This window comes from Schistocerca piceifrons, chromosome 8 (genome assembly GCF_021461385.2).
Source record: "Schistocerca piceifrons isolate TAMUIC-IGC-003096 chromosome 8, iqSchPice1.1, whole genome shotgun sequence".
Taxonomy (NCBI): Eukaryota; Metazoa; Arthropoda; class Insecta; order Orthoptera; family Acrididae; genus Schistocerca; species Schistocerca piceifrons.
The window spans coordinates 402,598,156-402,670,244 of NC_060145.1; the positions used below are offsets into that span (position 1 = coordinate 402,598,156).

General features: G+C 39.1%; 1 long non-coding RNA gene across 1 annotated transcript; it reads right to left on the minus strand.

The window, feature by feature from the left end:
- Positions 1-4,571: 4,571 nt before the first annotated feature.
- On the minus strand, positions 4,572-45,981 carry LOC124711810. Its single transcript, XR_007005525.1, has 3 exons — positions 45,951-45,981; positions 32,265-32,352; positions 4,572-4,620 (listed from the first exon to the last, which is right to left on the minus strand). It is a non-coding gene; the product is annotated as an uncharacterized LOC124711810 (long non-coding RNA).
- Between the last annotated feature and the right edge of the window lie 26,108 nt (positions 45,982-72,089).

Consider the following 72,089-nt stretch of genomic DNA (forward strand, 5'->3'; position numbering starts at 1 on the left):
CTGTAGCAATCATATTTTTTTTTCATATAAACTTCAACAAGTTGCAGATTATACCATAGGACAGAACTGAGTCAGACAAGTGCGTGCAATGTAGTTGTAGTTGCAAATATGGAAAAACATTAGCTGTATAATGGAGTGACAACAAAATTTTTTTTGTGCTGGACCTAGAATTGTGACAGATTTCTGGCTTATTGATAGCTGTCAGTTTACCATTAGCTACCTGTGTATTCTCCATGTATGTCGCCAACCTGCACTTGTACATCTGTTATGTATATTCCCGTAGAGGAGAGATATTTTAATTGAAAGTCACTAGTCCAGTATTGGTGGATAAATAAAATACTACAGTGGCTTTGTTGTTCTGAAGTACAATGCAATGTTCCTTTAGATGTGCATCCATGTGGAAAGGAACAGGCACACATTGGACAACCGTCAACTGTATAACTGAATGACAATAATGAAAATTTGTGCTGGACCAGGACTCAAATGCGGATTTCCCACTCATCGCGAGTGGTCACCTTACCATTAGGCTATCTGAGCCAGACCCAAATTTCCGTATGTTGTCTATCATGCGTCTGTAACCAGCATTCATATGTTAATTATGTATATTGCCATACAAGAGTGACATTTTTAATTGAAAGACACTTGCTAATTGTTGGTGGATAGTTATAGTATTGCAGTGCCTGTGTTGTTCATAATTATGATGCAATGTTCCTGAAATTGGAATGATCACATAGATAATATTTTGAGGGAGGCAAACCAAAGACTTCATTTTACTGGCAGAGAACTTAGAAGATGCAACAGGTCTACTAAGGAGATTGCCTACATTATAATTGTCCATCCTGTGCTAGGGTATGACTGTGTAGTATGGTACCCTTACCAGATGGGATTGACAGAGGACATTGAAAAAGCTCAGAGAGGGGCAGCTCATTTGGTATTATCAAAAAATAGGGGAGAGAGAGATGGACATGTTACGTGACTAATGATGCCAGCCATTAAAACAATACTGTTTTCCAGAGCAGTGATATCTTTTAAGCAAAGTCTGTTTTTCCCATTCACTGTTACAGAGTGAAACGGTAGAGGAATAGTAAAAGTGTTTTGATGAACCCTCTGCCAGGCACTTAAAGGTGACTTACAGAGTATTCATGCAGGTGTAGCTCAAGGTGACACTACCTCAGAAGTGCAATGAGATTTATTGTTACTTCAACTGATGTTGCTAAATAAAATGATGTACTATCGTGTAGGAGATGTGATGAGATGAACAAAAATTTTGTCATACTCCTGTGTCATCTCTCACTACAGGACCGGTACGTAGAGCTGTCATCACTATCTGACTGCGTATGGGCTATTCTGATGTTGTGGTAGATAATTGCAGGTGGCCTTGTGATTGCGATTGAGTATGGAAACATAATAGCAGTGTAGAGTCTTACTGTGAATGGTGTTTTGCACTATCATCAATATCTTGGCTATTTGTGTGTCAAGTCATGGCACTACAACTGTTGTGCAAATCTTATGGACAAAAAGTTCATAATTTTCACAAGATGTGTCTCTGCCAAGTAACATGGTTCAATGAAATGTGGGCCATTCATAGAAAGAATTGCTACAGTGTATTAGAGAAGGTTACTGAAAGAAGTGCACAATGAGAACACAAATAACTTCATTCAAAGTCGAATTACACTAAAGTGTCCTCATTTCATGATGGTCCCCTGGTATTACAAATGGCGGAACATGGGTCTTAACGGAATGTGTGATCACCACTGATGACAGTGCATGCTCTATTGCGTCCTCCTATGCTGACCATACGTTTGGTAAAAAGTTCTTGTGGCAGTGCGTTTGATTCATCTACCAGCAGGACTGACAGCTGTTGGATGGTCATTGGTGAATGTAGATATGCTGAAACACGTTTTCCTACTGGATCTCACACGTGCTCAATGAAATTTACGTCACGGAACAGGCCAGCCCATTTGCCAAATATCCTCCTACTCCAAGAGCACCTCCAACAGAGCTGTTCGATGCGGCTGGACATTATTACTTATCAGGAGCCCTGTACGAAACTTAAGTGCTTTCATAGTTTTAAATAATGACAGTATTTGGGATAAGAATGTAGTTGGGATACAGATGGTTTGTGAATTGATAAAAATTCTTTAAAAATAAACCAAAAAAGTGAAATAATAATCATAAATTTATGACGCACACTTTTCTATATATTTCCACACAGAAAATTTGAACGAAATTGTTTCCAGAGCTTTAGTATATCTAATTGTAAATGATATATTGTATAAGAATTTGAGCTTCATGAACTTTTTAGTTTTCATTTTCCTTAAGGGATAAGAAAATGTTGGTTGATTTATTTTGTCCTGAAATGGCTACATGCGACTGCCTGTAAGTAAAGAATGGATATGGTAAATACGATTTGAAACTTTGTCCCCATAACTTGCTTATAGTGACAGCAAATGCAATTTTAATTCGCTTCTTACCTGGTATTCACTAAGACCTCAATAAATTCTAACTGTATTTCAGGATTCTGATTGCATTTCGTACTTCATGTAAGCACGTTAGGCCATAGCAGCAATACGTAAATCATAATTTATGTTGGCAGTGACTAATATTTTTGTCATTTCGAAAGGCATATTTGTATAGGAATGCCAACCTGTACAATGGGCAGAGATAATGCACTACTGCAGTGGTCACCGTTATAGTCTATAACACTGATGTATACAAATTATCCAGTTAATAAGACGTAATTTGTAATAAGATAGGGCGTGGGTGTGTGTGATGTCCTTAGATTAGTTAGGCTTAAGTAGTTCTAAGTTCTAGGGGACTTATGACCTAAGATGCTGAGTCCCATAGTGCTCAGTGCCATTTGAACCATTTTTTTTTTTTTTTGTAATAAGATAAAATGAAAAGTGAGTCTCTTGTTCGTGAGTAAGAGGTTAGCTTCACAAACTACAGGTATGATGCCGGACATCTATGATGCCCTTTTGCCTACGATAGTTCAAAATTTTCGACAAATAGTAAGTCTTAGCACAAAACCGGTATGCAGTATGAGAAACGATTAAAAATCATTCATCTCTGTACGATTAGCATGTCTTGAAGAAAAGGGATGTTGACTTGAGAAGTAATATATATGAATAAAACTGAAGCCAGTGCTGAATGCACCTCTGGAAAGACAAACGTGGGGAACAAGTATAATGTCGCAATAACATTATGCCTTTGCCCACCATTAACACCTGCATCATGAAAACAATCATGTTAGACAATGTTCTAGGATGCATTAGCTATTACCACCTCTCACCACTTGGGGGAAGATTCAACTTCCCAGAAATAGTGTTTTGGTACAGCAGTGGATATCTACTATGTGATGTGCAATACCTGACATGTATTTACATTTCCCTAAAAGCTAAAAGTATCATTTTGCTACAATGGAAGAGTAAAAATAATGTGTTTCACTTTCTGACTTTCAGTAATAGAAAAAGATCAAAAAATGTTGTGTGAAAGAGCTGTTGGCTGTGGTCTAGCTCAAAACACTGTGCTCTAGAGTTTGCCCACGTCACACCAGACTCTGGCCACCAATTGTGGAAGTCGGCTGATAGGGACCGATGGCCAGTCATGTGACTGTGACACGTCATTTACTGAACCAATGATGTATGCTGGTGCACTCGCTCTGCCAAGCATGAAATTATTTCCTTTTTATTTTGACTTTTCATGTGAAATATCTGTGATGAAGCGAATGAATACAGTGTGGTAACTTAACTGGTGTGGCCTTTCTCAGGCAGAATATGTCAAGAGGGATGTTTAAGTGTTAAGATTTCCATGGGAAAAAAGTCAGGATTATTAGTTTGTAGCTGTGTCTGTGATGACCACAGATAAATTCTTCTCTATTATAAGTTTCTTTTCTCAGGCATTATCTCTCAATCTAGGACTGTTATACTCTGAAGATGGCTTCGAAAACATGAAGCTCTGGAAACTTTGTCTGTATTGAGAGTTCTGCCATGAAGAAATTGTGAGGTTGATGACGCATAACATACATTGCTACAGATAGGCTAAGTGGTTGGCAGTGAACACCTTCAAGAATGCTGTTAAATTTCTGATGGAACAAGATGCTGAATGAAAGTGAATAAGCCAATGCATGTATCGTCGTGTAACTAATGCTCCAGTACAAAGCTAAAACAGATGCCCTACACTGATCTCAGTGAAGGTTGTTACGCGAACTATTAAACAATGATAAGTTACTCTCAATGAGTATTCTCATGTTGCTCAAATAATTTGTTTATTGTAAACAAAAATCAGTTTTAAATGCCAGGTAAACATTTCTGACTGTACTGATGTTAGCCTCACAATGATGTAATGTTTCTGTTGTGGTAACAGCAGAGCCACAGCGTCTCCAGCCAATAGGTGATGTCTTCTCTGTGCCCGTGACGTCAGCACGTGGTGCTCATAGTGTGTTGGCTGCGCTTATAGTATGCGGATGCCCACCACAATAGAAAAAGAAAACATCGTCGATGATGAGCTGCTGTTCTCGTTGCCTGGAAGGTGGGTGTGCACCCTGATACTAATGACTTTGTCGCTGCTGGCTGACCTGTCACAGGGGACATTAGGAGTGTCCAAGACAACCGAGCACACCTGTGGACAACAAAGACACTGATTTAAGTGCTGGTGCCCATGCCACATAAGAGAAATGTCAAATTTCAAGTTTTATGCCAAAACACATAGACCTTACACATAAAGAGTAGAGGGAGGTGCATATCACAAGGAACAGTTCATCAAAAGGAGTCAGTTTCCAAGTATGAAACAAATTTTATACCGGAAACAATTATAACATTTTAGAAGTTTCGCCTCTTTAGCTGTTACCACAGATTTCAAACGTATAAGCTACAGTTTCTACATTTTAAAGTTATATTAGGGGCATCCTCACATATTAATCTTGTCATGTGGCTTTATGGTTAATGATACTTTGACATAGGTAATGATATAAATTAATTTTTGCCTAGTGAAGTTACTAGTGCCTATATTTTGTTAATTTTTGTTTGTTTCATTGTGCTCATAATGTTTGTTACTGTTTATACCATTAAGTTGCACCATAATATCCAAGAGTGTGACACTAGCTATGGATGAAACTGGCTAATCGCCTAACATCTCTCAGTACAATCTTCTCGTACTTCCAGCCATGTCAAGAAGTCATACTTCCATGTGTTTCTGGACAAGTTGCTATTAGCCCACTGTGAAGCAGTAACTGACTGTTGCCTGGTTGCTGTCCTCATCTTTACTTAGCCATGGAACCAGCTGCGGCTAAGGCCATCCACATAAGACTTTGAGGATATAGCCTTGGATACAACTCGCAGAAAGTTAAGTTGCTCTTACTACCTTTTCTACAACTCATTTGCTGTCTGTTTCTTTTACAGCAGAGCAATTCAAAGATGATGTCTTTAGACAGATGAATGATGTAACTAAGTACTGTAATAATTTACAAATTATCAAGGTCCAATTTTTGAAAGAATATTGGTCTACAGCAATTCAGTGATAACTGCTCATACACTTCTGGATCGAAGACTAGTTCAACCTGTCCAGGGCACAATGAAGGCAACCTGTAAGTACTGATGTGGGGTGGCTGTACAGTTGTTGTTGTGGGTATAAAACTTTTGTTACCATTCTGTGTTTGGTGAGAACTTGTAGCACCACTCCATGATAATTACAAGAATTATGAACGTTTTCTTGAAAGAGTCTAATATTCTCATGGCCCTTACAGTACAGTGCAAAATATAACACAGGAGCTGTGGGAAGGTGGAAGACTCGTGCCACTTATGATGATGTGCACAGCAGGCAACAGAATTTCAATCATTCTGATGACCAATTTTAAGTAGAAAACTGGCAAATAATAGTGAGGAACATAAATAAAGTGTATATAGCAGCTGCCACAGATGACCTTGGTGGAGAGGAGGTGCACTCAGTGGGGGAACAAGATTGCTGAATAGCTTGGTTGGGCAGCTGATGGAAAGTTCTATTGAACTTTGTAAGAATGGAGAAACTAATGAGTGGGGGAGACATTCCTGCACCACTGAGTGTATGTGAAGAGTCACCTGACTTGCACCCCAGTTATTATTATGACATAACTGACGGATTAAATGCTACTGGTACTATTGGGATAGTGTGACAGTTTGACAAAAAGCAACTGACTGGAACAGGAACAATAAGAAGTAAAAATTCGTTGATGTGGCAAGTGTGAGGACTTCAGGCTCCAGAACAGTATATGAAAGACTGCAAGGAAGCAAGCACTTCTGAACTGCAAGGGAGAGAATTCAAACAAGAATGTTCATTACAAAACACAATAGTGCCTCTGGACAGCACTAATATTATTTATAAATTCGTATTTGATGGAGATGCCAAATATGACTGCCATCAAGGTTGGACAGCACTCATGCAGTGTGCTTTTAGACTCCCACACTCAATGGTGAATAGGAAGAGCAAAGATAGAAATTCGATGCCTGTGACTGAGTTGGGTAAAAAAAAGCCAAAATAAAAGAGTTGTTTTGTGGGGGAGAGCTGGTGCCCATTTCAGCTGATGTCAATCCGATTGTAAAAGTAGCAGTAGGTGGCTTAGAAAGTGAGGTACTGGTTGACAGCTGTTCACAGATTTCAGTGACTTCACCTAGCAAAATGAACACAGTACTACTGCTGACCTATAACGTTAAAATTTTTGGTGCTACAGAGATGGTGTCCAAAAACAATCCAACATGAAGTCAAACTACTCTTGCAGTTCAAAGTTGTGGTCACAGAATTGCACACGTTAGAGAATTCAGAAACTGTGTTAACATGATCATAGGTATCAATTCTTTAATATAAATTGTTGTGATGTAAATGTCGAGCGGTGTTGTATAATAATGTACATGCAGTGCTAATGTTGGTAATACGCACCTGTGTGTGGTTTTTCTGTATATTGTTGTTCTTGTTGTACGTAGTTTGTGTTGAACCGGTACCTAATAAACCATGTGTATTTCCAAATATGCAAATATTTATTTTTCTAAGAAAATCTCAGCAGGTTATGGGCCCAGGTGTGTGTTAAAAGGACACTTGTACAAAAATAATAATGTAGCTCTGTGCAAAAGGTTTTTAAAGTTATCTCCAAGAAGACGTTTTTGAAGTTGTTAATTCCATGCAACCACGATGGATTCAAGGAGAATTATCAACATCGGAGTTGTGGAAGACAAAACAAATTGGAACATTTGGAAATACAAAATAAGTATTTGTCTATGAGGAATTCCTGGTGCACTTGATGTTGTGGAAGGCAGGACAGTGAAACCTAGTATTATTTCTGAAAGTGCTACCGTTGAACAAAGGGCGATCTATAAAAGTGCTTTAGAAGCTTTTAACAAAGCAGACAGCAACGCTCTACTTGTTTTGACTACAAATATGTTGGAAAAAACTTAGCAGAAAATAATGCATCTAAATACAGCGTATGAAGTGTGGACAGAATCACACAAAATATTTGGTGGTGTCTCTGAAGACAAAGTTTACAACCTTTGTTTGGAGTTCTTTAGTTACAAAAAGGCTCCTGAAGATGATATTGTGACACATATTTCCTAACAGAAATATTTGTGGAGTGAATTGAAACCAGAAATGACCAAAGATATCGTAAATAATTCAGAAATGCCTGATTTGTTTTTGATTTGTAAAATATAAGGTACACTACCAGAAGACTATTTTTTGTTTAAATCTAGTTGGATGCTAACATATAGAGAGGACAGAACAATTGATAATTTAACAAATCAATTGTGTGCATATGAAGACGCTCTGAGTACAAGGGAGGGTGATTTTAGTAAACAAGAAGCCCTCACTACAGACTCATCAAGGCTGTCATTTCAGCAAGTAAATCCAACAGAGAAAATGAAGAAAAAGAAATTAATATAAACCTAATCATACAATTAAAGTGTGCAGAAAGTGGGCAGCGGATGGCAAACCTCCAAAACCAGCTACCACAGATACAAATATGCTACTTCTTGCTATGACATCTTCTGTGATGAACTCTGAATGTAGAAATGATGACTGGTATATAGACAATGGTGCAACAAGTCATATTACAAATGACAGGAATTGTTTCAAAACATTTCAGCGTTTTCTAACAAAACAGTCAGTTACTACAGCTAATGGTGACATAATTGAAGCAATTGGAAAAAGGTTCAATGGACATTGAAGCAGCAGTTGGAGGAAAATGGAACAGAATTACCTTGACAGATGTATGGTATGTACCTCAGATTCACAACAATCTATTCTCTGTTCTTGCAGTAAAGGATAAACATCCAGAAAGTAAATTCACATCAACTGCAGAAATTTGTCATCTTAAGATTGATAATGTTACTAGATTGGCAGTTGTCTGTGATTGCTTTGTAGGCCTTTTTAAACTTGCTGTAAGAAATGTGAAACCTAGCTCCCTCAGCGCAGTTAATACCGCTAGCAAAGACAATACGTTGCAACTTTATCATGAAACATTTGGAAACCAGAACAAGCCGCCATGTGAAGTCTGTACTTTGTAGCGAGTTAAATAATGAGGTGGAAATGGATAGTGAACTTTGTGAAGGCTGTATTTATGTCAAGGCTCTTCGTTTACCATTTGGTAACAGAAAGAGGACAGCAGAACCAGGTGAACTTATTCACGCTGATGTATGTGGTCCGTTTCAAGTACCTTCTGTGTCAGGGCACTGGTATTTTGTTCTTTTCAAAGATGATTGTACAAAGTTTACGGCAACATATTTCATACAAGAAAAGTCTGGAGTTGCAGAAAAGTTAAGGCAGTTCATAGCTGAAGCAAAAGCTGCTGGACATACCATCAAGGAACTTCTGAGTGATAATGGGAAAGAATTTGACAACAAACAAGCAAAAGAGATTCTTCACAAAGAGGGTGTAATTCAACGCCTCACAATGCCTTACACTCCAGAACAAAATGGGTGCAGTGAAAGAGAACTGCACAGTTGTGAAACTGCCAGGGCCATAATGCATGCACATGCAAACATTCCACAGAAACTTAGGGCAGAGATGGTGAACACCACAACCTACATTCTAAACCGAAAAGGGCCTTCCAGTATTCCAGGAACATATTCTTATGAATTGTGGTATGGAAGGAAGCCTAGCCTGAAACATCCGCAGGTGATAGGCTCCACTTGCTATGCTCATATTCCAAAATAACAGAGGAGGAACATGGACCGAAAAGCACTGAAATGTGTCCTTATTGGATAAGATCACAATGAGGGTTACAGAATTTATTGTGGAGAGGTGTGCAAACTCATTAGGTCATGAGATGTCATCTTCGAGGAGAGGCCACTGAAGAGTGAGAAAAGTTCAACTCTTCCAGTGAATGTTTTCAGTCATCAGGATCCAGTACCTCAGACTGAAGACCAATGGTATTGATAGTGAGAGTGAAGAGGATGGCAGTTCCTTGGATGTAGATGAAGACCCTCAGGAGGAAGATCAGGAAGACACAAGTGCAGAACCTTTACCATGTCTGTGTGATCGGTTAACCCTCAGACCTCCACAAAAGTTTAATGATTATGTAATGAACCTCTCAATATCTTTCCAAGAACCAGAAACATACAGCGATGCCATGAAGTCTGTTCAAAACGATTTCTGGAAGGAAGTTATGGATTCTGAAATAAAAGCTCTTCAAGAAAATGGAACGAGGGATGCGGTTGACCTACCATATGCAAAGATGTCCATTCGTAATAGATCGGTGTATAAAGTCAAACAAATGCTGATGGCTCAGACAATAAATTCAAGACAAGATTGGTGATTAAGGGTTATTCGCAGCAGAGAGGAGTTGACTATGAGCAGACATTCAGAGCACGTTCAGAGCACTGCTAAGTGTTGCTGCAAGGGAGAGCATTTATATTGATTTAAAAGAAACCATTTATATGCAACAACCTCAAGGATGTGATGATGGGTCTGGGAGAGTATGTTGCTTGAAGAAAATCCATACAGACTGAAACAGGCTCTGCATTGCTGGAATTAGAAGTGCAGTAATCATCTCACTAAACTGGGCTTTCTGAGGAGTGAAGCTGATCCATGTCTTTTTTGTGAGACAGTAAGGCTGTAAGAAAATATTCCTTGTGCTTTATGTTGATGATGGTCTGATTGCAGCTCACAGTGAACAGGAATTTGAAGACATTGTCAGTGATTTAAGAGAAGAGTTTAAAATTACTTCAGTGCCTGCATCATTTTTCTTAGGTCTGGAAATTGACCAACAAGAACGTGGAACTGTATGTGCAAGTCAGACTCATTACACAGGAAAACACCAGAGCATTTCAACATGAAGAACTGCAAGGCTGTAACTACACCCATTATAAATGACAATGATACAGAAGAAAGTCCTTGCAACTCTGAATTTCCATACAGTCAAGCTGTTGGAGTACTGATGTTTCTGATGTGTGGGAGACGTCCTGACATTGCATATGCTGTCAGTGTTGTATCATGAAATCAACAGATTGTGATGTAGTGAAAGTTAAAAGAATCTTACAATACCCGAGAGGCACAACAAATTATGGACTTTTATATAAAAACAATTCTAGGAAGCAGGTTTTAGAGTGTTCTAGTGATGCTGACCACATTGGTGGTGATCTTGGCTCTGGGCTCTCAACATCTGGTGTCCTTTGTCTGTACTCTGGGGTACCCATCACCTGGATTAGTCAAAGGCAATCTTCTGCTGCCATATCCGCAACTGAAGCTGAGGTTGTGGCTGCCAGTGAAGCTGCTCAGGAAATTGTCTGGATCAAGAAGCTTCTGACAGAATTGGACCAATTGGAGGCAACACCAGTTCTGGAGGTTGACAATGAAGCTGCTATCTGGCTTGCCCAGAATCCCAAGTTTCACTGAAGAACGAAGCATATTCATACAAGGCATTTCTTTGTTTGTGAACTATTTAGTGCTTATGAAATCATAGTTGCAAAAGTAGATACTGTAGAACAACTTGCTGATATACTAAAAAAGCCTCTGTTTTCGATTAGATATCAGTATTTATGTAATAAGATTAGACTTTGCAAGTTATTAAATAAGGGAGAGTGTTAATGTATTTTACATCTTTGGTGTTCTTTAATAACTAAAGTCAGTATTTCATGTTCAGTGGTTAGTAATATGCACCTGTGTGTGGTTTCTCTGTATGTTGTTGTTGTTGTTGTTGTACGTGCTTTGTGTTGAACCAGTACCTAATAAACCATGTGTATTTCCAAGTATGCAAATATTCGTTTTCTAACAAAATATCAGCATGCAGGAAAAGGCAGTCATCAGATCAGCGTAGTTAAACACTGTCAGAGTGAGCTAGAACTTGGACGGTCTGTTGAGCTCTGTTGGTAAGTGGGGTGTACTCAGCCCTTGTGAGGCAAACTGAGGAGCTACTTGTTGGAGAAGTAGCAGCTCCGGTCATGTAAACTGACTAACGGTCAGGAGTGCGATGTGCTGACCACATGCTCCTCCACATCCATATTCATTGATGCCTGTAGGCTGAGGATGACAAGGCGCCCATTTTGGTACCACTAGAACTTCATAGCACCTGTTCATGCTGAGTTTACTTAGGAAAAGGCAGTAGTAACACAATTTTTTTAGTAAAAGGAGCCATTTCTGGGAAATTTTGAACTTCCAAGTAGGACCAAAAGTTGTACCAAAAAAGAAGTATGAAATATAAGTTATATAAGTTTATATTGTTTTGGAGTTCAAAGGGAAGCAGAAAAAGGATGTAAGAGTTATCCTCTGGAAGGAGGACCAGAAACAGATCCGTGGAAAGTTGATGAAGGGATGGTGGATGAGGCACATTAAAAAGGGTATGAGGTTTCCTGCTCTATGGGAAACTTCACAGTGAGGCGACTGTGCGTACTTGAGCTGGGTAGAACAATGCATTCTTTCCTTCTTCTATTCTCTTCCTCTTTTGTTTAATATATTGTTGATAATCTTCAGTATGTGCATATAGACAATTGAAGTGGGGAAGTCATTAAAATAGCAAGAGAATATGTGAAGTAAGTCAATGGTTGGATACAGGATGTCATGAAGGTATCATGATAAATGTAAAATCCCAAAAGTAGAACAGTGTGAATAGAGTTTTGAAATACAGAGAAAATAACAAGGGGGACATGAAGTGAAAACAAGACAAAATTCTGGGTAAATCACAACATTGGAAGTAACACTCTGATATACAAGTATGAACAGTGTTTTTATGGTTTAAGTAAAATAGGTTACAAGAGGAATAAATATAATACAAATGTTACTTGGAACTAAAGTAACGGTGCGGAATGTATAATATATACGATTGCAAGCATCTGATGTTAAGAAGATGAGTGATTTGTGTCACAGACAGGTGTGTGACCTGTATATTTTATGTGATTGGCTAAGGAAATAAGAGACTGAGCAGTGTGGAGCACCAGAATAGGTGGACTCAGGAGTGTAAATATAAAAAGATCTAGTGATTGAGTAAATGTAGCAAATGCAATCAAGAAAGTATCATTTTCAGTCTATGAAAAACAAAAAAGTACATTAATAGACAGGGAAAAAAGTCTATGGAGTCATGAGTGGTATTCCTTGGACAGAGTAAATCATAATGAGCAATAATGGTAAGCTCGCATCACTAAAGTCATGACTAAAATTATTCTGAAAGTATTTGGAAAAAGCAGCATAACAAATTAATCTGTGTGTAGTTAGAAAACAACCTTTGTTACATGGTGTGGAAAATGGTACCATTCAGGTGTCATTGTGAGGCTTATATTCTGAGATATATGAACCTAGCTCACATCTTGAGAAAGAGGGCTCTGGAGTAGCAATTGAAGTGGACCATGGTGTTGATGAGAAAGAAGGTGTCATGGCAGACATGGCAGACAGCAATACTCTCTTTTGTCCCATGTCTAGGGTTACATCTCAAGGTGGAGGATCATAATCACTTACCTCATATCTTATAGGTTAACACACCAGCACTAGCATGTGAAACTGGGTGGTGAAGTTAGATGCGAAGTGTTAAGTGGTACGACAAAGTAACTGTCATAACACTACATACATAGCATAAAGAGATACTCTTACTGAAATATGTTGTATTGGAATTAACTGGTGTTACTATCAGTGCATGTTTTCTTAAAATATATAGTGTTAAATGTTGGGGGGTGTTCTAAAAACTGGTAAGACTTGGTAAAGGAAATGAAAATGCCAGAATTGAAGGCTGTGAACAGTTGGGGCCAGGAGAAAATGTGAGAAAGTAAAATATACCTACATGATGTAGAAATAAAGGAAAGAGAAGTTTATCATGTACCGATATTCAGAGCTCATGGAAGTTTCAAAAACAATGTGAGAAGATTGAGACATGGCAGTGGTAGATTCTTCCACTTTGCATGCTCAGCAAACTCATAGCTAATCTCTCGATAAATTAAAATAATGAAGGACAGTGATAAGTATATGCAGTCACAGGATGATGGACATACAATTTGATTACAGTAAGTTTTGTGAAAACATGCTTTGTGATTTGAGAGTTAGATCTCAAGATATATCAGTTTCAACTAAGCACTGACATTAGAATTTGTAGGACCACTTGAAGGCAAGAAGCTATCATTGTTGCATAGGGAGGAAAGGGAGGGGGAAGGGGGGACAAGGGCACCACGTCATTAGGGCTGGCAGGACAGCATAGTTGCTGAAAGTTTCTGGAGAGCTGACATAAGGTTTCGCTAAGGCACAAACAATTAGTAAGACTGAATTTCTGAGGATAGATATCCCTTGGAAATTAGTGAACAGATGAGTCCAAGGAAAGGACAATCAAGGAAAGAAAAATAGTACATCCGAAAAATGCATTTTACGACAGTAAAAATGAAACGAAAATTTTTCAGAGAGTTTTGCTAAAGAGTATCCACTGGAGAAAACAAAATAGGACACTGCAGTTTTCATAGACAAATAACTGATAAAGTAGCTTGTCTGCTGCCACAGCAGCCTCATATGTTCTAAGTAAGACAGACAGGCCATTGAATGGAAGAAAATGTCTTGGGGCTTGGCTGATGTCGGACCTACTTCAGACTGTAATCTGCCTTGGTTACATCATCCACATAGGCAGTCTTTTTAGTTGCTGTTTCAATATTTATTTTTCCTAGTGGCAATATCTACAGACTTAGATGGAGGTAGTTTAAGTGAACAAAGCATATGGGAGGCCATACATCATGACTCAACCAACTGTCGGTCAGTGGGTTGAGACCTTCATTGGTATACTGGCTCATTGTTGTAACAGGATGTTGACGATGGCCATGTGGTTGAGTCCAGGTTGTTAGTGTGATTTTTGTTCTGAAGAAATCATGTGATTTTATTAAAGGCAGAGTCCAAAACTTTCCTAAGAGCCACATGGCACAACATCAAAGGGATTTTAAGGTTATCTATGAGTATCTAAATACGACACAATGGGATTGTTTTGTATCCATATTTGTTTGTCTCCCAAACTCCCTGAATTCAGATAAGTACTGTTCTCAATTTTGCATAAATGTTGTGCATTCTTAATGTCAACGTCATTGGCAAGTAAGGGGCCTCAACAAAATAGTTGATTTTATCAGATAGTCTGTTCTTTCTGTGTTGGTACACTGACCCTTTTGCGAGTGTTATTGTAGTCATGCAAGATTCAGTGATGTGTGCAGACTGGAGTGCAGCATAAAAAGAACTGCCTCATAGGTACGGATTGTGTTGCTGGACTTAAGGCATGCAGTCTCTTAACGTAGGTCTATGATAAAATGAAATTCTGCACTCCTGTTAGATTGTCAATTACCGTCACATGCAAGTTGTTCCATATTATGTTACCGTACTGTGTATTGTCTTGGTTGTTTCTCTCTGTGCAGTCCAGTGTACTTATTTGTATTAACATCAAATTGATGAAATATGTTCACAAAATAACCAAGAGAAGGTCAGTTTTTAGTTCTTAACAAGCATGAAACAAAAATTTGTTTAATTCACATACTGTGTAAAATCTCTTATGTCTGTAAATAAGTAAAAATCTGTTCTTATTTTTAAACACACCCAGTGTTACATTAAACTTGTTGAAACTGGTGAAATTTTCCTGTTTGTAAAAGTTAACTTCTTGAAAACTAGCAGTCATAAAGCTTTGGGCAGCGGAAATGATAACAGTGGGATATGACAATGCCAAGCTCCAAATGGTGCGCTGGAGGCAATACCAGTGCAGCATGCTAGTTGTCAGCAGCCAACTGCTTTAAACTTGACCATATATGTCTTCTTGCCTCTATACACCCAAGATCCATATAGCATGTAGGAAGGTAGGAGATGAGGTACTGTTGGAAATGGACCTATGAGGGGCCATCATGAGTTGTGCTTGCATAGCTGAGTCAGTAGAGCACTTGCCCACAAATGGCAAAAGTTCCAGGTTCACGTACTGGTCTGGCACACAGCCTTACTCCACAGGAACTCTCAGATCAGTTCTTGCTCTCCTGCACAGTGAGAATTCATTATGTCCTCTCCAAGGCAGGCCATTCTCACATGTGTCATAAGGCCTATAACATCTATCCCTCAAATAATAGTTACCAATAGGTGCTGACATAAAGAAGAAATTGGTGCAGGAACAGCTCTTCATTGTGTCATTGTGCCCCTCATCAATAGTACTCCATGTCCCAATATATGAGGTATATATTATACAACTGTTATGTTTTAAATGTAATCTCACTGTGTCACTACATTTACACAATTAAGGTTGCTGGGAACAAAACATGAGACAAACCTGAGCAGTATACAATAAAAGCATATGGGTGATACAGCAAGAATGCATTTATGCATGTTGACATCAGCAAATACAACAGGACAACTTTGGCAGTTTCTTTACAAGCCTTTAAGATTTTCCACAGTAGATGCATTAGCTTTGCTGTGAATGTATTTATTGTAGAACATTTGACAAAGGCAACTGGAACAGCATGCAAAAGAAAATACTCTGTAATGAGTCACTAGATACCAATGATTGCTTATATCAAAACCTTCACTGGATAAAACTCACTGATCTTTGGAAACTTGTCAGCATAGACAGGATTCAAACCACCTAATTGTGTTTCATTGGAGAGCTGGTCACAGAGGCCATGATAATAATTAAGAATCTATTCTCTGCAAAATGGGTTTTTATTATTTCAGAGCCTCATTGCTCACTATTTTTTTAATGAGACAGAAATTAGCATCATCAACAATTTTACGAACATTGATTGTTTGATTTTTATTAATGCACACCACTGCTGCATCTCTGAGATTTTGTAGAAATGCAGTGTCTGCCATAGACAGAGGTCATATTGGATGTGGTATACAATGAAATTAGTTAAGGCTTTCACTTCTCTGAGAGACAGATGTGCTTGTCTTGCACTGAATGACTTTTGAAATTTCTTACATGGCTATGCATTCAGAGTTAATGCCCTACACCGATGCTAACAGCATGCATCCCAGTAACAGCAATGCATTCATGTGTGAAGTCACATACAGTTGATAACCTATTAGTGTCATTTTGATCAGGGGCATGGAATTTGGGATTCTGGTCTGCTACTCATTTTGTTTACTTAGTAGCATTTCACTTGCAAGTGCTGGAATTTCCAACACTTAATGCAACATACAGAGCTGAGAGAGATCACGGAAAAACAATGTAGGATACACTAGATGCTGAAGAAAGATACCTTGAAACAAAGGCAAATGCTTTTACTTGAGGTTGACAGATGAAGTGAATGTGTCATTGCTTACTAGGCCATTCATTCTTTTCATTGTGTTTATACATGCTGTACTGAAATAAAACTTTCACAGTTGTGAAACAACTTGAGGTGCTCATAAACAACAAAAGTAGATGAGAAATTGACACTGCACACTTATTGAAAATTACCTATCAAACTATTAAGTTCTATTTGTGCTTGCACAGGTTAAGATGAACATTAAAGATTAGCTGGAAAGCTTCTACTTTATGGGAAGAAACCATTGTTAATACCACAGTTCTCTTATTACTGCTTCTTGCCTTGAATTTACAGAATTCTAGTTATAATTATCACAGAACAAGTCTGCTTTCAAGCAACACTTTTAATCACTTTTTCGCAGAAGAAGCTGACTTGCACTGTGGTGTAGTGGTTATTATACTAAACTATTGAATGGGGGGTGCTGAGTTCAAAACTCACCTGCAGTATACCATTTTAATTTCTATATTCAGTTTGAGTACATTCTAGAAGTATCCACAAATGTCAAGAATCATCATACTGGAATGTTCTATACATGTGTGTGTGTGCGAGTGTATACCTGTCCCTTTTTCCCCCTAAGGTAAGTCTTTCCGCTCCCGGGATTGGAATGACTCCTTACCCTCTTCCTTAAAACCCACATCCTTTTGTCTTTCCCTCTCCTTCCCTTTTTCCTGATGAAGCAACCGTGGGTTGTGAAAGCTTGAATTTTGTGTGTGTGTTTGTGTTTGTTAGTGTCTCTATCAACATACCAATGCTTTCATTTGGTAAGTTACATCGTATGTGTTTTGGCCAAAGGCTCTGAGCTCTTGTACGTGCAAGTGCTGAATAAATCTTCTTTAAGTGAAGTAAGTGTCCATCATTCATCTAAGTACACCTTCTTCTACATGACATTATTCTGGTGGAAATGCTGGGTATTGGAACTTGTGACGACACAGTTGCCCCCATCAGGCCACAACAGAGCCACCGTTAATGTGGCGAGAAACCTGAGTTTGGGCCATATTCAACAGATTGCAATCTACCGGAGACAGAAGAAGAAGAGGATATTACAATGACAGCGACTGTGTGCCACCACATGAGACATCCTTCTGGGTTCTCTGGTGATGATGGCCAAGATCCAAACAAGTGGCTGAAGGTATATGAGCGTTTGGCCAAATTTAACAAATGGGATAACATTGTGTGTTTGGCTAACGTATTTTTCTACTTGGAGGGTACTGCCAAGCAGTGGTATGAGAACAACGAGGAGAAGTTAACAAGCTGCGAAGTATTCCGGGTGGAACTGCGCAAGTATTTCAGTGACACACAGTGACAGAAAGGCAAGGCTGATGATAAATTAAAGTGCAGGGCACAGCATCCACAAGAAACTACTGCATCCTACATTCAAGACAGCTTCGAGCTGTGTAAAATAGTGGATCCTAGAATGAAGGAGGAAGATAAGGTTGCACATATCATGAAGGGTGTTGCTGAGGACATGTATCAAGCCCTACTCCTGAAGGAGGTTTCGACAGCAGACGACTTTATAAAATGGTGCCAGTATATTGAGACAATGCATCAAAAAAGAATTACATGCAAGAAGTTTGAACGGCCAGATTAGCACTGTAGACTATCAACCAATAAGCCAGAGAGCATACCATGTGTCAGCAACTGAACGTCAAATAATTTGCGATGAGATAGAGAAAATGACGAAAAACGACTTCATTCAACCTTCGCAGAGCCCATGGTCATCACCAGTGGCCCTTGTCAGGAAGAAGGATGGCAGTTGGTGCTTTTGTGTTGATTACAGGAAGCTTAATAAGATAACTAAAAAGAACGTTTACCCTCTTCCACAAGTTGATGATACACTAGATGGTCTGAAGGAGGCTAAGTTTTTCTCAACCATGGACATGTACCCGGGATACTGGCATATTGAAGTAGATGAGGCTGATCATCATAAAACTGCATTCATCACCCCTGAGGGCCTGTATGGGTTTAAGGTAATGCCATTTGGTTTGTGTAATGCACCAGCAACTTTTGAATGGATGATGGATAACCTTCTACGTTACCTGAAGTGGACGATTTGTCTTTGTTATTTAGATGACATTATAGTGTACTCAGAGACATGTGATGAACATATCAAAAGAGTGAGGGCTGTTCGTAAGTGTCTCCAACAAGGCAGACTGAAAGTCTGTCTTTGGAGCAAAATAAATCAAAATACTTGGACACCTAGTGTCAAACTACGGTGTGTGGCCAGACCCAGAAAAGGTGAAATCTATAATGGAATTTCCTATTCCTAAAAGTATTAGAAATGTGGGAAGCTTCCTCATATTATATTCTTATTACCATTGTTTTATCAAAGACTTTTGTATCAAAGCCAGGCCACTCCATGAGTTGTTAAAAGCTGATGCTAAATTTATCTGGGGTGGTGCTCAACAAGATTCTTTCAATGTGCTGTGAAAAGCTCTGAAGACTGACCCTGTAATTGGTCTGTATGATGAGAGAGCACCTACAGAACTACACACAGATGCCAGCGGTTATGGGCTTGGTGTTGTTCTGGTGCAAATTTCGGATGGAAAAGAGAAGGTTATAGCCTATACTTCTAGGGCACTTACAAAAACTGAGAGAAACTACTCAACTACAGAAAGAGAATGACTTGCTGTGATCTGGGCCATGTGCAAATTTTGACAGTATCCCTATGGAAGGCCATTCACAGTTGTTACACACCATCATTCATTTTGTTGGTTGACAGAATCGAACAGGACGACTCGCCAGGTGGGCACCATGTTTTCAAGAGTATGACATTACCGTAGTGTACAAAAGTGGAAGAAAACACCAAGATGCAAACTGCCTCTCAAGAAACCCTGTGCAAGACCATCAAGGCTTGGTGAAGATAGTGACTGTCTCACTACACTTAAGGATCTCTCTGCTTAGCAGAAGGAGGACGCCAATATATCTCAAATTATGCTTGCCCTAAATCAGTCAGAGGATGTGAAAGGACAATTTAAGGTAGTTAATGGATTACTTTGCAAGAAAAACTTTGATCCGTTTGGAAAGAGGTGGCTACCAGTGATTCCTGAACACATGTGCTCAGATGTTCTACAGAAATTCCATGACACACCTGAGGCTGGACATTTAGGATTTGTTAAGACATACAATAGAATCCGCAAGAGATTTTTCTGGCCAGGTTTATTTAGGAGTGTCCGTCACTATGTATCGTATTGCAGAGAGTGCCAGAGGAGAAAGGAAGTTCCTCAGAAACCATCTGGCCAACTCATACCAATTCCACCAGCCGAAACACCTTACCAGCATGTTGGGATTGACCTCCTTGGATGATTTCCAACGTCTGCTAGTGGAAATAGATGGATTATTGTTTGCACTGATTATCTGACACACTATAACATTACAAAAGCTGTGAAAACAGCTGAAGCATCCGAGGTAGCCAAATTCATTGTGGAAGACACTGTATTAAAACATGGTGGCCCAAGGTCGTTAATTACAGATCAAGGGAAAGTTTTTCAATCGAATCTTGTGACAGAGATAAGCCGTCAGTAACATTAATCATCACATGATGACTGCCTACCATCCGCAAATTAATGGGCTTACTGAATGCCTTAATAAGACCTTGGACAACATGCTATCAATGTTTGTTAATGTTGAGCAGAGCAGCTGGGAGGGGGTGCTACCTTTCGTGATGTTTGCCTACAACACCGCAAAACAAGACACCAAAAGATTTACGCCATTTTTCCTGGTGCATGGGCGTGAGGCGACTATGACAATGGACATTGTGTTTCCATTACATCTTATGGTGTGGACGATGACCACATCAGCCAGGTGTTAACCAGATCTGAGGAAGCTTGGCAGTTAGCTCAACTCTACATGTTGGAGGCTCAAGAAAATGATCGCTGAAGGTATGATGTGAGCTACCGCCCTGTTGTCTACCAGCCTGGTGACCTCGTTTGGATCTTCACTCCGGTTCAGAAGATTGGTCTCTCTGAGAAGCTCCTCAGGCCCTAATTTGGACCTTATAATGTTGTAAGACAGTTGTCTGATGTTACTTGTGAAGTTGAAGATTTTGACCCCGACGCAAGATTAAGAAAGATCAGAGATACGGTCCAGGCCCTTCAAATTCCTACAAGGATCATGCTATCCAGGGTAAATTCAAAGTTCTGGTGACAGGCAACAAGCAGAAACATGATGAACAGCGGAGTGGCAAAAGAAGTTCTAAGAAGATCACCGCCAGGGTAAGCATCAGTCATCGAGGGTCAGGGTGTGCAGTATCGATGACTCGTTCCCGGACTAGGACAATGTAACACAGAGATGCAGTTCTCTTAAGGAGGGAGCAATATCACAGAACAAGCTGAGTAGTACTGTGGTGTAGTGGTTATGATACTAAAATGTTGAAAGGAGGGTGCTGAGTTCATAACTCATCTGGATTGTACCATTTTAATTTCTATATTCGGTTAGAGTACATTCTAGAAGTATCCACAAATGTCAAGTATCACTGTACTGGAATGTTCTGTAGTTGTACATATACTTTATGTGTTCTAGCTGGAGGCAGTCCTCTCCCCACTCTTATATGTAGAAGTGCTGAATAAACCTTCATTAAGTGAAGTTAGAGTTCATCATTCATCTAAGTATACCTTCTTCTATATGACAGTATTGTTCTGAACAGAAGTTTTTAATCTACACAGTGGCAACGACTCACTCAGTGATTTGCACCCCATAAAATTACCAAATGTTAATTATGTGATATGTGAAGATAACCAGAAAGTCAAAACTGATAGTAAATAATGAATTATTTATCAGCAGCTCTCAGCAGTTTTGCGAGTATAATTTTTTTCAAAGGCAGTGCAAAAGTTACAGTACAGCTGGTGTATGACTGCCACACTAGTGGCTCTGCCTCAGGTAGGATAAGGTATGCCTGGGAAGATAATGGGAAGTTATGTGCTAGGTAAGAACTTAGAACTGATCTTGCACCTGGGTTTTTTGAAGGAACAGAATCCATTTGGAGATGGGTTGTATTTAAAGTAGAATAATGATGGAGCAAGATATTTTTTAGCTGTGGTGGATGGTGGAATACCACTTTGGGAGGAGTGGGAAAGAATACAGGTAGAATGTATATCTATCCCGAAACCAAAGATGCACTTTTAATAATGTTAATCAACAACATATTTATATTTCAACAGTGCCAATGTCAGTTCCATGTTAAAATTAGGACGCAAAATAGAAATCTCACATTCAGTCTGTGTTGGGAAAAACCAAGTTACATCAACTGAATATTACAGCACCACACATTAGCATACGACCTGATACCAAATGTCTCACATCACTGTATACTTTACGTAAGTGTATTACAACTAATTATATCCATCATTGCAACAATAATGACACCTGTAAAGCTTTGATTAGCTAATTAAGTAACAGAGTGGTACTTCGAAAGTAATTTCTTGAACAAATTTTAAACAAACAACATAGTTTCATATTTTGATACAACCTATTTATGTAATAAAGAAACAACTTAACGATATGAAACTTCCTGGCAGATTAAAACTGTGTGCCCGACCGAGACTCGAACTCGGGACCTTTGCCTTTCGCGGGCAAGTGCTCTACCATCTGGTAGAGCACTTGCCCGCGAAAGGCAAAGGTCCCGAGTTCGAGTCTCGGTCGGGCACACAGTTTTAATCTGCCAGGAAGTTTCATATCAGCGCACACTCCGCTGCAGAGTGAAAATCTCATTCTGGAAACATCCCCCAGGCTGTGGCTAAGCCATGTCTCCGCATTATCCTTTCTTTCAGGAGTGCTAGTTCTGCAAGGTTCGCAGGAGAGCTCCTGTAAAGTTTGGAAGGTAGGAGACGAGATACTGGCAGAAGTAAAGCTGTGAGGACCGGGCGTGAGTCGTGCTTCGGTAGCTCAGATGGTAGAGCACTTGCCCGCGAAAGGCAAAGGTCCCGAGTTCGAGTCTCGGTTGGGCACACAGTTTTAATCTGCCAGGAAGTTTCATATCAGCGCACACTCCGCTGCAGAGTGAAAATCTCATTCTGGAAACATCCCCCAGGCTGTGGCTAAGCCATGTCCCCGCATTATCCTTTCTTTCAGGAGTGCTAGTTCTGCAAGGTTCGCAGGAGAGCTCCTGTAAAGTTTGGAAGGTAGGAGACGAGATACTGGCAGAAGTAAAGCTGTGAGGACCGGGCGTGAGTCGTGCTTCGGTAGCTCAGATGGTAGAGCACTTGCCCGCGAAAGGCAAAGGTCCCGGGTTTCGAGTCTCGGTCGGGCACACAGTTTTAATCTGCCAGGAAGTTTCATATCAGCGCACACTCCGCTGCAGAGTGAAAATCTCATTCTGGAACTTAACGATAATACCAAGTAATGTATTTGAATCTTAAGGAAATGTTAACTACAACATCTGAACTTTAATTAAAAAGGAAATCATCATTATATATATTTTCAGTTATCGTATCCAACATAAAACACTATTTTGTACAGAAAATCACAAAATCCAAGACAATCATTACTATTTATGGATATCAAGCAACACATTGGAGTTCATGAAAACATTATCAACAAAAGCCAATTTGTAATTAAGAATAAGATCAATATTTTATATTTTGCATTATTGGGTCAGAAATAAAAGATTATTTTACACTCTACAATACAAAATTCACAATTTCAGCCACAGAATATCTATCTGGCAATTTGTTTGATGTATAACTGTTGCAGCAAGAACTATTGTAATTAATTTTTTTAACTTTAAGTATTGTATTTGACTGTTTCAATAATTACTATTTTGTTTACTTGATTATTAAGAATATGTTTATATCTGTCAGCTGCAGAGGCAGGAGGTGAGAGATATTAGTTGTTGAGAGTTTTGTTATTTACTGTTGTGGAGTGGAGGAAATTCACAATAAATACCAAGGAGATGTAAAATGGTGTTAATTTTTAGAAAGCCTGGATTACAAAAATTATGATTATTCAGGCTGCAAAGAGAGATTTACACCCTGCATTCTACATGGAGGGTTGCTAAACATGGGATGAGTATTCCATTCTACTAAATTACTCATAGCAACAAATACTTGTTTGAAAGTTCATTGCTGGCCATATTTAGAGTGTAAAGATTCATGCTTGATTAGTAGATGGTATGCTATAAGTCCTAGATAAAGTCCTTGCAGTGGTGGTTCACTCTTGTCTCCCATTGGCTTGAAAAGGAAGCTCAAAGTTAGCATCTGCATCATATGAGTTACTATCACGAATCCTAAAACATTACAGAATTGGGTTTTTGTTGTTATGAAGGAGTATGTTTGAGTTTAGAAGCCTGATTGCCTCCTGGCTTGGTGTGGAAGACCAACACAGGGACAAGGTGGAGTTCCATACACTTGATCACTATAGGATGCTGAGTACGAAGCTAGGCTACTACAGGAAGTGGACTGAAATTCCTGAAAGGATTGTGGTGTTTGAGCCAGCTATAGATATGTGGCTGACTGGTGAAATGTCACTTTCCAGTGACAATATATTATTTATGAAAATTACATACAGAAGTGGTAAAAGTAAAGTACATGATGAAATCAAACTGTGCATCTTGATGACTTGAGTTCAGTGGAGTACTGCATGATATGGCGAAAACTTTAATTTTTAATGGACTTAGATCTTTATAGGTAATGATTACAAAACTTTTTAAATTATACTACTGGTAAACCAAAAATACTACTATCATAAACAATATGTCATATAAGGGCTGAACTGCAAATTGAACATGTATTGATATTGTTTGTCTGAAACTTATCTGGGTATAGAGTATCAATGATTTGATTAAAACCACTTAAATTGAACAGAATCTTATAATGTCAACATGTGTTACTCTGTGCCCTAACCCTTCATGTAAGTGTATTTGCAATCAGATATGCAACATATTTCTGTGCCAAATTAAGTTTATATTGTTTGATTAGGTTAGGCCTCTAATTAAATCAGCTATGATTCACATGCGGAGTGCTGTGAGAAAACCAAGAGCACCATATAAATGAGCAAGAAACTGTGCTAAGTTTTCATACGCAGTGCTTATGTATGTAGAAACATTTTCTTGTGTTTGCTTGTTTTAAAAGTTTTTCATGATAGCACCATATCATTTTTTTTTTTTTTCATTTCCAGTCTCGAGTCCATATGGATGAGCCTTATTCATCTTCTCCAGAGCTAAGTTATTTTTAATGAATTTTTGTCAAGAACCTCTGAGGAAATAGTTTGAGGAAAGGTTTGATGTGGCAGACAGATTCTTTAAAAAAGTAACAATGCTAGTCGCAGCAGTCAACCTGCTATAAATCTAAATGTATTTATTTATTCAGTTTCAGAGTCTGATACTTGCCCACAGGTAAAATGAATGCCATTCAATATCTCCTTTTGAGCTGAATAGAAACTGATGGGGAGGCTGAGATTTGGAATACAATGCTCCTACTGTTTCAGTGATGCAAAATATCAACCATCATTCCACTATTGCATCAAGAAAGACTTTCAGTCTTCAATGAACAGAAAAAAGGAAGTAACTGACCAGGGTGTCTGCTAAAAACCCAACCCTCCATTCACCCCAAATGATATTCTGCATATGCATGACTACTCTGGAATTCACACTTCAGTACTGGCTCAAAGCGTTCAGTTTACAACTTTCACACGCCATCTCTAATGTTTCACTATATAACAGTGCACGGGAAAATCGAACACTTAAATCTTTTCATGCGAGCTCTATTTTTATTATTTTGGTACAATGACCATTTCTCCCTCTGTTGGTGGGTGTCATCTAAATATTTTCACACATTGGAGAGAATGTTGTAGATTGAAATTTTGTCAAAAGATCTCAAATCAGTGAAAAATGCCGTTGTTTTAATGATTGCCAAGCCAACTCGCATATTATACCCATGACACTCTTTCCCTATTTTGCAATAATACAAAAGGAGCCACTCTTCTTTGAACTTCCTTGATGTCCTCCGTCAATACCATCTGGTAAGGATCCTATACTGCACAGCAGTACTCTTAGCAGAGGATGAACAAGCGTAGTTAGGCAGTCTCCTTAGCAGAGCTGTTGCATCCTCTAAGTGCTCTGCAGAAAAAATGCAGTCTTTGGTTTGTTCCTCACAACATTATCTATGTGATTATTACAATTTAAGTCATTTGTAAGTACTTAGTTAAATTGACAGCCTTCAATTTTGTCTCTTTTATAGTGTAACCGAAATTTAACTGATTCCTTTTAGTAATCATGTCAATACTTTTTATTACTTAGGGCCAATTGCTAGTTTTTGCACTGTAGAGATATTTTGTCTCAACCATTCTGCACTTGATTTTGGTCTTCTGATGACTTTACTAGACACTAAATGACACTATCATCTGCAAACAGCCCAAGAGGGCTACTCGGATTGTCTCCTAAACTGCTTGTAAAAATTGGGAACAGCAGAGGGCCTATGAGACTTCCTTGGAGAACACCAGAAATCACCACTGTTTCACACTATGACCTGCCATCAGTTAATCTGAACTACAATCTTTCTGAGAGGAATTCACAAATCCAGTCACACAACAGAGACGATACTCCATAGGGACACAATTTGTTTAGACGCCACCTGTGAGGAACAGTATCAAAAGTCTATTGGAAATCTAGATATATGGAATCAACACTTGAGATTCCCTGTTGGTAGCATTCATTACTTTGTGAGAATAAAGACATAGTTGTGTTTATCAAGAACGGTATTTTCTGAATCTGTGCTCACTGTGTGTCAGCAGATTGTTTTCCTCACAGTAACCTTCAAATGCAGTATATGTTACAGAGTCCTACTGTAAATCTATGTCTGTGATATGGACCTGTAAGCCATTGGATTACTCCTTCCTTTCTTCAGTAATTGTGTGACCAACACAACTTTCCAATTTTTAGGAATGTATCTTTCGCGTTGTGAGCTATTTTACATGGTTGTTAAGTAAGGAGCTATTATATCAGCATACTCTGGAAGGAAACTTATTGCGATACAGTCTGGACCAGAAAACTTACTAAATGATTTAAGTTGTTTCGTTACACCGAGGATATCTACTACTAAGACACTCATGTTGGCAGCAGTTCTTAATTCGAATTCTAGAATATTAACCTCATCTTCTTTGGCAAAGAAATTTTGGAAAACTGTATTTAGTAACTTAGCTTTAGTGGTGCTTTCATCGGTAACATTACCATTGTTATCACAAAGTGAAAATATTGATTGTATATTGTCATTGGTGAACTTAAAATGCGACTAGAATCTCTTTGGATTTTCTACCAGATTTTAAAACTGAGTTTTGTTGTGGGAACTATTAAAAGCATCTGCTGCTGAAGTCTGGATTAAATTCAAAGAGTTTGTAAAAGTTGGCCTAACTTGTGGGTTTTATGATTAAGGAAACTGATGTCTACATAGCAAGACATGGGTTCCAACAGCCCGTGCCCCTAATATGAATGACATGAAGTTACATTGGTTGACCTCTGTCTTTGTGGAAAACTGAGACTTTAGACATGAATCAGCATCATTAGTTGCTTATCTGATTCAGCAGACTATATGATTACAATTAATTATAGGTCTCATGACATACGAGCAGAAAATTAACCGGCAAACGAAGGAAATGAAAAACTGCAACCATGTAGAAATATTTGACAACTTCTAAAATGAGAAAAAAGCTGTATATTGAAGTTAAATGACCCTACTCAACACTGGAAATAAGTCAAATCGATGAACAAAAATGTTAAGGGGTTGACACAACCAGCGTGCTCAGTTAATAAAAAGGGCATACCCAAAGCTGAGTTATGAACATCCCTGTCATTATCAAATCGGATTTTCTCTTCCAAAGTGTGGCCTACTGAGGGCCATAAACCACAAGCACCTCATACTGATGGGCCTTCTTGCCCAAAAATGGTCCCATGCTCAAACACAGTGGAGTGCCCATACATGGTTTACCAGTGCGTGGGAGCAGCCGCACTGATGGCTGATTGCAGTCCCCCACTGGAATCCCCTCCTGTTGCCAGAGAGGCAGGACTCTGTGTCTCTGCAGGGAGATCAGTGCATACATGGCAAATTCACATTGCGCCACAATAGTTAAACAGTAATGAAATCCTAAACTCAGATTGGAATGTATACCGCAGAGACAGGCTGGACAGTGAAGGGGGAGGCGTGTTTACAGTGATTAGAAGTGCAATAGTATCGAAGGAAATTGATGGAGATCCGAAATGTGAAATGATTTGGGTGAAGGTCACGGTTAGAGCATGCTCAGACATGGTAATTGGATGCCTCTATTGGCCCCCTGGCTCAGCAGTTGTTGTGGCTGAGCACCTGAAGGATAATTTGGAAAATATTTTGAGTAGATTTCCCCACCATGTTATTGTTCTGGGTGGAGATTTTAATTTGCGGGATATAGACTGGGAGGCTCAAACGTTCATAACGGGTGGCAGGGACAAAGAATCCAGTGAAATTTCTTTAAGTGCTATATCTGAAAACTACCTTGAGCAGTTAAACAGAGAACTGACTTGTGGTGATAACATATTAGACCTTCTGGTGACAAACAGACCCGAACTATTTGAAACAATTAATGCAGAACAGGGAATCAGCGATCATAAAGCGGTTACGGCATCAATGATTTCAGCCGTAAATAGAAATATTAAAAAAGGTAGGAAGATTTTTCTGTTTGGCAAAAGTGACAAAAAGCAGATTAAATTGTACCTGATGGCTCAACACAAAAGTTTTGTCTCAAGTACAGATAGTGTTGAGGATCAGCGGACAAAGTTCAAAACCATCGTACAATATGCATTAGATGAGTATGTGCCAAGCAAGATCGTAAGAGATGGAAAAGAGCCACCGTGGTACAACAACCGAGTTAGAAAACTGCTGCGGAAGCAAAGGGAACTTCACAGCAAACATAAACATAGCCAAAGCCTTGCAGACAAACAAAAATTACGCGAAGCGAATTGTAGTGTGAGGTGGGCTATGGCGAGAGGCGTTCAATGAATTCGAAAGTAAAGTTCTATGTACTGACTTGGCAGAAAATCCTAAGAAATTTTGGTCTTATGTCAAAGCAGTAGGTGGATCAAAACAAAATGTCCAGACACTCTGTGACCAAAATGGTACTGAAACAGAGGATGACAGACTAAAGGCCGAAATACTAAATGTCTTTTTCCAAAGCTGTTTCACAGAGGAAGACTGCACTGTAGTTCCTTCTCTAGATTGTCGTACAGATGACAAAATGGTAGATATAGAAATAGACGACAGAGGGATAGAGAAACAATTAGAATCGCTCAAAAGAGGAAAGGCCGCTGGACCTGATGGGATGCCAGTTCGATTTTACACAGAGGACGTGAAGGAACTTGCCCCCCTTCTTGCAGTGGTGTACCGTAGGTCTCTAGAAGAGCGTAGCGTTCCAAAGGATTGGAAAAGGGTGCAGGTCATCCCCGTTTTCAAGAAGGGACGTCGAACAGATGTGCAGAACTATAGACCTATATCTCTAACATCGATCAGTTGTGGAATTTTGGAACACATATTATGTTCGAGTATAATGACTTTTCTGGAGACTAGAAATCTACTCTGTAGGAATCAGCATGGGTTTCAAAAAGACGGTCGTGTGAAACCCAGCTCACGCTATTCGTCCACGAGACTCAGAGGGCCATAGGCATGGGTTCACAGGTAGATGCCGTGTTTCTTGACTTCCACAAGGCATTCGATACAGTTCCCCCCAGTCGTTTAATGAACAAAGTAAGAGCATATGGACTATCAGACCAATTGTGTGATTGGATTGAAGAGTTCCTAGATAACAGAACGCAGCATGTCATTCTCAATGGAGAGAAGTCTTCCGAAGTGAGAGTGATTTCAGGTGTGCCGCAGGTGAGTGTCATAGGACCGTTGCTATTCACAATATACAAAAATGACCTTATGGATGGCATCGGAAGTTCACTGAGGTTTTTTGCCGATGATGCTGTGGTGTATCGAGAGGTTGTAACAAAGGAAAATTGTACTGAAATACAGGAGGATCTGCAGCGGATTGACGCATGGTGCAGGGAATGGCGATTGAATCTCTCAATGTAGACAAGTGTAATGTCCTGCGAATACATAGAAAGATAGATCCCTTATCATTTAGCTATAAAATAGCAGGTCAGCAACTGGAAGCAGTTAATTCCATAAATTATCTGGGAGTACCCATTAGGAGTGATTTAAAATGGAATGATCATATAAAATTGATTGTCGGTAAAGCAGATGCCAGACTGAGATTCATTGGAAGAATCCTAAGGAAATGCAATCCGAAAACAAAGGAAGTAGGTTACAGTACGCTTGTTCGCCCACTGCTTGAATACTGCTCAGCAGTGTGGGATCCATACCAGATAGGGTTGATAGAAGAGATAGAGAAGATCCAAGCAATTTCAAAGACTTATCAACACAGTAATGGCAAAAAGGTGCAACAATCAAATGATCTTACAAAACATAGAGGAGCAGGTATTAACTGCCAAAGTTTTACGTGTAGTCCATAGAGTTTCTACAACACTAGCATACTAGATTACACTCAAGACAAGTCTGTGAAATTTAGCAGCATTTACAGTTTTCTATGTGCGAAAATATTTGTAAGGTTCTTGTAAGAAGTCTGTATGTTGTTTCTTGAAACCAGCTGCCACATGCATGGACAGATGACGGATTTTAATTTAGGATGCATGAGAGTGTATCATTCCCATCCCAATGTTTTTGTTGTAATCCAATGGAAAGGAAGGCAGATCAGAGTTTAACGGCCTGTCAACAGTGAGGTCATTGGAGAAGGAGCACAAGCTTGGACCACGAAATGATGGGAAGGAAATTAGCCATGGTCATTTCAAAGGAACCATCTTGGCATTTCCTGGAGTGATTTAGGGATATGACAGAGAGCCTATACCTGGATGGCCGAAGGGAATTTGGACTGTCATTCTCCAGAATGCAAGTCCAGTATGCTAATCATGGAATCATCTCGTTTGGTGCTGCCAACATTTATAGTTTAATATATGATATGATACAAGATACATGTATACAGTATGACCTGCAGATGCTAAATTGTGTATGAAGTATTTTGATTAAAGGATTTACAAAAGAAACGTAAAACAAGAATAGGGACTGTAAAAAAAGCTAAGACATGTAGTTCGCTCATAAAGGCGTCAGGCCCTCTCATGAAAAAAGGATCCCATGTGCATTGGTAAGTGAGTGCACTATACAGAGGTGACAGGCAAGACTGTGGTTTAGCCAGTGCCTGGGAGCAGCCGTACTGGGAAGATGATGTCACTAATGGCTCGATGTAGTCCCCAGTGCCAACTACTCCTCTTGCCAGACAGAGAGGACTGTACGTTTCTGTAAAGAGATCAGTGCACGTAGTGGGACTTCACTCTGTGCCTAGTAGCTATCCTGGGAAAGCTAGTGTCTAAGCTGTGTTAACCAGAAGTTTCAATAATCAACTACTCCATAAAACATTGCAGCTATCAGTTGTGTTTAACTATTTACGTGGGACACTAGATAAGATGCAAAACTTGAAAGAGTTTTTGGACACTCAGTTCATTGCTTCCCAAACAGATGGTAGGATAGCATTGAGACAAATTTGTGTTCTTGTTCTGAATACAGAATGGAATCTGTCAAAATGTTGCTCACAGCAACAGGTATGTCACAGACACCACAAACCAGCATATCTCATTCATGCTGGAAAGGGTCATGTGTTATGGGACATTGCATAATGTTAGTTCCATTCCATTCTCTTAGACAGATTGGAAAGATGTCCACTATTGCCTAGTAATAAGTCTTCCCCTGGCGCATCTCGCTGGTTTGTATGCCCAATCATTCGTTCTCATGCTAGCATAACAGTGTTCTTCTGAGGTGCAAAGTGGTAGCACCTAATCTGTCTGGTTGCTGAAAAATAACTAAAATACATAATGTGGAACATCATATTTGTTGTACTCTGTCAAATTCAAATACTATCTTAATTATTTTAAAAGCTGTGAGAGAATAGCCATGGGGGATACTAATGCCATCTATGGATTTGGACATTCATCTCAGTCATGGCTAAGTTTGTGTGGTGTTTGTTTGTCTGAATTCGAAAGGGTCTAGTTCCTGCTCCATAATCTATGAAGACATGTCCAGTTGATATTCGAGGAACTAGATTAAATACAAATAACTTTTGGATCATCTTCATATTATAAGCGTGTTGGAACTTTCATAGAGGGAAGAATGATGGCTCGCCAGCTCTGGCACTTAATGCTAAATGTATGGCTCGTTCTACAAGTGCATGTATCTTGCCTAATCCCCCGTCACAGACTCTGTGTAACATTGTTAGATAAGGTCTTTGTTGATCCAGAGTCACACAATGGTGGTGCACCTGGGGTTGAAGAAAGGCTTTACAAAGCAATAAAAGGGAAAACATGACTGTACCCCTTGTCTTGCCACAGAGGAATTCAAAACACTCAGAACCTTAAATTTTTTTAAATGAGAATTTTACGTTTATTAACTAGCTTTGTTTCTCATAAAATGTGGGTCTGAGGAATAGCACCAATACTTTGAAACTGAGAATGGTGTCTCCCAGACTCATATTCTGTACATTAAAAAGACGACGCATATGGTTAAAATTCATACACACCTATTCTTAGTGGAGAACTAAAGCCCTGTGGCTTCCATCACCAAAGTCTTTCATCTCCTCAGCTTGAATTATATTTGATAGGCAGTGCCTGAAAGATAGGAGCCAGGTGAGAGGATTGTTCAGTTTTCTACAACTATATGGCAATATCTGCAAAACAGAAACCAGAGTTTTGTACTACATATTGTTTTATAAAATCCGGGAAAATTCATGGTGTTAAAGCCATCACCATCTAATGGTTTCTGCTGCAGTCTTTTATTGAATTTCAAAACACTGATGAACACAATTGTTCTTACTGATGAAATTTCCGACGCTATGTCATTTTAATCTCAAGTGTACTCTCACAATGACGACTTTGTGATGGTACCTCAATAGCAAATTCTAAGTGTTCAGTTAGCATGATATTTTAAACTATAGATCAATTTCATATGACCAGCAAAAAAGTTTATTTTTGTTATAGTTAGAAGTGACTACGTTTGTTTGAGTCTAGTCTCAAACTTGAGAGCCAATTGTCTAGAAAATATCATGAAAAATCCAGAATAAAGATTTAATATGATATTCTCTCACATACATTTTATGTTCTGTTATTACTTTTGCATGAATATCAGAAACACAGATGGAAACCCAGTTCTAAGCAAAGAAGGGAAAGCAGAAAGGTGAAAGGAGTATATAGAGGGTCTATGCAAGGGCAATGTTCATGAGGACAAAATTATGGAAATGGAAGAGGATGTAGATGAAGATGAAATGGGAGATATGATACTGTGTGAACAGTTTGACAGAGCACTGAAAGACCTAAGTCAAAACAAAGCCCCGGGAGTAGACAGCATTCCATTAGAACTACTGATAACCTTGGGAGAGCCACTCCTGACAAAACTCTACCATCTGGTGAGCAACATGTGTGAGACAGGTGAAATACCCTCAGACTTCAAGAAGAATACAATAATTCCAATCCCAAAGAAAGCAGGTGTTGACAGATGTCAAAATTACCGAACTATCAGTTTGATAAGCCACGGCTACAAAATACTAACACAAATTCTTTACAGATGAATGGAAAAACTGGTAGAAGCCGACCTCGAGGAAGATCAGTTCGGATTCCATAGAAATGTTGGAACACATGAGGCAATACTGACCCTACGACTTAACTTAGAAAATAGATTAAGGAGACGCAAACCTATGTTTCTGACATTTGTTGACTTAGAGAAATCTTTTGACAATTTGATGAAATACTCCCTTTCAAATTCTGAAGGTGGCAGAGGTAAAATACAGGGATCAGATGGCTATTTACAATTTGTTCAGAAACCAGATGGCAGTTATAACAGTCGAGGGGCATGAAAGGGAAGCAGTGGTTGGGAAGGGAGTGAGACAGAGTTGTAGACTATCCCCAATGTTATTCAATCTATATATTGAGCAAGCAGTAAAGGAAACAAAAGAAAAATTTGGAGTAGGAATTAAAATCTATGGAGAAGAAATAAAAACTCTGAGTTTCACCGATGACATTGTAATTCTGTCAGAGACAGGAAAGGACCTGGAAGAGCAGCTGAACAAAATGGTCTTGAAAGGGGGATATAAAATGAGCATCAACAAGAGCAAAATGAGGATATTGGAATGTAGTCAAATTAAATCGGGTGCTGCTGAGGGAAATACATTAGGTAATGAGACCCGTAAAGTAGTAAATGAGTTTTGCTATTTGGGGAGCAAAATAACTGATGAGGTCGAAGTGGAGAGGATATAAAATGTAGACTGGCAATGGAAAGGAAAGCGTTTCTGAAGAAGAGAAATTTGTTAAGATCGAGTATAGATTTAAGTGTCAGGAAGTCTTATCTGAAAGTATTTGTATGGACTGTAGCCATGTATGGAAGTGAAATGTTGACGATAAATAGTTTAGACAAGAAGAGAATAGAAACTTTCGAAATGTGGTGCTACAGAAGAATGCTGAAGATTAGATGGGTAGATCACATAACTAATGAGGAGTTATTCGATAGAATTGGAGAGAAGAGAAATTTGTGGCAGAACTAGACTAGAAGAAGAGATCGGTTGGTAGAAAATATTCTGAGGCATCTAGGGATCACCAGTTTAGTTTTGGAGGACAGCCTGGAAGGTAAAAATCATAGAGCGAGACCAAGAGATGAATACACTAAACAGATTCAGAAGGATGTAGGTTGCAGTACGTACTGGGAGATGAAGAAGCTTGCATAGGATAGAATAGCATGGAGAGCTGCATCTAGCCAGTCTCTGGACTGAAGACCACAACAACAACATTACTCTTGTTCCCCATGTAATTAAAATGAACTGACGGCTGGTTTTCCCGCAGAAGATCTGAATCATGTGGGCAGTGTGAGCAGACAATGAGGAACATGTGTTGCCGTCATTCAGCACTGCCACAGATCCGGATGTGCATGTCGTCTGACTGGTTCAGTCACGTTAGGAAAATGTTCGGCAGTATGATGCAGATAGTATAATAGAATGCTTCTTCAGTGTACAAAATTCATTGTGCCTATACCTATGTTTCATCTCAGCTACGATGTGAAGACAATTCTCTCTCTTGTGTTTATTATGTAATTTTACACCATATCTTCATGAATGAAGGGTCGAAAACTTCATTAAGTGAGAGTTTTTTTGTACCTAGCAGACAATAGCTATGAATACTAAGTTGATACACCATACAGAAACTTTTTTGTTTACTGCTGTGCTTTCTCCACTCCCAGTTTAATCCCACAGGATGCTACATTTCTGAGTAACCAGGATTTACTGTGAAGGCAATGAAAATTATCTGGATTAGAGTCTGGATTAAAATATATTTTGTAACTTCTTTGCTTCTGCATCTTTTTGAAATTATCTTTCATGTGTGTGACTTCTGTTAAAGTGTTTAGTTTCACTGATGTAACGCATTAGAAAATTGGAGGCATCCACATCATGTCTTATGGTACATGTCCGCAAGTGCTTAGCATGTTGGTATCAGTGGGAAAAACTGCAAACACACACATCATTCTTTCACCTATTTGAAAGTCTGTGAAAATTATTCCACTTGTGTGAGAAACAGTTTCAGATGAATCAAGTCCTCGGTAAGATTTCAATATGGCTTAAGTGAAATAGTTCAACAGTTTGACAGATGGTTACGTGATGGTCTTACGTTGGTATTCACTCTCATGCCCAGCATGTATTATGTCTGATCACTGGGACTGTCATAAGTCTTCTAATCATCCACATCTCCTATTGATGTATGTCATACAACTGTGACAGACCTTTGATGCTATGTGAAGTGTAGAATGTACAGAGCTTAATATGGAAACACTCCGAGGTATGCATATTTGAACACAAATGCAGATTGTAGTAAAGCCTGTAGATTACAATACTGTATTTGATCACGAACTGCACCTGTGCAATATCCTCAATTCATTACAAGATTCACAGCCTGGTGCATTATGTCAGAGCTAGATGAATTCAAATAGTGGAACATTGTTGGTGCTATTATTGTGGGTACTTGCACCTGTGCAATATCCTCAATTCATTACAAGATTCACAGCCTGGTGCATTATGTCAGAGATAAATGAATTCAAATGGTGGAACATTGTTAGTGCTATTATGGTGGGTACTTCCGTAAACCAAAAGAGGTGATGTGTTTGGTGTTTCAAGAGGCACCATATCGAAGATATTTTGTACCGAATACAGGGAAAGTGGAAAAACGCTTTCTGCTAAGTCACAACGTGGACAAAAGTGTGTGTTGAGTGATCGTGATGTATGGTGTTTGAAGAGGATTTTGAAGAAATATAAGAGCATGCGAATTAGTGGGCAAGCTAGAATTTCAAAACCACTCATCAGTGATGCAAATGCTCATAGCAGGAACACGTGGTGCCAAAGACATAATACCTGGATTATGGAGGAACGGATAAATGTCATTTTGTCTGGTGGCTCTCATTTCACGTTCTTTCCAACTTATCTGAGGAGCAAACATGATTGGCATTTGGTGATGATATGAGCAGCCGTATCATGGTATTTTAAGAGCCCTATGATTACTTTGCAAGGCCTCATTAATGCCACGGATTATGTGACCAGTATAGCTGACCAAGTACATCACACGGCTAATGCCCTCAATAAAGCTACTTGTATTTTCCCGTCTATTCAGCTCAATCTCGCCTGTATAGCCTCTATATCCCCATTCAACACTTTCCTGGTATTTGCTGCATACCGTTCCAGGTCTGATGTCAACTCCCGCACTGTTCTAGTGACATTCAATATCCCCTGCTCCACGTTATCTATACGTGTCGTGTGCCAATCCACTTTCGATTTTGTCTCCTCCGTCAACTCCTGCACCTCCCTCACCGTACTATTTAAGCTCCTTATATCTTCCTCGTCCACGGTTCCAAACACTGTTTTCAGCAATTTTCCCCCTGCATCCAACCACCCCCGTTTCCTGCGAACAAGGGTTTGCGGGACCACTTCCATTACTTGTTGCAGCTGCCTTCTCAGCTTTTTGTATGAGAGCCTCAATTCCTGATACTCGTTCCATATGTCTTGAAACAACCCCTCCTTCTCCGTGGCCGCCTGTAGCACCGTAAACCTATCCTGTAGTGTCCGTACATCATTCCTCCCTCCCCATATATTATACGTGAACACAATTGTCCACCTGCGGCTTGACAATACCACATTTAATTGTCTTGCAAACAAAATTCCTTTATCTAGTAGTGCTGTGTTGCAAGACACCAGGTCCCCTGTTCTCACTATTCGTGTAGTCCAGGACTGGTTTTATGAGCATGAGAATGAAACTTCCCTTGTCACCAAAGTCACTATATCTCAGTATTGTAGGCGCCCCGGTGGTCCCGGTCACCTACGGTGGACTGGAGGCCAAGTAGTGACCTCCCCACTTGTCAGGATTCTAGGAAATGACTGTGGACGCGTCAGAAACGCCAAAGAAACATTATTAATTCATGACACCTTTATTGCTGCCGAGTACAATGTGGCCCATGTAACACAGTCCGTCTGAGCTTGGTGATATCAACGACCTTCCCCGAGCCCTCGGAGCGATGACACCAGCTCCGGGCCACACCAGCCTGGCTAGGACAGCGCTGCGTGCTGTGACGTAGCTATGGAATGCCCTTACTTCGGCCGTGCGTGGCTGGCAGCGCCTGGCTGGCCGGCCGGCTCGGCGGCAGACAGTAGGCCGCTGCACGTAGTAGGATCCGGGTTGGAGTCCCGGTGCTGTCGGCACAAGAGGCATTCTCGTAGTGCAGAGTGCACTCTATCCCACCCCGTCTTCTTCCCTGCTCCTCCTGGTGGCTCGTCTGCGGTGGACGGGCGGAATGGGCTGCAATCCCCCAGTGTCATCGGCTCACCCGGTTGTGACGGCCTAGACCCCGCACAATCTCGACGATGGCTCACTGATGTGGTCAGCATTGGCAGCGAGAGAGTCTGCCGCGATGTCTGCTAATCCTGGGTTGATGATTGACAGTGGCAACCTGTCCCCTCACGTCTGCTGCTGGATGGGCCACCCTTACTGCAACATCTCCTTAATAAAGATTAACATGTTGATCACCGAGCTGAGCGCTATGCAGCAACACAGTGCACATCTAATGGCAAGTCTAACTGCTATCAAAGCTGGCGTATTTAAAGGAAGCACGAACGATGTACTGACGTCATGCTCGTTTGTAATGAACGCATTCATTCCACTTATACTGCTGATTCATCTGTTGTACTGGCCCCTTAGGTGTTCTTGCGACAGAGTTACGTGTTTTCATGGCAGACTTACGCAAAGTTATGAAATGCAGTACAGCTGATGCTATACCTCTGTCTTACACTCTACGAAAAGCTCTGTCTAACACAAACCCACGTGCTAAGCAATTCTCTCTCGCCTGTTGTGTGTAACCCGGCCACTGCCTCTGCGTGACGACACATTCCGATACATGTGCAATCCTCTTACCTCTTGGCTAACCTACTGCCTCTGGCTCTCGGCATAGGCAACGAAACTTTGACAATGTTCCACGTTTCCAACTCTTTACTATTCTGCAACACTACACATCCCCCTCCTTTAAGAAAATTGGTCCCGAATTTTACAATTCTGGACTTACTGGTTGTGGACACCATACTTCCTTATTCTCAGCAGGTATCTTACAACTACTCCTTCCACACTGTCAAACTTTTCTTATTCACTAATAATCTATTTACACTTATACTGATTCCAATCTTATCATTGGTTATCTATTTACATTATGTTCCACTATTCCCAATCTATCCCATAGGTATTTGATGTACGGTTGTTATTTCAGAATGAGACATCTTTTTCCATATATAAAAGTAAGTTGCACAAATAAACACTAAAACTAAGATTATGCTTGTCGTTGACACACCAAATATAATTGTGTTTTGCTTACGTTTCTCCCGATATTGCTGCACATGTGCAGTAGTTGATTAACTGAGATCTGCTCTTTTTCTGAGATAATCAGGCTATCTAAAGGTTGTAGCATTGTGGGATCCAAGGACTCATTAATAAATGTTAGGTTCTGGCAAGGCAATATGTGTGGTAGTTCCTCTGGATAATACAAGGTAGGCTGTGTCACGTTACTCATTGTTGTACCCATGAAAGAAGCTGGTAGGTGAAAATGCTTCCCCACTATTTCACATCCAGTGCCATTAATCAATAACCCACTGCCCTGAAATTCAAGCTTTGATATATCAGTCACTCTACCATTTCTGTAACAAGTGGCAACTACGGTCTCTAGTTCGAACACAGAGTAAATCCAATGTTCCCCAACTTTCTGAAATTTCGATCTCGGAAGTAACATCATCTTTTCGCATTCTAAGGTTCCCATATTCCCCAAGAACAACTGCATCTCACATGAATGATTGTGGGATGCCACCTCCTTTGCTGGACAAATAAAAACACTTCCCCTGAAACAGTCTGTCAAATCTTCCGTAGACATTACCACATGAGCACTCCTCCATCTTGACACTAGCAACACTTCCCGAGTTTGCACTTGCACCCACTTTCCAAGTGCACCCCATCTAATTGGATACAGGTGTACAGTATAACACTGGTACTGAGAATTGATACCCATCACTGGTATTTGCACTTCTACATGTATACTCGCCTCATCTGTAATTACTCTCACTTTAGACATGAGATACAATAACAGTAAATTCCGCTTCGCTGGAGGCACAACATGACACACTCCTTCTGAGAGTTCTTTCTGCGCTTTCAGCAACGCCTTCAGCAGCTGATCTTGACCTAACAAAGCATAGCTTCATATAACGCTTCCAATTCGACACGCGCATCATCCACCCTGTCTGCTAATGCCCTCAGTAAAGCTACTTATTCTTTCCCGTCTATTCAGCTCAATCTCGCCTGTATAGCCTCTATATCCCCATTCAACACTTTCCTGGTATTTGCTGCATACCGTTCCAGGTCTGACGTCAACTCCTGCACTGTTCTAGTGACATTCAATATCCCCTGCTCCATGTTACCTATACGTGTCGTGTGCCAATCCACTTTCGACTTTGTCTCCTCCGCCAACTCCTGCACCTCCCTCACCGTACTATTTAAGCTCCTTATATCTTCCTCGTCCACGGTTCCAAACACTGTTTTCAGCAATTTTCCCCCTGCATCCAACCACCCCCGTTTCCTGCGAACAAGGGTTTGCGGGACCACTTCCATTACTTGTTGCAGCTGCCTTCTCAGCTTTTTGTATGAGAGCCTCAATTCCTGATACTCGTTCCATATGTCTTGAAACAACCCCTCCTTCTTAGTGGCCGCCTGTAGCACCGTAAACCTATCCTATAGTGTCCGTACATCATTCCTCACTCCCCATATATTATATGTGAACACAATTGTCCACCTGCGGCTTGACAATACCACATCTAATTGTCTTGCAAACAAAATTCCCTTATCTAGTGGTTGCACCTGCACCACCTCTCGTCTGCAACAGTGTAGCAATACCTGACTGACGAAAAGTTTTCCAGGCCACATCCTGGCATGGCACCTAAAGGAAAAGGAAGCCATGTCAATCACTCCCTTCCTTACTACGTCTAAAACACACAAATGACAAGTAAAAACAACACATACCCTATTACCTAATAACAATAAATAAGACATGTTCCTCCCCAAGGACACTTAATCTACGTATCCCTCGACCTAAGTGTGTAAGGAACATTCCTCTGCTGTTGTTTTAGCTTCGGTAACCTCACACTCTTTGTTACTACTAGAGAAATCTGCGATAACGCATCCACTGTGCCCTTAAACGGCTTAATCCTACTCACATGAACTACTGACGACTTGGTTGGTAACTGCAACTTTACGTTCACTGGAGACACTATTTCATTTACCTGATACGGTCCAGAATATTTTGTCAAAAACTTCTTCGTTTTACCCTTCGGAACATAAGGATTAGCCAACAGTACCCACTGACCAATTCTGTATTGCAGCAGTTTACCTGTTCTTTGCCCAATACTCTCTTGTTTCTCCAAAGCTTTAGTATTAGCACGCCGTACCCTTTGACAAATCTCTCTCAATTTCTTGGCGAAATTCTTCACTGACTCATCCTGTAAACCCACCTGCAGGTTGAGCACATCAAATGGTGATGGCATTTTCCGACCATAAATTACCTCATACGGAGAGAGCCCCATTCCGGTATGAACTTCCACATTATATGCGCTTGTCAAAAGATTTAAATATACATCCCAATCCATGTGTTCTGAACTTACGTAATGACTAATCATCTTAACTAACATCCTATGAACCCGTTCTGTTCGTCCATTCGACCGAGGATGAAATGGGCTTGTCCGCAATTTCTTAACTTTCAATAAACAGCATAACTGCTTCATCAGCTCCGACATAAAGTTACTACCCTGATCTGTAACTATAGTATCAGGCACACAATACTTCGGCAACCAGTTATTTACTAAGGCTTGCACAACAGCGCTTGCCTTCTGATCTGGAATAGCTACCATTACCAGGTATCGGGAAAAATGATACGTATCAATTACCCGCTTGGGTCTTGTTAAATCCTCCGATTATGTCTAATCCGATGAATGCAAATGGACGATCCGCTTCAGGTAGTCTCTGTAACTGAATTTTCTGGACTTAAATGTGCTCTCTGCCCACACAGTATACAATTTTGCACATACTGCTCTACATCATTGCGACGTGTCTTCCACCAAAACCTTTCAGCTACCAGTCTATCAGTCATTCTTTTAACACCATGACCCAACAATACATGGTTGTGCACTTGTTTCAACACTTCTTTCCTCAGTCACTCCGGTACTACGACACGTAGTCCGCACTTCGTCTTCCTGCAAAGCAACCCATCCTGCATTTCAAACTGCGGTCTTGTTAATGGATGTGCAATTTCCGCGAACCCCTTTACGTATCATCTGTAGTAATTACATAAACCGACATATTGCTGAACTTGTTTAGTGGTATGTGGTACTGTAAAACCACGCACAGCCAACATTAGATGAGGATCTGTTCTTATCCCATCCTGACTGATAATATGCCCAAGATAAGTCACTTGTGTCTGAGCAAACTGACATTTCTCAACATTAAGCGTAAAATGTGCCGCTCATAGCCTACTAAATACTTCATTCAGTCGTTCCACATGCTCTTCTATATTACGTGAAAAAGTAACAATATCATCGAGGTATACCATAGCAATCTTCGGTTTCAGTCCCCGAAGCACACCATCTAACAGACGCTGGAAAGTAGGCAGGAGCGTTTTTCAACCCAAATGGCATTCTACGATACTGAAAGTGACCAAGGCTTGTTGTAAAGGCCATCTTTGGTCTATCCTTGGGACTTGCTTCTATCTGATGGTACCCACTCTTTAGATCTAGTGTCGAAAAATATTTACACCGACCTAGGTTATCCAATGTTTCCGTGATGTTCAGTATTGGATACGCATCTGTTACAGTTTGTGCGTTCAAAAAACGATAGTCACAACAAAACCTATACTTTTTAGTACCATCCAATGACTTCTTAGGAACTACCGCTATGTTGGCAGACCACGGGCTTTCACTGTTCTTTATAATACCATCCCTTAGCTGTTGATTAATAAATTCTTCCTCTAGTGGTTGTAGGTGTTTTGCTATCCTGTACGGTTTTCTATAGACCGGCAGACTATCACCAGTCAGTATATGGTGCTGTGTAACAGGAGTTGCTAGTAATGGGCCTTCTGAATTAAACAAATCTAATTACTCTAATAACAAAGCTTCCATAGCTTTCCGATCACCATTCTCCAAATGACGAATTTTATCACGTAGTACAGATGCCTTGATGGTATGCTTGACGTTATAATCACCTTGGGATTCACCTATATCCTCATTGTTGAGTATTTCCATACTTGCTACCACTAAACCCTTTGGGAGATCCATTTCATCTGCCCCAAAATTATCTACACTGACCGGAATCATCAGTTCCCCATTTATATCCGTTATGCGGGCAATGCTCCTCCTAATAAAACAATGCATTTCATCCAATGCTTCATCGCTCTGCAGTGGCTCCACCACACATAGTCTCTGCTGTGGTACATTGGTACCTACTGACAACCAAACTAACTTACCTGTATCTGAAGGCTCTTTGACTTGCGTAATCATCTTTAATGCCCTTGTACGCGGTTCAATTGGTGACATCTTAGCAACGGATGCACCTCGCGATGTAGAAACAATTACAGCTGTTGTACCCATTGAAAACAAGTTCCCACTAAGTTCAACTGTACACTGTGAAAGACTAATTTTGGCATGGTGTTTATCGAGGAAGTCCAGTCCAAGAATCACAGAATAACCTTGTCCCACAGTTGGCAACACCTCCATTTGCTCTCCGAACTCTACAGTTCCAATCTTAAAAACGAGCAGTGTTGTACCCAATGATTGCAACTCATTATTCGCTACACTCCACGTAATTTATACCTAGGAGTACCTAGTCTTCTCCTACCCATGAGGTCTAGAATAGTAAAAGATACATGTGCCCCTGTATCAATCAAACACTTACATCTGTTATTCCTTACAACACCCATCAAGCAACAATCCATCTCTGTACTAGTTTTCACCATACTTCAGCTTACCAGGAATGTCTTTCGACAGACAAAATACTCCCGTTCTCGTTTAACGCTTTTTCCTGTTTATTCCCGTTACCATTCTGCTTACTACGACACTCATTCGCCTTGTGACCGTAGCGTTTACAAGCATAGCACTGCGGCTGTCTGCATTGAGCCTTCACGTGACCTTTCCTGCCACAACAGTAACAATTCCTCTCCGACGCAAAGATGCGTTTATCATTTCGAACCCTTGTTGCAATGTCTATCTCCTGCAAATGCATTGCAGTGCTGCAGCTAAATACCCAGAATTCTCCGTCCTAACCCTATGAGAAAATTCTGCAGGAATTCCCCTGAGGAATACATTGAGGGCTCTGTTTTCCGCCTCTTGTAGTAATACACGATCCACATCAGGATTACCCAATAATTCATAGGTCTGCGAATTAATTTTCCGTATCCTATCTGAAAAAGACTCCACTGTCTCATTGACCTTCTGTGTCAAATTAGCTAACTTCTCCCAAAAAAATCATACACTATTCTGCTTATGATATCTTAGTCGTAACCCATCAGCCAACTCTTCAAACATGCTCACCTTACTAAGCGTCTCATGGTACATCACGAACGTCTTGGCTTCCCCTGCAAGTCGCAAATTTGCCATACATAACGTAATTACGTCCGACCAATTGCTCATTGCAGTTGTTGCCAAAACATCGTTAATGAATGCTGTGACATTCTCTGTTGTTTTACCCGAGAAAGGTGTGATCAGGCTAGCCACTGAAGGATATATTGCAAGGTTGGACATTGCTACTGACTTGCAATCACTTGAACCCGTTTGCGACTCTTATGCCGAATGCAAGGTCTCCATTTGCGTCATTAATTCTACATGACGTAGCTTATGCTGTGCATTCTCTTCTAACAATTTTGAGATTTGCTCCGTAAGCTATACTCACTTCAGTACTAACAGATCTTGTTTCCGGCATGATCTGTGCAAATTACCAACAACTTACTCTATACTGAATTTACTGCTCAAAACAACAACTACACTAGCTACTCAACTCCTTGTCACAGTTGAGCACTACACACAAGAAGACAAACAAGACTCACAATACAAAACTAAATAAAATTAATCCTTCCACCTTGTTATTGCCCAGCGACACTCTCTACAATTGTGTGCTGCATGACCAAACCCTCTAGAAATTGAACATTCTACAGGTACAAACTTTGTGCATGGCACCCCATGCCCCATTCAACTACACACAGTACATCTGACTGGTACCAAGTACGTTTCCCAACTGTTTCCCTTAAACTCAGATAAATTTGCTGTTTCTGCAGATCTCACAAAGTGCACTCCCAACAAAGAACGTGCATCCACAGTTATTAACAAAAATCGCCTCATGCACTTACCACAGCTGCAAAGTACTAACGCGCATTCTTTACAGACAAATCGAAAAACTGCTAGAAGTCGACCTCAGGGAAGATCAGTTTGGATTCCGTAGAAATGTTGGAACACGTGAGGCAATTCTAATCTTACGACTTACCTTAGAAGAAAGGTTAAGAAAAGGCAAACCTACGTTTCTAGCATTTGTAGACTTAGAGAAAGCTTTTGACAATGTTAACTGGAATACTCTCTTTCAAATTCTGAAGGTGGCAGGGGTAAAATACAGGGAGCGAAAGGCTATTTACAATTTGTACAGAAACCAGATGGCAGTTATAAGAGTCGAAGGGCATGAAAGGGAAGCAGTGCTTGGGAAAGGAGTGAGACAGGGTTGTAGCCTCTCCCCGATGTTATTCAATCTGTATATTGAGCAAGCAGTAAAGGAAACAAAAGAAAAATTTGGAGTAGGTATTAAAATTCATGAAGAAGAAGTAAAAACTTTGAGGTTCGCCGATGACATTGTAATTCTGCCAGAGACAGCAAAGCACTTGGAAGAGCAGTTGAACGGAATGGACAGTGTCTTGAAAGGAGGATATAAGATGAACATCAACAAAAGCAAAACAAGGATAATGGAATGTAGTCAAATTAAATCAGGTGATGCTGAGGGAATTAAATTAGGAAATGAGACACTTAAAGTAGTAAAGGAGTTTTGCTATTTGGGGAGCAAAATAACTGATGATGGTCGAAGTAGAGAGGATATAAAATGTAGACTAGCAATGGGAAGGAAATCGTTTCTGAAAAAGAGAAATTTGTTAACATCGAGTATAGATTTAAGTGTCAGGAAGTCGTTTCTGAAAGTATTTGTATGGAGTGTAGCCATATATGGAAGTGAAACATGGACGATAACTAGTTTGGACAAGAAGAGAATAGAAGCTTTCGAAATGTGGTGCTACAGAAGAATGCTGAAGATAAGGTGGGTAGATCACGTAACTAATGAGGAGGTATTGAATAGGATTGGGGAGAAGAGAAGTTTGTGGCACAACTTGACTAGAAGAAGGGATCGGTTGGTAGGACATGTTTTGAGGCATCAAGGGATCACAAATTTAGCATTGGAGGGCAGCGTGGAGAGTAAAAATCATAGAGGGAGACCAAGAGATGAATACACTAAGCAGATTCAGAAGGATGTAGGTTGCAGTAGGTACTGGGAGCTGAAGGAGCTTGCACAGGATAGAGTAGCATGGAGAGCTGCATTAAACCAGTCCCAGGACTGAAGACCACAACAACAACAACAGGACTTACCACAAGTCTGCATAGAGTCGACAGTTCTGACCGCAACTCTGTGGTGTCAGTCCTGCAGCGGCGGTGTCGACGACTCCAGATACCTGATCTGTAGGCCAGTGCTGTAATGGACGGTTCGAACACTTCTGATACCAAATCTGTAGGCGGTGGGCGCAAGGACTTCTGACACCAAATCTGTAGGTGCCCAGGTGGTCCCAGTCGCCTACGGTGGACTGGAGGCCAAGCGGTGACCTCTCCACTTGTCAGGATGCTAGGAAATGACTGTGGACACGTCAGAAATGCGAAAGAAACATTATTAATTCATGACACCTTTATTCCTGCCAAGTACAATGTGGCCCATGTAACACAGGCTGGCTGAGCTTGGTGATATCAATGACCTTCCCCGAGTCCTCGGAGCGATGACACCAGCTCCGGGCTGCAACAGTCTTGCTAGCACAGCGCCGCGTGCTGTGACGTAGCGATGGAATGCCCTTACTTTGGCCGTGCGTGGCTGGCGGCACCCGGCTGGCACAAGAGGCATTCTCGCAGTGCAGAGTGCACTCTGTCCCACCCCATCTTCTTCCCTGCTCCTCCTGGTGGCTCGTCCACGGTGGATGGCTGGAATGGGCTGCATTCCCCAAGCGTCATCGGCTCACCCGGTTGTACCAGATGGCGGATGCGCAGGGCCTAGGCCCTGCACAGTCTTGATGACGGCTCACTGATGTGTTCAGTATTGGCAGCGAGAGAGTCTGCCGCGATGTCTGCTAATTCTGGGTTGATGATTGACAGCAGCAGCAGAGAGGACCAGAGCTAGTACTGTCCCCTCACGTCTGCTGCTGGATGGGCTGCCCTTACTGCAACATCTCCTTAATAAAGATCACATGTCGATCACCGAGCTGAGCACTATGCAGCGACCCAGTATACATCTAACTGCAAGTCTAACTGCGAGTGCCTTGTTGCTATCAAAGCTGGCGTATTTAAAGGAAGCACGAGCGACGTCCTGATGTCATGCTCATTTGTAATGAACGCATTCATTCCACTTATACTGCTGATTCATCTGTCGTACTGGCCCCTTAGGTGTTTTTGCGGCAGAGTTATGTGTTGTCACGGCAGACTTACGCAAAGTTACGAAATGCAGTACAGCTGACGCTATACCTCTGTCTTACACTCTACGAAAATCTCCGTCTAACACAAACCCGCGTGCTAAGCAATTCTCTCTCGCCTATTGTGTGTAACCCGGCCACTGCCCCTGCGTGACGACAAATTCCGATACATGTGCAATCCTCTTACCTCTTGGCTAACCTACTGCCTCTGGCTCTCGGCATAAGCAACGAAACTTTGACAATATTCCACGTTTCCATCTCTTTACTAATCCGCAACACTACAGTATTATTGAGACTTTGGGGTCTATTTTGGAGAGAAGGAAGTTTGATTGCTATCCACAGCTATACTAATGTCCTGAATTTGCCACAGTTTTGCAGGAAGGATATTATAATATTTCCTTGATAACCATGCAGGACCTGTGTTTGTCCATTCTGAGACGAATGGAAGTTTCTTTCAAATGCCACTGGTTTTCTGACACTGGTCTGGTAATGTGTTGTATTTTCAGTGTTTTCATATTTTTGTTCACCCCTGTATTATGGCAGTAGAGAAAGTCTTGATGTAAATTTTCTTTAACGAAATAAATGTTAATTACCATGATTTTTTGTTACAATGTATTCATACGTTGACTTGAAAATGGTACTTCCTGCCGAAAGTAGTCGACAAAAAAGCATTGTTCAATGAAAGCAACTTCTGGTGGTAACAGATTAGTACAGTGGAGAACGCTTTATGAAAATAAATAAAAGGTTTTGTATTAAAAGGTGATGACTGATCCTGTCCACTACTGATACTCAAAGATATCGGGACTGCGTCTCTTGGTAATGCTTACCCCAGCGGCCTTCCAGGCGGTGGCGGCATTATGCAATGAGGCTTTAAAGCCCTGTATGTGTATTGGTTCATGGTCTTGGCACTTCCACCGTATGCAAGAGTGAGTGAGTCTTGTGGGACAGCGGGGCAACTGTTCACATGTGAAGATGACACACAGTGTCACCTTTAATGAAAGCTCTGCAGCAGACTTTATGGTAGATGTTCACAAGGTCATCTGCATGTGACGTGGAGTTCAAGCAGTACTTTGGAGTTTAAACTGAGCATTGTCTGGAAGGTGTTATGCTTGCTGGCTCAACTAATTCACCATCGAGATAATGAGCAGGTGTGTGTGCACACACTCAAATGAGCTGCCTGTTTCAGTTACAGGACAATGGGCGCAACGAGTGTGGCTAGTATCATCTGATAAATTGACACAATGTCATCGTATTACCTGTGGGATTTCACAGTGGGAAGACAGAAGGATCATGCAGATGAATAATCAGTGAGTGTTACTGTTTGATACACAAATATTTGTAAGCCTTGTGATGAAAGTAAGCAACTGATTCATTTCACTTAAGGGGGTACACAAGAGTAGAAATTTTCTTTTTAGCCTAATTTCAATTTGCTTAAAATGTTCCCCAGAGAGTCTGTTTTTAAGATTCATTCGTATAAAATGTATCATAAATGTTAACATACGTTAAAACAGTGATTTATTGCATGGCCGTCTCGCACATCTGAGTGCTCATGTGCAACTGATGTAACACAGCAATAGTTAATGACGGAACAGGGGTCATGGTATTTGTAGATAGTGCCACATATGGCATTACTATCGACTAAAATACTGTTCTCAATGTGATTTCTCTTTGTAACATGGTTGATTTTGGTAAACAGTCTGAGAGCACGTAATTGTCTGTTGTCTGCTAAACTTGTCATTTTGCTCGTTTTTGTATACAAAGTAAAATGTGAGTGCCTGGAAATGACAAACAAAGTTAATTATACAGATAACAAAGGTTCTAAAAGTAATACCAATGATGCAAAAAAAAGATATGATTTTTGTAAGTGGATGCCAGTTAATTGATATAATGTGACAAAATGAGATTGTTTCTACATCAGTGGAAAAAAACCAACTTGTACAATGCTAGCATTGTCAATTAAAGTTTTGTTCAGTTTCATTATTAAAAAAGATATGTTGAAACTTTAAACACTTGTTTTTTTAAAAACAACATTTTCCACATTGGTTGGAGCTATAACTAGTGGAATATACATGCAATTACACCATACCTTTTTGTAACTTGTCAGTAGTTTTTTCTACTGTAGAGCATAGGATATTTGCAATATTTTTAATTTTTAATTTGGGTTTTTTTTCCAGAGTGCCGTCATTTAGTTTAAAACAATTTTCAAAAAGATATCCCTATGTATTGTGTACTATGTCAGTTTCAAAGTAGCTTTTGAAATTTTGTTCTAGGTTGGAATTTGTGGCATTCAGAGATCCTTTCATCGATGTTGTGCAGTGTCCTCTGGGTGCAAGTTTTTTTCTTTAAAAATTCATTATACAATTTTAAGTCTGTACAAGAAAGGTCCAAAGAAAGTTTTATAATCTGTTTCTTATTTTATTAAAAAAAAAAAAAAAACATGAATATAGGTTCCAAAATAGAGTGTCACCCTGCTCTAACCCCTTAGGAGTCTCAAGGTGTTTGTGAGCATTCATTTTTGTTGTATATTGTGAGTGGTATATTCTATATCCAAGCAATTCCCTGATTTCTGCATTTTGGTTTTGGCTGAGTGGCGTTACGTTTTGGGTACTAATGTTGATGTTCATTGGTCTACTCTTTGTAACAAAATATTTCTCCTTTAAATTGTTTTGAAAGTTGATACAGATGACAGTTATGCTCTTCATTAGGATTAGTGATTTGTTGCCTTTAGAGAGAGAGACAGAAAGAAAGAGATTATGGCTAACCTGTGATTCATGTCAAGCAAGGTGCTTCTGAAATGATGTTGTGACAAAGTTGTTTTAATCTTTTAATGCCTGGTAAAATCTTGTTGTTTAAGTCATAGTTAAGATTACCATTTTAATCAATGGGGCATCTGATTTAAGAGATATTTTGGTTCTGATACTTGGTTTTCAGATCACATTACTAAGAAAGTGTTCTCCTTTCCTTAGAGTGTAAAGCATTTACTGACTTCTTTCATTTTAAGACGTATCTTGTAACTGTTTTTTACATGTGTTTTAGATTACTGAAGAATGAGATTCTGTGTGTATCATAATTAACCTGTTTGAGACAGCCCACTGTGATTTTGGGGGGCTGGAATCTGAGGTTATTTGGAAGCTGTTATGAGCAGTTAGATTTTACAAAGGAATTTTTTTTATTTTAATGTTTATGTTGTGCACGTATCAAAGGGCAATTATTACTATAAATTTTATTTTTGGGACATCCACAAGTGTTCTGAAACCTGTTCATGACAAATAAATCTGTCAAAGTTGTAAAATATTTTTATTGATCGAAGTCTTGCACGACAGACGTCACTATACACTACCATGGTTTTGGGCACTTAGCTTCATCAGCAGCCATATCTGAAATACAGCAGTAGTAGGACACGTCCACATCCATACAAAAAGTAGACAAATATCTACCATAGGTGAACCATCAAATAACATCCCAAACTGTGGCTGCAAAGAACCCCAAATTTTCATCATGGCCTTGGAAAATGCCTCTTGCAGGAAGATTGGGACCAGGAATGCAGGAAGTCAGAAGCAGGTACAGTACGCTTGTATGACCCTTGCGCCTACGGGAAGCAGACTACATTGACATAAGGTTTCTTCTTGTATAATTAATTGATTTCATTACATAAACATCACAACTTCAGACTCTTAGCATATACGGGTTGTTGTTTCTTCGAATGTCTGAACATCGCATCTACATACTTTGGGATGACCTTAAATTCCAAACATTTGTTTTTAATCTTTGTTTCCATACATTTGACTAATTTATTACATAGATTGAGATACTCTTCCATAGCCCCATGGGTCGCACAGGTGCGCTGTTGTCATCATTTGGCTGCATGCATTCCTGGTGACAATTTTGTGATAAGAGGAATTTTCTCAGGCCACAGTTGAAAGTTGAGGTTCTTCGAAGACACAATTTGGGATGTTATTTGATGGTCCACCTATGGTAGTTGTTTGTATACTAGTTCTTTGAGCATGGTCACGATGTTGCTCTACTGATAGATTTTCAGATACATCTGATGGTACGGCTAAGATCCTGAATCCATGGCAGTGTATAGTGTCTTCTGTCATGCAAGACATTGATCAATAAAAATATTTTACAGGTACAGATGAATTGCTTATCATGAACATGAAATAATTGTTATCCTTCATTATTTTTTAAAGATGGCCATTTTAATTAGAGCTATCTGATGAAATAAAATTTTGTAAAATATTGTACATGTTATTTCTTGGTGAGTGCATCTGGCTCCTTCCATAACCAAGTTAAATGTTCTGTCTTGAAATAATTTGGAGGTAGCTAAAAGTAAGAAACCTTATATAAGAAAGAGGTGACCTGCAGTTGTAGGTAATAAATGAAATACAGTTTCAATCAGAACCACAAAAAATTCAGCCACTCTTAATACAAACGGTAGTTGCAAAGTGAAAATTATCAGCTAAAACAAATAAAATTAAGCAAGTTTTTGATTGTTTGCAAGGACTTGTCAGCATCTCCTTGGTGCAGTATCATGGCAATACTCTAGTGCAACCAAAAGAAAATAGCACCCATCTCCACTTTTATCACTGGGCTGTACCATGTTGGCTTGGCTCACCTAGCTGAATGACAAGATAGTGTGGCGCGTGGCTATCAGTATGGTCCAGATCTGCAGACATCCAGGGGACAGTGTTGTACCTTGGCACTCTTTATAGATTTTCCCATCTATACAGCAATGTAACAGAAGTTCAATGTATTTCCTTATTCCATTTTGGTATGTTGGCATTCACCCTGTGCCTGTTGCAGTCTTTTTCCCGAAATTACAAAAATCACTCCAGAGAATAAGGTGACTCCAGTTGTGAAAATCTGTTCCCAGGTACTACATGGTCATGTACCTAGGAATAAATAATCTACTCAAATTTAATAGTCTTGCAGTCAAGAAAATCTTGTCTGTACTAATTTAATACATCGCAACCTGGCACCGGTTCCGTACCTTTCTTAGTGCAATCAGAATGTTAATATCATTGTGGGTTTGTTTGCTATACTATGAATCTTTATAGCATAGATGAGAGGGAGAAAATCTACTTGGTTGGAGGGGGCTAGGTTACAGAAGACTGATAATTCTCTTGGATTTGGTAGGAATTTTTGCTGATGAGGCAAGATATTACTCTTTTTTTAACAAATTTATTGATATAATGAACACATTTGCTCAGTGAGGTGTTGGACCAAAACCACTTATCAGAATGTCAGATGCTTTCAATAAGTATTAGAAAGGATCTCTCTCAGAGACAAGTGTTTGGCTGTCAGTCAGTCTGCTATCTGCTGGCCACTCGGTCTAACTAATCAATCAACACTGGGAACTGCATCACTGGTACTCACAGGCCATTTCACCCACTGTACAAGTGACAGGTACCAAGCAATAACTAGGTCCTGGTATTTGATGAAATTCCACTAGTCTAACTTTTTGAGAAAGCGAGAGACAGTCTCTGTTCAGCATTATTCCAATGAATGTTGTAAAGTGCTACTTAGCTTACATTTGCTGTGTGTCCACCATAGTCTGTCACCATCTTCTCTACACTAGATGAAGTGTTTACAGCTCCATTGTGTGCTGGTGCAGAGCATCCCTGCCCCCTGGATGCCCTGTACTGACACTGAGAACCTCCCCACTCACAGCTACATGACTCTTTTATAACATTATTAATAGACTCTGATTGCACAAAGCCCTCTTTAATTTCTTTCTGGATCATTCCTTTGAAACCTTCCCATCACATGTGATCACCTTAGTGCTTGACTATCTCTCTACATCGTACTCGAGGTTCTTACATTATGTGTTGTGGAAAGTTTTGTATGATTCCATTAAGAATGACCCTCCACACCATTGGTAACATGTCAAGTGTTCTGCTTGCTCATGTGTTTGACCAGCCTCGAAAATGGAAATAGTGTGCAGCTCCTTTGAGGAGTATTATTTGCTCTCGATACACCATTCAGCTCTCCTCTATGATGCACACATGCTGTCTTGCATACGGTATCCAGCTCACTTCTGTTGTCATGATCTGACATGTAATAAAATTTATTAAACTTTTCCGAGGACACCACAAATAGCTTGTATTACATTATTATTACAGTGTACACCAATAACCACTAAGTGATACCAAATTAAGAAGTATTACCAGAAACCATTTTTGAGTCAAAAACTGTTTTAAATAGTCTATTGGCAATTAAAACAAATTTCCATTTTCAAGACAGGGAAAATTGCTATGAAATCAGAGGGACTCAGCTAGTTTACAGATATTTTGTGTTTCATTGATGAAGACCTTCTGTTTCAGTTTACTATATAGTGTACGACTGACCAAGTATGGCTTCACTGCCCACACGTTATGCAAATAGTTTCAAAATTTCACTGAATTTTACGAGCAACGAAAGTACGTAACTGAATAATTAAAATATGCTCCAAATAGCTTCAATGTATTTCACAGCCCTTAATGTGCAGATCTTGTAATACTGGCAAACGCTGCCCAACACATAGCCTCATGTCTCACTCCAACAGAAACTGTAGAAAATGATGGAAACTGCTGATAGTGCTTTCTACTGCGTATACCTTCACATGATTCTAAAATCAGTCACAGTCGCCAACCAGTCAGGTGCACTATCCTCCAACTACAACTCTCTTCCCTCCTTGTATTGTCTATAATGTTGATACAGTAAGTGTTAAAAGGTGAAGATATTTGTGATACAACTTGCACCATGGCATCAGGATTGCCAGAACAAAAATTGCTAGGCACATTGCTTCCTACGTAGCTGTGTAGTGTCACAGGCCTTTCATGATATAAGAGAGATAGCACACACTTATGCGGAGTGCAGCTTGTCTGAACTTCAGAGCACCAGACAGATAACTAGTTCCAGGAGACATTATGTTAACACTGTGTGATACTTCCTCTAGACTTGATAATGTCCTCAATTCAGCACAGAAGAGAGTCAACAAGTTTTCTCAGTTATGCCGTGTCCATGTGAAACCCCTGATGGATTAGGTTCCGTAGAGCCAAGGGAATGGAGGAATATTGATCCCTACATTTCACCTTTTGATCCAGGCAGCCCCAGGCATTTTCAGTGGTACTAAGATCGAGTTATTTAGCTTCCCCCTCCCCCCGCCACCGCCCCCCCCCCCCCCATGTGTGATTTCATACTACATCTGCACCTGTGGTCCGGGGGTAGAGTCTTTGGTTAGTAAAAACGAATTCTCTCCCAGGTTTGAATCCCACCACTTCTTAAATTTTGATTAATAATAAGCATTGAACAATGAATCTTGTTCATATGGGCCCCTCACAAACTGACCATGATCCAAGACACCATTTACTCTGCAAACGTTGATATTGCACTCCTACTGGATCAATTGCCTGCAACTCGTTAACACCTGCACAAAGATAATGTCCTCAATTCGGCACAGAAGAGAGTCCCATTTGACAGTTCTCATTCGTAAATCAACATAGACTGCAGGCAATCAATGACAACTGAGAGAGTCGCACAAGTTGAATGCCATTGGAGTTGGTCGGCAGACCCTTGTGTTGACTTGAAGTCCCCACCAAGCATCACATCATCTTGTGAACCTGTGAAGAACAGTGTGATCTTCTCTGCGAAGCATGTTATGTCGGTCATGATGGCAACTAGAGTCAGGTGGTGCATAGATATTAATGATACACATGCCAAATAGAGTGAGGGTCATCCCCCATGTGGAGGGGAGGTATATGACGTCCTGTGTAGGGAGCCCATCATGTAAGAGGATGGCGACACCGCTGCCAGTGTTGGAGGCATGAGCAACATGGGTGGCGTACCCGGTGGGCACTTGGAAGTCGGTGACTGACACCTCCAGCAGGAGTGCAATATCGACATTCGCAGAGTAAATGGTGTCTCGAAACATGGTCAGTTTGTGAGGGGCTCATATGCAGAAGATTCATTGTTCAATGATGATTATTAATCAAAATTTAAGCAGTGGTGGGATTTGAACCTGGGAGAGAAATCATTTTTACTAACCAAAGACGCTAGCCCTGGACCACAAGTGCAGATGTAGTACACTGAAATCACACTTTGGGGTGGAGGAGGGTAGGGGGGGGGGAAAGCTACATAACTTGACCTTAGTACCACTGAAAATGTGCCTGGGGCTGGCTGGATCAAAAGATAAAATGTAGGGATCAATATCCCTGCATTCCTTTGGCTCTAAAGAACCTAATCCGTCAGGGGTTTCACCTGGACACAGCGTAAGTGAGAAAACTTGTTGACTTTCTTCCGTACTGAATTGAGGACATTATCAAGTCTAGAGGCGGTATCACACAGTGCAACTGTTGATTGAGGCTAGATGCTTCCTCTAATTATTCTTTATATATTATTGAACTTATTGATAAATGATTATGAACTTTATTCGTTTTGCAGTGTTGTAACATTTCTGCTGGCGTGTACCTGGTTTGATTTGGATTCATTGGTCAGTCCACATATCGCAAGCATAGGTCCTAATATTTTTCATTATTTTCTCTTTTTGTGAACCATCATACCCTTACATTCTCTGGTTTATGTAGCTGATTAATTTTGTGCTATATTCATACTTGTGATAGAGTATGTTCTTCTGGGCAGTGTCCATTATTGTGAGTTTTTCGAGTTGGCTCACTCATCATAGACTTAGACTCTGAAATTTTTTCTTCTCTTTTGATTATTTTGAGGGTGTAACTTTATAGATGTAAACTTGCAATTTTTAATTCTAGTACTTCAAGTTGCCTCTGCACTTATTTCTAGTTTGGTGTTGTAATGTTGTAGTTTTGACTTTGTATCATTTGTTTTGGGACAGAATGTTCCATAGATCTGGAAATCTGAATGCTTTGTCCTCATATATGTATAGATTGTGACGTGTATAGTAGATATTTTTCTTATGTTTTGAGCAACTTCATGTGAATTTTGTCCACAATTTTGGAAATTGTTGCCATATGTTAATTTTACCATTTCACTACTCTGGTTTCACACTTATTTGGACTATAGACAAATTGTATGCAACAAGAACTCTGTTTATGGCAAGCAGAAATTTGTCAGATGCTACGTATTTCCTTATATACCTTTTGCAGTTTTTAGTAAGCTAACCTATACTTACGTTCATAGGGAAATGACGATCATTCAACCTTAAATTTTCTTGTAATTTTGGAATTTAACTTTGAGAATCTGTATTCTACCTTTTGGCATCATTTTGTATACCATTTGGCAAACCTTACAGTAGGTCACAAAATATTGTAAACACATTGTTCCCATATTATATGAGGGGCATGTTGCAATGGCACCTACTGCTGTAGATATACTTTTTCTCAACAGTAGTTGTTGATATCAGTATTATTTTTTGAATTTTGGACGGGCCAATAATATCTCAGCTGCTTTTCTGAAAACTTCCATATAATTTTATACACAGTACCACACCGTATTATAGTTCAAGTTAAAATTTATGAAAAGGAATTACTTTATAAAATATTTCAGTTTTGATGATATAACTTGTAAGTACTAGTCCCGAATGTACAGTTAAAATTATTATTATTATCTTCCTTCACTTTCTCAGACGTTAAGCATCACGTCCATTTAACTGTACGGTATGTGTTATATTGCATTTAGGAACTTTCGGGTAATTGAACATGTATCAATAATTACGGATTTCTGTAGTTGTATATATATGTTTGGATGTAGCTGTATTGCATTGATGTACTGGTGGATATTGTGTGGTATGACTCCTGTAGTTGATAGTATAATTGGTATGATGTCAACTTTATCCTGATGCCACATGTCTTTGACTTCCTCAGCCAGTTGGATGTATTTTTCAATTTTTTTCTCCTGTTTTCTTTTGTATATTTGTTGTATTGGGTATGAATATTTCGATTAGTTGTGTTAATTTCTTCTTTTTATTGGTGAGTATGATGTCAGGTTTGTTATGTGGCGTTGTTTCATCTGTTATAATGGTTCTGTTCCAGTATAATTTGTATTCATCATTCTCCAGTACATTTTGTGGTGTATACTTGTATGTAGGAACGTGTTGTTTTAAAAGTTTATGTTGTAAGGCAAGCTGTTGATGTATTATTTTTGCGACATTGTCATGTCTTCTGGGGTATTCTGTATTTGCTAGTATTGTACATCCGCTTGTGATGTGATCTACTGTTTCTATTTGTTGTTTACAAAGTCTGCATTTATCCGTTGTGGTATTGGGATCTTTAATAATATGCTTGCTGTAATACCTGGTGCTTATTGTTTGATCCTGTATTGCAATCATGAATCCTTCTGTCTCACTGTATATATTGCCTTTTCTTAGCCATGTGTTGGATGCGTCTTGATCGATGTGTGGCTGTGTTAAATGATACGGGTGCTTGCCATGAAGTGTTTTCTTTTTCCAATTTACTTTCTTCGTATCTGTTGATGTTATGTGATCTAAAGGGTTGTAGAAGTGGTTATGAAATTGCAGTGGTGTAGCCGATGTATTTATATGAGTGATTGCCTTGTGTATTTTGCTAGTTTCTGCTCGTTCTAGAAAGAATTTTCTTAAATTGTCTACCTGTCCATAATGTAGGTTTTTTATGTCGATAAATCCCCTTCCTCCTTCCTTTCAGCTTAATGTGAATCTTTCTGTTGCTGAATGTATGTGACGTATTCTATATTTGTGGCATTGTGATCGTGTAAGTGTATTGAGTGCTTCTAGGTCTGTGTTACTCCATTTCACTACTCCAAATGAGTAGGTCAATATTGGTATGGCATAAGTATTTATAGCTTTTGTCTTGTTTCTTGCTGTCAATTCTGTTTTCAGTATTTTTGTTAGTCTTTGTCTATATTTTTCTTTTAGTTCTTCTTTAATATTTGTATTATCTATTCCTATTTTTTGTCTGTATCCTAGATATTTATAGGCATCCGTTTTTTCCATCGCTTCTATGCAGTCGCTGTGGTTATCCGATATGTAATCTTCTTGTTTAGTGTGTTTTCCCTTGACTATGCTATTTTTCTTACATTTGTCTGTTCCAAAAGCCATACTTATATCATTGCTGAATCCTTCTGTTATCTTTAGTAATTGGTTGAGTTGTTGATTTGTTGCTGCCAGTAGTTTTAGATCATCCATGTATAGCAAATGTGTGATTTTGTGTGGGTATGTTCCAGTAATATTGCATCCATAATTTGTATTATTTAGCATGTTGGATAGTGGGTTCAGAGCAAGGCAGAACCAGAAAGGACTTAATGAGTCTCCTTGGTATATTCCACGCTTAATCTGTATTGGCTGTGATGTGATATTATTTGAATTTGTTTGGATATTATGTGTGGTTTTCCAATTTTTCATTACTATCTTTAGGAACTGTATCAATTTAGGATCTACTTTGTATATTTCCAATATTTGTAGTAACCATGAGTGGGGTACACTATCAAAAGCTTTTTGGTAATCAATGTATGCATAGTGTAGCGACCTTTGTTTAGTCTTAGCTTGATATGTCACCTCTGCATCTATTATCAGTTGCTCTTTACATCCTCGTGCTCCTTTGCAACAGCCTTTTTGTTCTTCATTTATAATTTTGTTCTATGTTGTATGTGTCATTAATTTCTGTTTAATGACTGAAGTTAATATTTTGTATATTGTTGGTAGGCATGTTATGGGGTGATATTTAGCTGGGTTCGCTGTGTCTGCTTGATCTTTAGATTTCAGGAATGTTATTCCGTGTGTAAGTGTATCAGGGAATGTGTATGGGTCTGCAATGTAACTGTTAAATAATTTAGTTAGATGTGAATGTGTTGAGGTGAACTTCTTTAACCAGAAATTTGCTATTTTATCATTTCCAGGGGCTTTCCAATTGTGAATAGAATTAATTGCTTGGGTGACTTCATGTTGCAAAATTATCACTTCAGGCATTTGTGGTATCATCTTGTATGTGTCTGTTTCTGCTTGTATCCATCGTGCATGCCTGTTATGTTGTACCGGGTTTGACCATATGTTGCTCCAGAAGTGTTCCATGTCTGTTATGTTTGGTGGATTGTTTATTTTAATGTGTGTGTTATCTATTGTCTGGTAAAATTTCTTTTGGTTTGTGTTGAATGTTTGGTTTTGTTTCCTTCTATTTTCACTTTTTTGTATCTTCTGAGTCGTTTGGCTAATGCTTGTAATTTCTGCTTCTTTTCGTCTAATTGCTCTGTCGCTTCTTGTTCTGAGATTTTACCTAACCTTTTTCGTTTTTTTTCTGAGATTTCATTTCTTATAAATTGTGTTAGCTGTCCGATGTCTTTTCTCAGTTTTTCTATTTTGATCTGTAGCCTGTGTTGCCATGCTGGTTTTGTGGGTTTCTTCTGTGTGTTGGTTGGTTCTGATCTCTGCCTAGTGTGTATATTTAGTGTAGTGAGTGCTCCTATATAAACCAGTAGTTGTAACTCTTCCATAGTTGTGTTTTCATTTATTTTGTTGTGTATGATTGTGTTGATAGTTTTTATTGTTGTTTCGACTTGTGGGTTATTTGGTGGTCTACTGTCTGTATTTGTGTCTTTGTATTCTATATATGTTAGCTGAAATTTTTCTTCTATATCTAACATCTGTGTCACTTCGTGTTCTATTTGTGCTTGTTCTGGTGGCTGTCTTAAGATTTCGTTTTCCTCTGATTGTTTAATTGGTGTGTGTTATTATTATTATTATTATTATTATTATTTTAAACATTTGAAATTAGAAATTATTGGCACACTTAAAATTTCTATTATTAATTACACAATCCTGTACTATTTACTATGTTTATTTCTGGATTCATTTATGAAATAATAATTGAAATTAATAATGTAACACAAACTAATAGAAACTCATTTGATAAGAAAAACTGTAAGCCCTTTGGAATATTTTTATTTCCACTCAGTGTGAGAGTCCTAAACATGTCTCTGAGGTGTGATCAGAAGTATTTTTGTATATTTGCGTGAACAATGTAATTTTAGCATTGTTAACATGAAAAATCAAAATAATGTATGATATACTAAAATATGAGAAAATATATTTCCATAAAAAATGCAGCAACAATAATCCTAAGATTTATTTAGTTCAAACAAACTATGAGGACCTGTTGTGAAATATTCAGCTTCAAGAATCAGACCCCCAGACAAGAAGAATGGGAGCCAACTCAATATTACACACTAAGTACACTATAAAGTTTATTGTAAGCTTTGCTCCTTTCAAACCTTCATAAAAGACTTTGCTGGACATTGTTTAAAGTGGTCAATAAATTGGAATCAGGAAGGAGGGGGGAGATTACAGGCTCCTCATGCTACTCTATCCTGTGCAAGTATCTTGATCTCTAAGGCCGGTATTACACTATCAAATTTCTTTGTCCAATATCTTTGTCAAAGATATTTGATGGTGTAATAGGGACTTTGTCAAATGTTGTCCAATATTTGATCAAATCTAGGGCCTCGCTGTAGATTTGATCAAAGAAATCGCTTGTCTTCTGTTCACTGCAATGTGACATGTTACCACATGGAGCACTAGCATCGCTGCACCGTTCTGTCGTCTGTAGTGTTTTTATAAACATTGACGGTAAATACAATTGGTGTATGCTGACAACTATAAAATTAATAGAGATGTATGAAGCTGATGAGGCGATTTACAACGTGAGGCACCCTCAATACAAAAATAGATTAAGAAGATTGGAGACCTGACCTGACCTGACCTGACCTAACCTAACCAAACATAACCCTCTCCTGTAGCAAGGAATCGGAGTGTTACAGTGAGCCTGTCTTCTGAAGATGTAGCAGTTCTTAAGTGAATATTGTGCTTTGTGATATGAGGATACACTTCACTGAGCACATACAGAAATGTATGCTCATCCATTCTTAAGTAATTGATGTATGACTTGACGTCTTCCACTGTAAGCTCACGTAGCAAGTTTTGTTGAATGCTTTTATCGTGTCGTCATAAAACCCACGGCTTCACCCAGATTAGATTAGTTTTTCGTTACATAGATCTGTGCTGAGGAGATCCTTGTGGATGTGGAACATGTAAATTTTTTTAAAACCTGAAATAACGATACTAATAGTATGAATAAATACGTCATTTGCTTCTATTAAAAATTTCGTCAATGGAGTAGGAGTTGGCCACTAGTAAGTCTTTCAGGCTCCTTTAAAAATGATCTTCATTTGTAACTAAATTTTTTATGTTTGCCAAATTATTGAAGATGAGTGTTCCACAGTAGTGGACCCCTTTTTGAACTAAAGTAAGTCCTTTTAAGTCCTTGTGCAGATCATTTTTGTTCCTGGTATTGTATGTATGAACTGAGTTGTTTGTTGGAAAAAGACATATATTATTTACGACAAATTTCATTAAGGAGTAAATATACTGCGAGGCAGTAGTTAGTATACCGAGTTCTTTGAAGAGGTTTCTGCAGGATGTCCGTGAATTTACTCCACAATTAATACATATTACACGCTTTTGGACTCTGAAAACTTTTGTTTGACTTGAGGATTTACCCCAAAATATTATCCCATATGACATTATGGAATGAAAGTAGGCAAAGTATGCAAGCTTTTTCATTTTTATGTTGCCTATGTCTGCTAACACTCGAATTGCAAATACAGATTTGTTAAGGCGGTTCTGCAGTTCTGTGGTGTGCTCCTCCCAACTGAATTTATTATCAAGTTGTAATCCCAGGAATTTAAGACTGTCAACCTCGTACGTATGGTTCCTTCCCCCCCCCCCCCCCCCCCCACTTCTTTTCCGTATGTGCACAGAATGCAATCGCTGTACGTGCAACTGTTGCGGTTAATAACAGGTTGTTGTCAGCCATCTCGAACTTTGACGAAAAATTTGATGACAGTGAAATACCCCTTCTAGCGCTACGTCAAAGATCTTTGTCAAATAAATTTTACGGAATATTTGATCACATCTTTGATCAAATCTTTGACAAAGAAATTTGATAGTGTAATACCGGCCTAAGTAACCGCTGCAACCTACATCCTTCTGAATCTGCTTAGTATATTCATCTGTTGGTCTCCCTATATGATTTTTACCCTCCACAATTCCCTTCCATACTAAATTGAGGAGCCCTTGATTCCTCAGAACAAGTTGTACCAACTGATCCCTTCTCCTAGTCAAGTTGTTCCACAAATTCCTCTTCTCCTCAATTCTATTAGTACCTCTTCATTAGTTACATGATCTACCCATCTAATCTTCAGAATTTTTCTGTAGCACCACATTTTGAAAGCTTCTATTCTCATCTTGTATAAACTATTTATGGTGCATGTTTTACTTCCATACATGGCTACACTCCATACAAATACTTTCAGAAAGGACTTCCTCACACTTACATCTATACCAAATTTCTCTTCTTCAGAATCGCTTTCCTTGCCATATCCAGTCTACATTTTATATCCTCTCGACTCTGATTGTCCTCAGTTATTTTGCTTCTCAAATAGCAAAACTCATCTCCTACTTTAATTGTCTCATTTCCAAATCTAATTCCCTCAGCATCACCTGATTTAATTCAACTACATTCCATTATCCTCATTTTGCTATTGTTGATGTTCATCTTACATTCTCCTTTCAAGACACTGTCCATTTCATTCAACTCCTCTTGCAGGTCCTTTTCTGTCTGTGACAGAATTACAATGTCATTGGTAAACATCAAAGTTTTTATTTCTTCTCCGTGGATTTTAATTCCTGCTCTGAATTTTTCTTTAGTTTCCTTCACTGCTTGCTCAATATACAGACTGAGTAACATCTGGGATAGGCTACAACTCTCTCTCACTCCCTTCTCTACCACTGCTTTGTTTTCATGCCCCTCAACTCTTATAACTGCCATCTGGTTTCTGAACAAATTGTAAATAGCCATTTGATCACTGAATTTTCCCCCTGTCACCTTCAGAATTTGAAAGGGATAATTCATCAACATTGTCAAAAGCTTTCTCTAAGTCAACAAATGCTAGAAATGTAGGTTTGCCTTTCCTTATATTATGTTCGAATGTAAGTCATAGGGTCAGTATTGCCCTGTGTGTTCCAACATTTCTATGGAATCCAAACTGATCGTCCCTTAGGTTGGCTTCTACCAGGTTTTTCCATTCATCTGTGAAGAATTTAAGTTAGTATTTTGCAATTGTGACTAATTAAACTCATAGTTCAGTAATTTTCACACCTGTCAATAATTGCTTTCCTTGGGATTGGAATTATTTTATTCTTCTTTAAGTATGAGTGAGGGTATTTCACCTGTCTCATACATCTTGCCCACCAGACAGAAGAGTTTGGTCATGGCTGGCACTCCCAAGGCTACCAGTAGTTCTAATGGAATGTTGTCTACTCCTGGGCCCTTGTTTCTACTTAGGTCTTTCCGTACTCTGTCAACTTCTTCACGCAGTAATCATATCTTCCATCTCATCTTCATCTATGTCCTCTTCCATGTTCTTAATATTGTCCTCAAGTACATCATACTTGTATAGACCTTCTATGTACTTCTTCCACCTTTCAGCTTTCCCTTTTTTGCTTAGGACTTGTTTACCATTTGAGCTCTTGATATTCATACAGGTGGTTCCCTTTTCCCTAAAGGTCTCTCTAATTTCTCTGTAGGTAGCATCTATGTTACCCCTAGTGGTGTATGCTTCTACATAATTACATTTAGTTTCTTCGTTCATCAATTAAATCCAGTATCTCTAGCCCTCATCCTTTCACCTACTTCATCCTCTACTGCCTTCACTATTTTATCTCTCAAAACTAGCCGTTCTTCTTCCATGGTATTCCTTTTCTCTGTTACTGTCAATTGTTCCATAACGCTCCCTCTGAAACTTTATACAACCTCTAGTTCCTACCTTTCTGCAGTTTCTTCAGTTTTAACCTTCTGTAATATCCAATAAACAGTGGTCAGAGTTGATGTCTGCCCCTGGAAATGTCTCAAAATTTAAAACCTGGTTCGTAAATCTCTATCTTACCATTATATAATCTATCTGACACTTTCCAGTGCCTCCAGGTATCTTCCACATATACAACCTTCTTTTATGACTCTTAAACCAAGTGTTACCAATGATTCAAGTTACACTCTGTGCAAAATTCTACTAGGCAGCATCCTCTTTCATTCCTTACCCTCATTCCATATTCACCTACCACTTTTCCTGCTATCGAATTCCAGTCATCCATGACTATTAAATTTTCATCTCCCTTAACTTTTTGAACAATTTCTTTTATCTGATCATACATTTCTTCAATTTCTTCATCATCTGTGGAGGTAGTTGGCATATAAACTTGTACTACTGTGGTAGGCATGGGCTTCATGTGTATCTTGGCTACAAAAATGCATTCAACATGCTCTTCATAGTATCTTATCCATTTTCCCATTTTTTTTTTTATTCATTATTGAACCTACTCCTGGATTATCCACATTTGATTCATAACCATGTATTCACCTGACCAGAAGTCTTGTTTCTCCTGCCACCAAACTTCACTAATTCCTACTATACCTAAATTTAACCTGTCTATTTCCCTTTTTAAATTTTCTAACCTACCTGCTCAATTAAGGGATCTGACATTCCAATCCATAGAATGCCAGTTTTGTTTCTCCTGATAATGACATCCTCCTGAGTAGTCCCTGCACAGAGATCCAAATGGGGGACTATTTTACCTCCAGAATATTTTACCCTATAGGATGCCATCATCATGTAAACACACAGTAAAGCTGCATGCCCTCGGGAAAAATTAGGACTGTACTTTCTCCTTGCTTTCAGCTGTTCAAAGTACCAGCACAGCAAGGCCGTTTCGATTGATGTTACAAGGCCAGATCAGTCAATCATCCAGACTGTTGCCCTTGCAACTACTGAAAAGGCTGCTGCCCCTCTTCAGGAACCACACATTTGTTTAGCCTCTTAACAGATACCCTTCCATTGTGGTTGCACCTATGGTACGGCTATCTGCATCACTGAGGCACACAAGCCTCTCCACCAAAGGCAAGGTCCATGTTTCATGGGTGTTACTGAATAATATCTGGGGAAAACTGGAAGTATCAAGAGAGAGAGGTGGTCAGGTGGCGGGTTGGGGTGGGGAAGAAAGAGTGAGTGAGAGAGAGAGAGAGAGAGAGAGAGAGAGAGAGAGAGAGAGAGAGAGAGAACTGTTTGGATTTTTACTACAATTACCATCGTTCTGTAAGTTAATTGTATCTGTTACTGAACAAATGACAGTCTCTTAAAATTTTTGAAGTTCAACCATTGTGTTGAAGAAGTAAGAACTCATTTGTGTTTTTAGGCTCTCGTGGCAGATGATAGTATGTGGTGCTGATGGCCATGGCCACCTGAAAATGGCAAGTTAGCTTCCTGAAATATTGGACCATTTGGATGATGCCACCTGGCTTAATACCTGAGATTTTGAGAGTTCATTTAACTAAATTGGCAACAGTGTGTACTGTGAAACACAGTGTGTATTATATCCATTTGCAGTGATCTGGAAAGTATTCTTATTACAATATGGAGAAAAAGATCACTCAAGTAGTATGCTGAATAGCAAATTACTCTTTTACAAGTCTCTAGAAATTCAGAGGTACAAATACTCTGGAAATAAGCCTCATTCTTAGCGAAGCTGGATGTCAGGGAGGACGTGGCAGTCTTAATATAATTTACTGAACAAAAACATTTTAACGTAAAATCTTTTAATGCAAAGGCCACAATTTTCAATATATAGTCAAAGGACAGTGATTAGTTTTGGTTGTTCTTCACAACCATCTTCAGATCATAACTTCGCAAGATGATGATAATAGACACTGAAAATGCCCAGTGTCATTAATAAATATTGAATCACAGGCCCATGATTTGCTACTGTTTAGCGTGTGTTATAGTGAGAACAGTATAAGCAATGGTAACAAGAATTGTCAGCTATTCCATAGCCTAGCTAGCAAAGGAGTGATCCAGCATGGGATATAAAATAGTCATCTGCAGTGGGATTTTGGAACATATACTATGTTTATTTACTTATTTATTTCATGTTCCGTAGATCCAGTTAGTGAGTCAATCACAAGGACATGGAACATGTCAAATTTTACAGGTTTTGATTTAAACTTACAATAGATACAAGGGCAATTCAATGCCAAATTTTACATAATTTAAGTAAGATATGCTATAAATACAGCAATAGATACAATGTCAACTAGATAACATAACAACAATTTAACAGGAAAGGGAGTTTCAAATAAAGGTTACAAATAAGAGCACGAAGTTAAACCAGATATTAGGCCTACAAGAGTAAATACAGGTACAGCCAATCTGTTGCTACAAAAAGTGTGACAATGCTCAAATGCTCAATAAAATCAGTTGAACTAGTTCTAGACACAATAAGTTTAGTGATGGTATACATTTTCTTTCAAACATTCTCCCACAGTATAAAAAGATCTCTCTGTCAGGTAATCTTTGAGAACTTGTTTAAATTTTGGCAGTTCTGTATGAACACATTTGATATGTAGTGGGAGAGCATTGAACAGCTTAATGCTGGAGTAGTAAACTCCTTCTTGTACCAGATGAGATGTTTCATTTCGATATGTTGATTGTTTTTGTTTCTGGTGTTGTAGCCATGGAATTTACTGTTGTCTTGGTAGATAGAATAATTTTTGCACACAAAGGTCAGCAAGGAAAAAATGTACTGTGAGGCAGTTGTTAGGATACCTATCTTTTGAAACAAGTGCCTGCAAGAGTGTCTTTGATGGACCTCACACATTATTCTGATTGCTTTTTTTTGGATGGTGAAAACTTTTTTTTGCAAGTGGTTGGTTCCCCAAGAATATGATAGCATTTGAGATCAATGAGCGGAAGTAGCCAAAGTAGGCAACCTTAATGGAGTAACTTCAGCCACTGAAGAAATTACCCGTAATGCAAATGTTGCTGAGCTAAGTTTTTTACATAGATGGAGAATGTGAACTGAGCAATTACATTTGCTGTCTATATAAGCACCCAGGAATTTTGTATCTTCAACTTTCTGTATTGGTTGATCTCTACATTTTATGTTAATTTCATTGAGATTACTTTGTGATGTACGGAACCTCATATAATGAGTTTTATTTGCATTGAGTGAGAAACCATTTGAGGAGAACCAATTTAAAATATGTTTGAACATTATGAATTGCCTCAAAGAACATGACTTATTAACATATAGCTACAATATATTCAGAAAATACTGTTCTTGTAAAATATAATTAGCTCTTTATTCTCATGAAGTAATGAGTGCTATCAACAGCAGATGTCAGATTGATTACATATATTTTAGATTTGCAGAAGGCTTTTGACACCATTCCTCACAAGTGACTTCTAAACAAATTGTGTGCCTATTGAGTATTGCTTCAGTTGTGTGACTGGATTCTTGAGTTCCAGTCAGATAGACAACAGTTCATAGTGACTGACAGAAAGTCATTGAGTAAAACAGAAGTAATAACTGGCATTTCCCAAGGAAATGTGATACATCACCTGCTGTTCCTGATCTACATAAATGACTTATGAGTCAATCTGAGCAGCCCTTTTACATTTTTTGCAGAAGAAGCCATCATTTACCATCAGGTAAGGTCTTCAGCTGATGAAAACCAAATGTGTAATGATTTATACAATATATATCATGTAAAATGTGGTAACTGACTCTAAATAATTAAAAAGTATGAAGTCATCCACATGGGTACTAAAAGAAGTCCGCTAAAGTTTGGTTACACAATAAGTCAGCATAATCTAAAGACCATAAATTCAACCTAATACTTAGCGATCAGAATTATAAATAACTTAAATTGGAAAAATCTCTGTTTTAAGGAAAGCAAACCGCTGTGCGGGTTTAGCCAAGCGTTCTAAGGCCCTACAGTCATGGACTGTGCGGCTGGTCCCGGTGGAGGTTCAAGTCCTTCCTCGGGCATGGGTGTGTGTGTTTGTCCTTAGGATAATTTAGTTTAAGTAGTGTGTAAGCTTAGGGACTGATGACCTTAGCAGTTAAGTCCCACAAGATTTCACACACATTTTAACATTTGAGGAAAGCAAACCAAGAACAGCAGTTTATTGGCAGAACACTTAGGAAGTGCAACAAGTCTACAAAAGAGATTGTTTACACATGCTTGCCTGTCCTATTCTGGAGAACTGCTGTGTGGTGTGGGATCTACTCAGCTGGGACTCATGGAAGACATCAAAAAATTCAAGAAGGGCAGCTGATTCTGTATTATTGCAAAATAGAGGAGAGAGTGCTATGGGCATGATATGTGAATTGGGGTGCTTATCTTTAAAAGAAGGGCATTTTTCATTGTGGCAGGATCTTCTCATGAAATTTCAATCACCAACTTTCTCCTCCAATTGTGAAGATATCCTGTTGGTACCCACCTATATACAGAGAAGTGATTGCCATAATAAAATCAGAAAAATCATAGCTTGCTCTGAAAGATTTCAAAACTCCTTTTTCCCATGCACTAGTACCCTGACAGGATGTCCATTAGAGCTCGGAGGAAGGATAATCTTGGCAGACAAAGTAGGAAATTGATCCAACAACTTGTGCACTGACAGATGGACACACAGGAGAAACAGTGATGGACTGCAAACTAAGAGAAGAATGCAAATTATGTGTGCAGTGGCTGAAGATGGGTTCCACATGTAATTAAAGTGGTGTTACTTGAAGTGAATCACAAATACTACAAGAGAAATTATCAGATTTCAATGGTGTCACTAAAAGTTGAATTTGTTCAAACGTTTTGGTGCCACTAACTTTCGGCCATGACAAGTTAGTGCCATGCGACTGCAATCCAGCAGCTGCCTTTTGAGACACCAGCAGAATATATATGGCTTTTTTGTGTCAGAAAATGTCAATGAACAATGTGTTGAGAATCACAGAAACTGGAATTTGAAGAATCTACTTGATAAAATGATATGCAGTATAAAAAATAGTTTTTGAGTAGCTTGTAACAATATCTTTCCACTATGTGTACTGAAAAATTATTAAAATGCAAGTGAGGTAATTTTTGTGAGTTGGATATAAGTGTGTTTTTACTGAACTCACAAGCTGTACAGGTTGGGAATTTCATGTTGTATGATAACATGCCAGATGAAAGAGTATACATTAATAAGAGCAATATTATTATTTATTATTATTCATATATGGACCCAATAGGACCATGCGAGGTAGAATCAATCAATGTCACTTTTGATGGTTGGACTTTCTTTGTGTCCAAGTTTGTTTCATCCTTTCAGAATGAAGTCTTTTTCTTTCGTCAGACCATGGTGTTCCATTCCATTTTCTAATTTCCCTCTGACAAACTTTCCTATGAAATATCTTTTGTCTGAATGTTTTTCTATCTGTAACATCTGCCTGAGTTATACTGACTACTTTAAGATCATCCTTAATTGCAGTGATCCATTTAATTTGCTCAGTTTTGCCCTTACTTCTGTTTTTGTTGAGTTTTACTATTTGTTTTGTCATCCTAGTGCATCTCATTCCATTAATGTGCCCATAAAATTTAAATCTTCATTTTCTCATGTCACTATTTATGTCCGCGTATTCTTCTATTTCCTTATTACTTCTCAGCCTATGAGTTTCTCCATCAGTAATATTGGGGGCCTAATATTTTCCTAATAACCTTTCTTCTTTCTTTTAAATTTCTTCAATACCCATCTTTCTATTTAAAATTAAAGTTTCTGCTCCATAAGACATTCAGGTTTGATTACAATGGATTAATGCCTAAGTTCACTGAATTTAGAAAGCGATTTTTTACTATAAATATGTTTTTCATGCCTCTAATGAGCATGTGATAGCAAATTTACACCCTGAATGCATAAATGTTCATACCACATGGTCTATGGGTAATACTTTTTTGTAAATAAATTACACTGAAGGTACACCAATAAATCTGAATAACTAATAACAGAAGGCCATTTCCCAGCAGCTCAGTTTATTTCACAACTGGAGGAAAGTAAAGAACTGTGGTTAATGTGAACTGGCCTGACAGTATCCAGTTTCTGGTAGTGACAATATAATCTGCTCATATGTGCACTTAAAGGTCTGAAAATTATGGTTACAAGAGAATGTCTTGGAGGCTAGATTCTAGCAAAACATATTAGATTATGAAAGGCTAAATATCAGGTGTATGCAATAGTTTGTATCAATGATGTAGCCATTAAGGGGCAGGGGAGAGTAGTTGCCCCTCTCTTCTTGCCTACAAAAAATCGCCACAAATGAAACCTGCACCATTCCTAACCTACCAGACAGATGCCACAATATTTCATGAATATTCATTAACAGAAAGTGTTCCCAGAATCATTTACTGTGATATCTCAAAACTATTTCATCATTTGTCCAAAAATTAACATTTACTATCTTTCTGCCCCCCACCAAGCCTAAAACTCAGATTTTGAGTATACACTTGCTTTGTGTACTTCATGACAGAATCAATGAATGACTATGAGTAGCAACTGCAGACGCAAGCATGAGTTTTGTGGAAGTCCTGCAGTATCATGACCAGCACTGAGTCAACACTGCTGTGAAACAAGTGAGCAAAGAGTTGGACAGGGTGCTGTTAACTGAAATAAAATCTCATATGTGTGCAGTGCCTGTCACCACAATTGGGAGATAGGAATATTCTAAACATCAAACAATGTTGACATGTAGCCTTGGCCTGCTCAGTCAGCACGTATATCTCCAATCGAGCATCTATGGGAGATAATCAGATGACAACCAGCTTTATCCACAACCAGCATTAATTATCCCTGTATTGACTCTGACCAAGTACAACAGACATGGAACTCCATTCAACAAACTGATATCCAGAAGCTGCACAACAAAATGAATGCACGTTTGCATGTTTGCATTCAACATTCTGGCAGTTATGTTAGTTATTAATGTATCAACATTTCACATTTGCATTGGTTTTTCTCATGTTTATATTAACCTGTGATCCTGCAACATAATCACTTAAATATGTTACCTAGAAAAGTGTATTCCTGAAATTTCATTACTCTACAGTTATTATTTCTTGGTGTTGGAACTTTTTATCCATCAGTTGACTGATACTACTAGTTCCACAAAACCTTATTTTATCTAGGAGGATACTGTGATTTACACAATCAAACATCTTAGACAGATCACGGAAAATGCCAACATGTGATGTTATGTTGTATAATGTAAATAGGTCAGTGTGTTACTTTCTGTTGTGAGCTCTGCTTCTCCAAAAATAACTATTGTACACAGCCATTATTGAAAAGAAATTGTTTCACTACTATGGTGGACTCAAATTACTCCTTATTAGGGTATAACTTTCCAGCTGTTTATGGCAGCTTATGCTTCATAATGTTCATTTGACTGAAACTAGTAGTGAAGCGAATTGTGCGGATGAAGGTCCACGATGAATTTTAACAATTATTTTCCAGCTGAATATCCCCATCTGCAAACATACATAGATTAAAAACATACCTGCTACCTGGGACTGATCATGTATAAACCCTCCATTTGAACCAACAATGATGTTATCCTGTTCTGTGGCCTGCTGTCCTGTCCCTCATTTCACTATGTTCCATATAGGACTACATTCCATATGGCTTATGTCTGTTGTTGGAATGTTTTTTGATGTAAGGTGCACATTTATTATTTGAAACGACTTTCTTAGTCACCTTGCGTCATTTTTGGAGTATGCAACTACTGCAGGATCTTTACCTGTTCTTGCCAACAGATACATTTCCCTTTTCCTTTCACATTATGCTTTAATTTGTCTAGTAATCCAAGTTTCTTTACTTGGATGTTTAATGTCCTTTCTGATTATTTTACGAGGAAAGCTGTTTTCAAACAACTATATGACTTTATCATGGAATAAATTAAATTTTACTTCAGCATTTAATTCACTATAATTTTTATCCCAGGTCATGTGTTGTAAACTATTTGTGGCACCAATGAAATCAACAGCAACATCGATATGCATTCATCTTTGGACTCTAAGCATTAACTTTGGCTGTTCTGCCATGTTCAGTTCAGTTATTTGTGATCCTTGTATGTGTTAAGGTTAATAAATGAACTATTGCTAAAAGGGTGTGATTATTCGTGCAACCAACCCGGTAATCCTGCTCACTGGTGACCCCGAGT